Here is a 72,089-nt window from a genome sequence, read left to right on the forward strand (position 1 = left end):
AATGTGTAATGAGCATCTGTAGAAGGAGGCATTGTTTTTCAAGGAAGGAAATGAAGTGTCTTAATTTCATTAAGAAATGTCTTAATGATTCTTTATTATGGTCACACATAAGTTTAAACAAATACTGCTGAGTTCATCTCAAGGGCTCATGTCACCATATGGTGAATTAAATTTATCATTGTATTTTCAGGACGATAATTATTTCTTACCTATGACCACTAGGAAGCTGTATGCTGCCTTAGCAATGACTGAGTAAACAGCAGCTTTTAAGAGGGAGGTGGGGAGGCCAACCTTAAACTTGTGATCCTTTTGTCTCAGCCTTCTGAATGCTGAGGTTCCAGGCTTGGGCTGCTAAAGTGAGAACAGTGAAGCAGATAGTACATTTATCTGTTTTGTGTGTGGGGGGGATTATCACATTTTAACATTTCCAAACTTTGTATGCATAACGTATCTCCCACATAATAAAATACTTAAATGTATCGCTCTGCCATGTCAGGCAACTCCTAACCAACTGTAATTCCAACTCCAGGGAATCCAGTGTCCTCTTCTCTCCCACATGGAAAACACACACACACACTATACACAAACATATGTCTCTTTTAAAAAGTAAATGTGCAATCATCCTCACAACTAGAAAAGCACATTTTTTAAGAGGTGCCAATGAGAGGCACTGTGGTAATGTGGCCTCGACAGGCAGAATATTTTGTCAAGTGTTTCACACCTTTCTTCTTCAGTAGAAGGATTTCACATATTCTCTTTACAAAATAAAAATAGAACCCTGTGTCTCACCACAACCCCCGCCCTATGGATCTTTTGTAGTTTTTCCTGCCGTCTTTGATTTCTATAAAAACAGTTCATAATAACTGTCTACCTTTCTGAGACCAGGCCTGTTTTTCACTGGGAGAGTTGGCACTCATTAAAGAAAGTGTGGCAGGGATCCCAGAATTTCTTTTTCAGGGAGCAAGGACTTGCTGGGCCCTGGCTGAGCAGAAGAATTTAAACTGGGCACATTTAAACTGGGATTATGTAAATTTAAGCTGTGGCTGTGGGGTCAATAAAATAGCTTTACTTACTAATCTTCTTTTTTCCCCCTCCTAAGAACTGTAAATCCCATCTGTTTATTTTTACACATATGACTGTTTTGCCTACGTGAAAAGGTGTACCTGTGTACCAAGTGGATGTGTGGTGCCTGAAGAGACCAGAAGAGGGAGCTGAATCCCCTGGAACTGGAGTTACAGATGGGGTGAGCTACCAGGTGGGAAACACACCTGATCCTTTGCAAGAACAAGTGCTTTTAACCCCGAGCCTTTTCTGTAGCCCCAGAACTATGAAAGGCATCCATGATCTCGTCCTCAGTGTTGTGGCTTATTGGTAGAAATCTTCTCACAATATTGACTGTAAGTGTAGAAGGCAGTCACCGACATTTCTGGGTTCCCATGAAAACTCTGCAACTACCTTGACCTTGCCCACGGTGCTATAGGAGTCAGTCAGGAAAGTGGCTAAGACACTGCAGAACACCAACACACTGGGTGTCAGGAACCTGGCTTCTGTAGATCAGTCAGGAAAGCTCTAGCCAGAAAAATCACAGTGGACACTCATCAGTGAAAGGACAACTGAGTATCCCAGAACACAGTAGAAAGCAGGAGTTGTGTCCTTGTTGAACATGACAATTGCCATGGCCCGGAGGCATAGATTCAGGTCACTCCAAATTACACGTTCCCATGTGGAGGCAATCCCATTAAATATATATACTATCAGAAGAGCCATAAATGCTCTTCAGTTAGACCTTAGAAAAGTGGGTTATGGCAAAACAGGAAACTCAGCTATGGGCCTCCAATACCATAAGGTGAAATTCTTAACAACCGGCCTGGAAGAAGCTTGTGTTCTATTTAGCATGACCCTACAGGTATTCATCAGTCCTAAGACACTAGGTCCAACCAAGAGGCTGGCAAAGAATGGCAAATAGGGGCTAAAGATGGCCAAAGACAAATTGTTATCAGGCTCTGGACACATCAACATCTCCACATCACTCCAGTTCTGATGGGTTAGTCAGACTCTGTAGACACAGAGCCTCTGTGGGCATTCTCATTCCCATGATTAGGTGGGCGGTCAGGTTCAGGGTATGCAACTCTTTTAACATGGGAGAGAAATTCCCAGCAAACTTCACAGACAACAAGTTGAATCCAAGAGAAAATGAGAAGGATGATAGGCTATTGATACCAGCAACTGCCTCAGTGTTCCTGAATTATAGCATTAACTACAGACACACACATAGCAGAATTCTTTCTCTGTCTGTCTGTCTCTATCTCTCTGTCTCCCTTTCTTTCTCTCTCTCTCAAACATATACACCCTAAATGACTCATGAACAGAGCCTCAGAGTGGCTTGTTGGGTGACACAGATGACTGTGCTGTGGTGGCCAATGTAGAATAAATAGTAGAGGAAGCAGTAGCAGCAGATAATCAAGGGATGGCTTAGAATTCTGGGATTGCCCTTGGCCAGGAAAGGCTTAGTACTTCACAAATTTATTTAAACCACAGCGGTGATAGCAAAGAAGCACAGAAATGCACCAACCCTAGACCAGAAAATGCTAAATGGCAGGCCAGATCATTAGTTTGGGGAGGTGGATTTATGTCACGGGCACACACTTTCATATTTCAGAAAGAAGAAATTGTCAGGCTCCAATCTTCCAGAAATCAATAAAATGGTTGAAGTGCCTAATGTTATTAATAAAAGGAGCAAAGAAAAAACATGAGGAAAACATGGGTGCAGAGATACAGATATTCGCTCACACAGAAATACCATGAAAGCATGAAACCAGAAGCCACAGGCATACAAAAGAAGTGAATATATATTGTAGCCTTGACAACCCACAAATATGCCCTTGAATATTTCTGTTGCCATCTGTTGCCGCTCATGGGGCTAACCGATTAGTTTGTTTTTTTTGGCCCTTTGGAGAAAGAAAACTATCTTTAAAATTTATTATTATTATTTAAAGAGGTAGTGAGTGTTCTGTTTTGGAGAAAGGGGATCTTTTTTTTTTTTTGAAAATATATTATTTGTAGAGTATTCTGCCTGCATACCAGAAAAAAAGTGCCATATCTCTCTATAGATGGTTGTGAGCAGCCACGTGGGTGCTGGAAATAGAACTCAGGATCTTTGGAAGAGAAGCCTGTGCTCTTAAGCTCTGTGACGTCTCTCCAGCCCCCTCATTTATTATTATATTATTATTTAATATTTATTGATTCATTTTACATCCCTGTCATAGACCCTTCCCTCCTCTCCTTTTGGTTCTACTCTCCCTGTTTCCCCTATCACTCCTCACCTGGCTCCTCAGAGAAGGGGATCATCCCCTCCCCTGTGTCCACCCACCCATGCCATTATATCAAGGCACATCAGGACTCAGTGAATCCTCTTGCCCTGTGGTGTGGCAAGGTAGCCCCAACAGGGGAATGTGATAGAAAAGCTAGCTTGTGGGTCAGGGTGCATTCATATGTGTGTTGGTCCTGCTGTGTTTAAAAGGCCTTCTTACCCTCCTGTCCTTCATCCTCTTTGGTGTTTACACTCTGCACAGAGTTCCTTGAGCCCTTAGGGGAGGGAATTGCTGGAGACATCTCATTTAGAGTGGAATGGTCCAAGGCCTCTCACTGTCTGAGAATCAACTGGATGTGGGTCTCTGTATTTGTTCCTATCTGCTGCAGGAAGAAGTATTCTATGATGGCTGAACAAGGCACCGATCTGTGAATACAGCTGTGCTCCTTTAGCACAACTATAGCATTTACATTTTTCTGATATCCCTGACCTGTGTAGACTTAGGCTCCTGGCCACCCAAGCCATGCTGGATCAAGGCTCCTTTTCATGGAGTGGGCCTCCTGAAACTCAACCAAATATTAACTGGTCACTTTCATGAAATTTGTGCCACAAGTGCACCAGTAAATCTTGTAGGCAGGTTACCATTGGAAAGTGAAGGGTTGGTGTGTACTTTCCTCTTTAGGTGGACTATGGTGAATGTTAAGGGGAACACGAACACCCACAAGCATACATGCCATGTCTTCAATGTCTTATGTATTGTTGAAAAAGCAGGCACTTGAGAATAACTATAAAGTTATGCTCCAAGAATCTGATAGTTGGTGGAAATTCAACTTTCAGGAGTTAGCATGGCACCTCTTCATTTTCCTAGTTCCTCCTGTATTCTGTTATTTTCAGATATTTCAGACCGAACAAAAAGCATCTTTTCAGGCTGGAAATGGACTGTAGTTTTCAGGTTAGATATAGCAATAGCATAAAATTTGGTCAGTGGTGAACTATACTTATCTGTGTGCATTATTAAAAGTATCTAGATTGCAACATGTTTATAGTCAAGAATGGACTTACATGTACTATAGGGATTTTATGTAGATAATTCACAGTATGATTGCTTAAAACTCTCCAAAAGTTTACTGTTATTTCATTCACTTCCTTCTTTTATATTTATCCTCCTTCATAATTAGAGTACCTCCCCTGGTTTATCCCAATCAGATCAATTGTTCATGCCATTGTATTGGTTACCCACCATGCCTTCTTGTTTCTACAGTTATTCCATGATGAATACGCACAAACCAACATTTGGAGCTAGATGCCCCAAAGTAGAGAATGAAAGATATTTGTCTTATGGATATGGGTTACCTCAATTATGGTTTTGTTTTTTTTTTACTTACATCTATTTATATGTATGATATTTATCATGTTAAACATATTTATGACTTTCCATTTCCTACCTATTGTGAACAGAATAGCAATGAAGGTGACTGAGCAAGTATTTGTAGAGTGGGTTGTCAAGTCATTTTTAAGTATGTCAAGGAAAAGAGAGCAGAATCAGGCAGCAAATTTATAATTTCTGTTTAGAAAATTTTCTACTCTGATTTCTGGAATTGCTCAACTGTTTAAAAGACACACCACCAAAACCTTTCCAGAAACTGATTTTCATGCTTGGTCTATAGAAGAATCTCAGATATCACCCAAAGCCCTGTATATAACAGGGATAAAAACCCCATAAAATAACAAAGAAAACAAGTATTTGTTCATGTACTATTTATCTCAATTACTTTCATGTAATTACATTTTGAATATGTATATTGTCCAAAAATTAATAAATAACATGCATAACTTACTAAAATGTGTTTTCAGCAGCAGCTTCTATTCTAAAATAGAATGTCTGTGATTGTTTGACAAAGTGAGGAGCTCTTATGTTTGTTTAAATATACATTTAAGAAAAAGTTACTTAAAAGTGGGTAAATAACTTAATTTTATTATAGTAATGGGTTTTATTAGAAAAAAGAAAACTAATACATCAAAATGATCAATTTTTATTTGCTATTTTTTGTTTTTAATACATCTCAAAGAGTTTTTATCAGGTCTTTTTTTTTTTTAACAGTTCTAAAGAATGAGTTTATTGATTAATGCATAAACATATGGCCAACATCCTCTGCCAGAAGTATTTGTACAAAGGAAAACAAAGAATAAATAAATGGTATGACATCAAACACAGTTTTGAAGAAAGTCAGACACGTCAACAAATTAGGTTTTCATTGATCTGAAAAAGAGGAAACCCCAGTTACAGCTCAGGCAAATAGGTAAGGTTAAATTGGAAAGGAAGGCTTGGGCTTTCATTGGAAGTCAATAACTGTCAGCCACACATTTTTTTTCACTCTTTTGTAAATTACCACAATTTTGCTCTGCAAGATTCATGCTGGAGAATTAATGAATGTATTCCATGGGAAGAAATGAGCATGTCTCGACTTTTGCCTTGGCGTGAGATGTGCTATCAAATAGCCCCGGATCACCCTGCTTTAACTTAACCTTTAATTGTACCCTATGCAGGTGGACTGCTCTCCATATGGTTCTGTGATGTTGCCTCTTTGATCTTGGTCTTAAGAGAATAATGTAGCACTTAGGGAAGAAGATACACCCAAGCAGCCCTGCACTAGAGGCTAATATGGAGAAGACCTCCACAGCCATGACAGCTTTGCCCTGGGTGCTCTGGTAGACAGGGATGAAAATGACCCAGACACTGAGGAAGACCAGCATGCTGAATGTCAGGAACTTGGCCTCATTGAATGTGTCAGGCAGGTTCCTTACCAGGAAAGCCACAGTAAAGCTACCTAAGGCCAGGGTCCCTAAGTAAGCCAGCACACAGTAGAAAGCAGTAACTGAGCCCTTGTTGCAAATAATGATGACATGAGCATGTTCAGAGTGTTCATCTGAGTCAATATATGGAGGCGAGGTTCCCAGCCAGACTCCAGAGAGAATAAGTTGGATCAGGACACAGACGGGAATGACAGCATTATAGACGCCTGAGACAAACAACCTTCTCATTGTTCTTCCTGGCTTCATGACTCTAAAAGCCAGAATTACAGTTATAGTTTTTGCCAAAACAGTGGAAATAGCCAAGGTGAACACAAGTGCAAATGTTATTTGTTGCAGTATGCAGGAGACTGTGTTTGGGTGTCCAATGAAGAAAAAGGAGCAGAGGAAGCAGAGGAGGATGGAGATGAGCAGGATGTAGCTGAGAGTCTGGTTATTGGCCTTAACAATGGCTGATTCTCGATGTTTGAGAAAGAGCCCCAGAACTGCAGTTGTGCTGATAGAGAAGCACAGAGCTGTGCAGGCCAGAGCAATTCCCAGAGGATCCTCAAAGGAAAGGAAGGTCACTGCCTTGGGCAGGCAGTGGTTTCTCTCAGGGTTTGGGTATTCTTGACTTGGGCAAGGGATGCACTCCTGCTGATTTGTGTGGAGAAATTGGGTCAACATTTCACCTTATATAAGTATCTATTCATTGCACAATTAATTCATTAAACTGCTTTCCAATGATGTGTGTACCATGGTATATTCTGCATCCTGTTAACTGTCAAGGACATGAACTCTTTATAATTCGCATTTCTATTGTTTATCTTGTTTAATTATAAATAAGCTTTCTGCTCAACAGCTTATCACTCTTTCTTTGGGGCAATGAAATCTATTTTATTTATATTCAGATAAAGTAATACTGTTAAGTAAGCCTTCAAATGCTTTTTTTACACTTTGAGTTTCTAAATATGTGTACTTTGTATTTTGATGACATCAATGTATAAAAATGCACTTCCTTGTTTCCATCATCATGGGTTCCTCTCATTTTTCTTGTTACTCACTGTATCAGTGGATATTTGTTATCCCACTCCTATAATTTTTCTAAGGTAACATGGGAATAAGTTAGGTCTCACCTCCATGACCTATGGAACAGTTCTGATTTGGTGGTAAATATACAGCCCTTGCATCAACAAACTCCAGCTATAATCTCAGAACAATAATTACCTATCTCAGCTGTGGAAGTTTCAAATAAATTTCTATAGTCTTTCACATCCTTCGACTCAGGAAAGGACTCTGTCTTTCATTATTAATTCCATAATAATCCTGGGAATAGTTCTAATTTTCACTCTTGTTCTTCCAGTAATATTCTGAAGACTGAAAAATAACCTGCATGTCATAAATACCATAAATCTACAAAAATGTTAAATCACAAAGGGAGAATAACAGAGCAATATTCACTGAAATTGTTGAGAGTCATGAGCCAGTATAGTTGCTTGGTGCTATTCCAGCAAAGCTGAGATTGTTACAATTGTTCTATCTCTAACTTCTGTTTGTTGTTGTTTTTTTTTAATTGTTTGTTGCATTACTGGGGACTTTCTGCACTTTGATTCAATTTCTGTTCATTTTTTTCTACATAAAAATTATGTCTGAGTCTTTTTTTTAATTAGGAATTTTTAATTATTTATAGTTTATTCACTTTGTATCTTAGCTGTAGCACCCTTGCTCATGCCCTCCACATCTTCCGACACTCATATCCTCCCATACCCCTCTCCAAGTCTGCTGATAAGGTGGTCTTCCTCCTCTTCCCTCTAACCCTAGCATGGCAGGTCTCATCAGAGCTGGATGCATTGTAAGGGGAACAGGGACTGCCTCTGGATTAATCTCAGTGGCTGGCTCTTTGATCACCTCCCCTTAACAGGGAGCAGCCTTACCAGGTCATAGAGGAAGACAATGCAGCCAGCCCTGATAAGACCCGAGCCTTATGAAAATACTAAACTTAACTTTATCTGTCCACTGTTTGAAAATCTTTTTTATGCCCTGGAAATTGTTAAGCAGAGTTAAGCAGATAGAGAGATGAGACCATTATTTCAGGAGTTTTCTTGGGGTATGTGCCTCTAAATAGTATATTGGTACAGGGTAAACAAAGGCAATATGCATACCCTGAGAGGCCTGGAGATTCATGTATAGGTTTAAGATCTTTTATTATAGGCTTAGAGCTCCCTGAAAATGTAGTTTAAAGATAGAAGGTCACAGAGGATACACTCCTGATGGAATAAAACTTAGTTAATAAGATAGATTGACTTAAATAAACTTTTTCTAGTTTGTAGCATAAATAATGATACATATAGTAAAAGAAGATATTTCTTTGTATTTGCTATGCATAAAAAGACCAGTTAAAGTGTTTTTTTTTTGTTTTTTGTTTTTGTTTTTTTTTTGTTTGTTTGTTTGTTTCTCTGGACTGCTCTCATACTGCAAACAATACCAGCCTAAAAGCAAGCTTTCACATATTAAATGTGTTTTCTGTGAAGGAGACATTCTTTAAATTCTTTAAAGTAGAGTTATAGGGCTAATAATGATAATCAAATATGTTTTGTGTGTACTTATTAAATTGTAACTGAACTTTTATCCCTGGATAATGAAAAAAATCAAACACCCATTCTGTACCACTTGTATAATCATTAATCTGTGTTTGTACTGTGAAACTTGTATAAACAAGAAGAGCCTTGTCAACAATAAGTCAGAGGCAAAGAAAGGTCTTTATGTTGTAAGTCAGCTGCTAGATTTCACTGACCACAGCAGCTGACTAACTCCCTCTCATTGTTGACCCATCATCTGCTCTCTGGAGCACCCTGTAGGCAAAAAAACTCTCCTTTCCATGCTCTCCTGGCACAAACTCACAGAGAATGAACTGCCAACAGTAAAGCATGCAAGGGACAGATATGGGATTTCTGCACATATATAACAGTTGTGCAGCTTTGTCTTTATGGGGACACCTAAGAGCAAGACCAAACTTTCTCTGACTCTTTTGTCTCCTAATTTGACTGCCTTGTGTAGCCTCAATAACAGAAGTTGTGCTTATTCTTATTGAAACTTTATATGCCAAGGCTGGTTGATATCCATGGAGGACTTCTCTTTTTTTGGAAAGAAAGGGAGGAGGGTACATTGGGTTGGGAGGTGAGGTGAGAGGGAGGGTCTGAGAGGAGAGGTGTGAGCAGATGCTGTGATAGTACACAAATTAATTAATAATATAATAAAAAGAAATAATAACTTTGTAATAGAAATGAGTGAAACAGAAACAAAGAACACAATACATAGAATTAACCAAAGGAAGAGCTGTCTCTTTCTGAAGATAAAGAAAATTGACAGACCTATATCTCAAGTAAATTAAGGAAAAAATAGAGTACTCAAATTAACAGAATCAGAAATTACAGAAAAACATTACTACAGAATTCAACGAAATTCATAATATTCTAAGGAAATATTTTTAAAACATACTATATTCTAGTCAGCTTAAAATGGTCATGAGATAGATAAGTTTTAGATTTGTCCAAGCAACCATTAGTCAAAGATGAATTCAACAGTAATTCAGCAACCTAAATAGACCCAAGTGTAAATTCACAAAATTACAAAAGGCTCCCGCCAAAAAAGAAAACAATGAAAGATCAAAACAAGGAGAATCCAAGATAGTGGAGACCAGTGTGCACCTTATCTGAGAGGCAGAGATGCAGACTCTAAGTCCAGTCTATGGACAGGTGGCTAGATCCATAGCATCAACTTTGCTGCTTCCTGTTCTGGAAAGGTCATCCAAGAAATGGAGTCCTTCTGATCCAGGCCCTCTGTGGCCATCTCACAGAATCAGGAGTAGCAAAATTTGGGCCACCTGCCCCTTCATATACTCCAGTGAGTTTGGATCCCCATATCCAGGGACTGTTTGCTTTAGAAGCCAGACTTTGGATCCCTCCTACTCCCTGTAGGGAAGCTTCAGGTTTACTGGGAGAGCATCTAAGCCACCAAGCCACTGTTCTACTGGTCACCCTGTGGACACCATGTGAACAATAAAATTACAGGAATGGCAGATCCAAGAAGGCAGAGCTCAGAGGAATCTGAGTATAGGGAGCACAGTTTGGGACAGGCCTATAAGCGGCAGCCCAGCTTTATTCTGAGGAATCCCACAGACATAACCTGACGCACCTGCATTTTGCTAATGATGACCACCAGTACATGAACTCCAAAATTTATGGTGCCAGTGCATGCAAACCCTTGGGCTTCAATTCACCAGTCCCTACATGTTTGTGTCCATACACTGCCATGTGCCCTGCCCGTCAAGATGCTGGCATCTGAACTGCCAGTATCCATTTCTGAGCAACTGTACATTTGACATCTTCCTGAATACTACTCTAAACTCCAAAGACAGAAGGATCCAGTCTTTGGTACAGTTTCCAGGAAGAAACATGTAAGTCTACAGAGAACCAGATGGCCAAAGGCCATCATAGAAACACAGTCAACAAAAACTGGGACATCCTGGCTCCACCAGAACCCACCCATGAGAGCAATGGATATTCTAATACAGCTGAAACACAGAAAAAGGACATTAAATCTATGTTTATGCAGTTATTAGAGACATATAGTGAAGAAAAGAACAAATGTCTCAAAGAAATACAGGGAAATAGAGGGCAAACAAAGAGAGACCATCTTATACAAGAAACCACAATTAAACAGGTGAAGGAAATTATTAAAATTATTCAATTCTTGGAAATGGAATTTGAATCAATAAGAAAACACACAGAAAACCCTGGAGATGGAATACATAGAGAAGAGATCAAGTATCACAGAGATAAGCATCACCTACAAAATACAAGAAATGGAGGAGAGAATCTCAGGCATTGAAGATACAATTGAAGAAACTGATCTATCTCTCAAAGAAAACATATTCATATCTATATCAGTGTGCACATAAAGTTACCTTTTATTACTTGTAGAACTTTGAAAATGTTCTTCAATGGTATGGTCTTCCAAATTGTATCCTAAAATAGAGTACCAGAAAATATATATGACTGGAAATATCATATTATTATTAAAGCAAAACTTAAATCACTATCTTCTATGACCCTTAGAACCATGCCTGATTTAGTCACCTCATTCCTCCTCATTCTCAATTGGAATCATAGAAAAGGATAAATAACAAAGTAAGACTTGTCTCCTTATTTTAAAAGTGAAAGAAAATTTGCTGTCTTACCTATAGCAGTGAGGTTTTTACAGGTCTCTAGCATCACATCATTGTAGAGTTGTTTCTGTGATGGTTCCAGCAAAGCCCACTCTTCTTGGCTGAATTTCACATGCACATCATTGAAGGTCACTGACTCCTAAAATATGCCATGCATTTGTACAACAGAAAGAGTAGCAACAATATTAATTTATACTTCATTGGCAATAGAATCATATAATTCTAGTGCTGCTTCCATTTATTTTCTGACACAGAAGTGCTAGTGTTAGATAGTTGGGTGTTGTGCATGAGGTGAACAAGAGGAGAAGAAAAAGCTTAAAGGTTAGATTGTAAGGAAAACCAAAGGCATGCTTTGGAAACCTTTGTTAAAGGTGTTTCATTAGTTTGTAAGGCATGAATATGAATTAGACATTAGTTGGGTTCTTGAGTAATGTATGAATCATCTTTAGTTACTTGGGCAAGTAGGTCAGGACCCTGTCATGAGACAGGTAGAAGGAAAAAACACAGTCATCATATTTTATCTAGCAACAAATGAGATGTGGCTATCAGGTGACAGTGAACAGATGGGTGGTGTCAGTCAAAGACAACATGGCACTGGATATCATGTTTTGACCAGGGATCAGAGATGTGGCATACCAGTATATGAAAATGGGGGCTCATATATTTGTGGAGGGGAAATTGTACTACAGTGAATAGATGGATAAAAATAATGTGAGTGGCAAGCAACAATAATCATAGCTGATAACATCATATTTCTGAGTTCCCAGACAAAAGAAAAGGCATAGAACACATGATTATTCTTTGATCATTGTTTTGTATATTTTCCTTTTTAAATCATGTATAGGCTATAGTTTAAAATAAAGATTAAAACTTTTCTATTAAAAAATAAGTGTGAATGTTATCACTAAGTCATTTTAGAATAAAACGGAATAAAAAAGTTTAACTGTGCCATATCTGAATAGGATAGAGGTTTGGAATACTCATGGCAATTAATGTGGACAAAGACAAACAGAGAGAAGAGAGCAAAATAGAAAGAGAGAGACAGAGACACACAGAGAGAAATTAACAGATGAACAGTACTAAGTACACATCAGAGAAATATGAACAGTTACTAACTACAAAAAAAATGATGGACAAGCTGGGTATATTCTGTCATGCCTTTAATTCCATCACTCAGGAGGCAGACACAGGTATATATTATTTAATTGGATGCCAGCATGATCTATACAAAGAGTTCTAGGACAGCCAGACCTATATAGTAAGACAGAGTCACCCCTTTAAATCAATAAAACAAACATAAAACATGGAAAGAACTGAGAGGTGTTTACTGAAGCTTCTACAAGGAATTATACATTCACTCCAGTTGTGTATTCAATTTTCAGAAATCTACAATGCCCTAGCTTAAACTGTAACTTTAATAAGATCTTACTAAAAGGAATGCATGTTTAAATAGCTAAAAATAGAAAGATGAAAATATTAGCAATGTAAATGATGATATATGTAAGCAACATAAGGCAGGAGAGATGGCTCAGCAGTGAGGAGCTCTTGCTGCTCTTGCAAATAATTGGTCTGAAATGTCAGTGTTTAACTGGGACCCACTATTATCAATTGCTATAAGTTCATAAGTTCTGAACACATCTTTGGACTACTGTGACGATCAGGCACACAAGAGGTTCATATTCATGACTTCAATCAAAATACTCATATTCAGTAAAAATTAAAAACAGATTCCAGATGGTAGGGCTGATTGCATACTGATCAGTGGGGTAACAGAGACTGCACAGTGACAAATAGTTGGAACAGTTGGTCCCTAAACAACATTGACTGTGTTTACCAGGTGATAAGAAACCCAATGATGAGAAAAACAATTGGGTTCAACCTCAGAGCACCCAGCTAATCCCTGGAAAATTTCCTGGGCTGTTTTGGCAGGAATAAAGTTTTCAAGAAAATAGACCCAAGAAGTGTGTCCTGATCACCTTCCCAGGCTGAACTGTGTGCCCCAGAGCACAAGAGACTGGGAGTCCCACTCTCAAGAAAAACCCACAGGGAAGGAAGCAAGTGGGACTGACTGAATGTCATCCAGTCTATCCATGGAAAAGGTCCTGTAGACTTGCAGGTGCACAGCAGCCAGCCCTGAGTGGGACTTCAGCCGCCAGACCCACGTAACCAACTCTCCATCACAGACAGAACTGTGTGCCCCAGGGAAAAAGGATGGGTTTCCCTGTAGAAAGAAAACCCCACAGGGAGGGAAACAGCAGGTCCCAGCTTAGAGCACTCAGCTGACCCTCCCACCACCACTACCACCACCACTACCACGACCACATATGGGAATATTATCGGAAAAATTTTCCAGGTTCCTGTCCAGTCACCAGCTTGGAGCCACCATTCGCAAGCAAGTGCCTATGCACTCTACACCCCCCAACAGTACAGACTGGATCTTTCTGTTGGGAGAAAACGCAAAGGTGGGGGAAATATCTGGCCCTACTTTAGGACACCTAGCTCCAGAAAAGTTTCTGGTTATCTACAGGCTCCAGACTCTAGCCTCCTGCTGTACACATGAGAGTGGTGCTCACCTGCCACTGATTACCACCTGGGTACTGGGGCACAGAGCTCCAGAATCAGACCTACAGAAGCCTGGGTTCCCTGAGAACAACCCCCAGATACTGCTCCAAGGGACAACCAGTTATCCCTAACTAAACTGACCAAACTATGGGGTACCCAGATTACAGCTTCAGCTCACTAAATTTACAGCAAGAACCCCAGCATCAGGGCAGCTGTCTCCAGGATTTCTCTGGGTGAGGAGAGAGCCCCCTTGACTAACATGGAAAATTTCCACTAACGTCTGTATGCCTAAGGTGAGCTGTGACAATTCCTGAAAAACACCTGTCATCCAGTGACCGTACCCCAAAAGCTAAGGAAGCCTCCTTTGAAAAAATTTTCTTCCTGCCAAAGGGATTCTCCTTCTCCCCAGCACAGGATTCTAGGAACCACCAGAAACTAACACCCAACACCTAAGATAGCCAAATGGATAGAGGCCAGCATAAAAGCTCAACCAACAAAAGACAGAGCAAAATGGCATCTCCAGAACCCAGTTATCCAGGAGCAAGCAGCCCTGGATACCGCAGCATAAAAAACAATTCCAGGCCAATTTCCCTTATGAACATTGATGCAAAAATACTCAACAAAATACTTTGCAAACCCAATAAAAGAACACATCAAAGATATCATCCACTACAACCAAGCAGGCTTCATGGCAGGTATGCAGGGGTGGTTCAATATACAAAAATCCATTGATATGATCCACCATATTAACAAATTGAAAGAAAAATAAACACATGATAATCTCCTTAGTTGCTGAAAAAGCATTTGAAAAAATCCAGCATCCATTCATGTTTAAAGTATTGGAGAGATCAGGGATAAAGGGCACATACCTAAACATAGTAAAGGCAATATACAACAAGCCTATAGCCAACATCAAGCTAAATGGAGAGAAAATTAAAGCAGTCCCACTGAACTCAGGGACAAGGCAAGGCTGTCCACTCTCTCCATATCTCTTCAACATAGTTCTTGAAGTCCTTACTAGAGCAATAAGACAATTAAAGGAGATCAAAAGAATACAAATTGGAAAGGGAGAAGTCAAAGTATCACTATTTGCAGATGATATGATAGTATACCTGAATAACTCCAAAACTTCTACTAGGGAACTTCTACAGATGATAAACAGCATCAGTAAAGTGGCTGGATACAAAATTAATTCATAAAAAATTTAGCCCTCCTGTATACAAAAGATAAAAGGGCTGAGAAAGAAATTAGGGAAACAACACCCTTCGCAATAGCCTCAAAGGACATAAAGTACTTTGGTGTGACCATAATCAATTAAGTCAAAGACTTGTATGAAAAAACTTCAAGTCTCTGAAGAAAGATTAGAAGAAGATATCAGAATATGGAACTATCTGATACTCATGGCTTGGCAGAGTTAACATAGTAAAAATGGACATCTTACCAAAAACAATCTACAGATTCAATGCAATTTCCATCAAAATACCAACAGAATACTTTACAGACCTTGATAGAAGAGTTCTCAACTTCATATGCGATGCAATGAAAGCAGTCCTAAGAGGAGTTTGAATAGCAACAAAGGCCATCATAAGCTATTGGAGACATCTCATACAAGCAACTTAATGGTATACCTGAAAGACCTAGGAAAAAAGAAGCAGACACACCCAGCAAGAGTAGACCACTAGGAAAAACCAAACTCAGGGCTGATATCAATAAATTAGAAACAAAGATAATAATTCAAAGAATCAACGAAACCAAGAGCTAGTTCTTTGAGAAAATAAAAAACACAAATTCTTAGCCAAACTAAGTAAATGGTAGAAAGATACTATCCAAACCAACAAAGTCTGAAAGAAAAATATATAATAGACACTGAGAAAATCCAAAGAACCATTACCTTTTATGTCAAAAGCCTATATGCCCCAAAATTTGAAAATCTAAATGAAATATACAATTCTATTTAAAATCCACTTAGCAAAGTTGAATCAACATCAGGTAAAGATATTAAATAGTCTTATAGTAAATAAGGCAATAGAGGCATCCATCAAAATACTCCCAACCAAAAAAAAAGCCAAGGGCCAGATGATTTCAGAGCAGAATTCTACAAGACCTTCAAAGAAGAGTGAATACTGATATTCTCCAAATTATTTCATAAAATAGAAATGGATGCAACATGACCAAATTCCTTTGGTGAGACCACAGTCAACTTGATAAATCCTCAAAGATCCCCAAAAAGAAAGAGAACTTCAGACCAATCTCTTTTATGAACAATGATGTAAAGATACTCAATAAAATACTTGCAAACCAAATCCAAGAACATATCAAAGGTATCATCCACCATGACCAAGTAGGCTTCATCCCAGGCATGCGAGGGTGGTTAAGTATATGGAATCCATCAATGTAATCCACTGTATAAACAAATTGAAAAAAAGCCATTTTGTTAGATGCTGAAAAAGCATTTGACAATATCCAACAGTTATTCTTGTTTAAAGTCTTGGAGAGACCAGGGACAAAGGCACATATCTAAAAAGAGTAAAGATAGTATACAGAAAATATACAGAAAATATACAGAATAGTATATAGCTAACATCAAACTAAATGAAAAGATTGTTAAGTCAATTCCACTGTACTTGGGGAAAAGACAAGGCTACACACTCTCTCCAAATCTCTTCAATACAGTACGCAAAGTCCTATCTAGGGCAATAAGACAACTAAAGGAGATAAAGGGGATACAAAGTGATAAGGAAGAAGTCAAAGTATCTCTATTCACAGATGATATGACAGTATACAAAAATGACCCCCAAAATTCTACTGTAGGGAACCTCAAAAAAATACACTCCTGGATGCCAAAGACAAATGGACTGAAAAAAAATAGGAAAATAACACCCTTCACAATAGGCAGTAAAAAAAAATGTATTTTGGTGTTATCCTCAACAAGCCAGTAAAAAGCCTATATGAACAACAACAACAACAAAACCAAAAACTTCAAGCCTCTGAAGAAAGAAATTGAAAAAGAAACCAGAAGATAGAAATATCTCTCGTGCTCATGGATCAGTAGGACCAACATAGTAAAAATTGCCATCGTAACAAAACAATCTACAGATTCAATGATATTCCCATCAAAATATCAACACAATTCATTAAAGAACTTGAAAGAACAATTCTCAGCTTCATATGAAAAATAAAAAAGCCAGAATAGCTAAAACAATCCTGTACAATAGGAGATCTTCAGGAGGTATCACCATTCTTCATCTCAAGCTCTATTATAAATCAATAGTAATAAAAACTGCATGGTACTATAATAAAAACAATTAGTGGATCAATGGAATTGAAGTGAAGACACATAAATAAACCCACACACCTATGGCCACTTGATTTTTGACAAAGAAGCCAAAACCATGCAATGGAAAAAGGACAGCATCTTCAACAAACAGTGCTGGTCTAACCTGAAGTTTACATGTGGAAAAATGAAAATAGATCCATATTTATCACCCTGCACTAAACTGCAGTCCAAGTTGTTCAAAGACCTCAACATAAAACCAGATACACTAAATCTGTTAGAAAAAAAAGTGGGAAAGATCCTAGATCTCATTCGCATAGAAGGTAACTTCCTCAACAGAACACCAAGAACACTGGCTCTAAGATCAAGAATTAATGAATAGGATCTCATGAAACAAAAAGCTTCTATGAAGCAAAGAACTCTGTCAATAGAACAAAATGACCGCCTACCGACTGACAAAAGATCTTCACCAACCCTTCATACAACTGAAAGAGCTAATAAACAATATATATAAAGAGCTGAAGAAATTAAACTCCAATAATCCAAATAATCCAATTTAAAACTGGGGTACAGAACTATACAAAGATTTCTCCACAGAGGAATATCAAATGGTGGACATTAAATGCTCAATATCTGTAGTCATCATGGAAATGCAAATGACATTCCATCTTAAACCCATCATGGCTAAGGTCAAAACCTGAAGTGACAGCAAGTTAGTGAGAATGTGAAGAAAGGAACACTCCTCCATTGCTGTGGGAGTGAAAACTTATACAACCGCTTTAGAAATCAATCTGATACGTTCTCAGACAATTAGAAATAGTGTTACTTCAAGACCCAGCTATACCATTTCTGGGCATATATCAAAAAGATGCTCCACCATTCAACAAAGATATTTGCTCAACTGTGTTCATAACATCTATATTCATAATAGCCATAATAGGGAAACAAACTATATGTCTCTCAACCAAACCATTGTTTTACAGAAATTGTGATACATTTACACAATGGAATGCACCTCGGGTATTAAAAAAAAAAAAAGGAAACTATAAAATTTTCAGGCAAGTAGATGGAACTAGAAATGATCATCCTAAGTGAGTTATTCCAAAACCAGAAAGACATGCATGGTATATACTCATTTGTAAATGGATAATGGTCATAATATAGGATAAACATACTACAATTTATAGACCTAAAGGAGCTAAATAAAAAGGAGGACCCTATGGAGGATGCTTAATTCTTATGCAAAAGTGCATATAAAATCGACACCAGAAGTGACTGAAGAGAGGGAAGAGGATGAGAGCCTAACATACATATCCTCCAAAAGACGCCCAGCAGGGGTTCGAAACAGATGCTAAGATTCACAGCCAAACTTTGGGTAGAGCACAGGGAATCATAGGAAAGAGTGAGAGGATAGAATGTAGAAAGACCCAGAGCTGGCAGGACCTCCATAAGAAGACCAACAAGGACAACAAATCTGGGCCCATGGGGACTTGCAGAGATTGATGGACCCACCAAAGACCATTCATGAAGAGGAAACAGACCCCTGCTCAGATGTAGCTGATAGGCAGCTCAGTCTCCATGTTTGATCCATAGTAAGGGGAGAAGGTGCTGGCTTTGACATGGACTCTGTTGTGTGCTATTTGATCATTTCCCCGTGGTGGAGGGGCATTGCTATGCCACAGAGGAAGAGGATGCAGGAAGTCCTAGTGAGACTTGATAGGCTGGTTTCAGATGGTAGGAGAGGAGGGTTCCCTGTATCTGAGATATAGGAAATGGGATAAGGAGGAAAAAAATGGAGGGTGAGACAAGGAAGAGTCAAGGGAGAAGATTACAATTGGGATGTTAAGTGGATAAATTATTTTTTTAATTTAATTAAGTTATTTATTACAATGTGTTCACTTTGTATCCTTGCCATAGCCCCCTCCCTCATCTCCTGCCAGTCCCACCCACCCTCCTTCTTCTGCTCCTATGCCCTTTCTCTAGTCTCCTAATTGGGGAGGGATTCCTTCCCTTCTAGATTATCAGGTCTCATCAGACCTCATCAAGGTCATCCTCTGTGGCCTTGCAAGGTTGCACCACCCAGGAGGAGGTGATCAAAGACTCAAGTTCATGTCAGAGAATAAATAAAAACAAAAAAACCCAATTTAAATTAAAAATAAATTAAATGTGAATAAAACAAACAAAATTAAAATAAAACAAATACAACTGGTAAGAAGAGCGTCACACACCTACAATTCAATGACTTGGAAAGCTCAGATAGTGTTAGTGTCATAAATAAAGGGCATCCTAAGAAATTAAATATACTCCCTGCCAAATTTCAAATGCAAGATGTTGATGAAGATCAACACAATAACCTATGCTTACATATACAAAACAAAAGAAAATAAATACCTAAAACTCTATATTCCATGCTCAGCAGCCAATGATGGTGATGTTGATGCCAGGCATGTTGGCCTAGATTTAAGCCCAACACTTGACTTGAGTTAGAGCTGTTAAGTTCAAAACCAGCCTGGTCTACATACAAACTTTCAGGAAACATCCAGGAACTCTGGGACATTATGATATCACAAAACATACTAATAATCAGATTAGAAGAAGAAGGATGAGATCAAAGTTCCAGAAGATATTTTCAACAAAATCATACAAGAAAAATTTCTTAACCTAAAGAAGATGTCTATGAAGGCACAAGAAGCATAAAAACACCAAAGAGACTGGAACAGAAAAGAAAGTCCTCTTAGCACAGAATAATCAAAATACAAAACATGCAGAACAAAGAAAGAATATAAAAAGCTGCAACTGAAAACAAAAACAAAAACAAACCAAACTAACCAACCAGACAAACCAAACCAAACAAAACAAAACAAAAAATAACCCACAAAAACCAACCAAAAAAAAAAAGAGGCAGATCTATTGGAATTAATCCTGTATTCTCAGTAAAAATGCTAGAAGTTGAACAGCTTAGACAGAGTGCTTCTGACTCTAAAAAACTACAGAAGCCAAGACAAATTACTAACCATGCCCTGAAAGTTTCAATCAGCAAATGAAGAAAAATAAGATGTTTCATGATAAGGTCAAATTTAAACAATATGTATCTATAAATATAGCCCAACACAGGGTGCTAAAACCACCACCACCACCACCACCAAAATACCAGGATTTACAATCACTGTTTGTTGATATCTCTTAATACCATTGACCCAAATTCACCAATAAAAAGACACAGGCTCACAAAAATGGATGATAAAACAAAATCCACCCTTCTTCTAAATACATCAAACACAGCTTCACATCAAGATAGACATTATCTCAAGGTAAAGGGTTGGAAAAGATATTCCAAATAAATGAATTAGAATATCAAGCTTGTAAAGCAATTTTAATATCTAACAAAACAGACTTCAAAATCAACTAATCAAAAGATGGCAAAAGACATGACATATTAAAAAAACATCCAGCAATATAACATTTCAATACTTAACATCAATGCCCCTAACCTAAGAGCACCCAAGTTATAAAAGAAACACTTCTGCAGCTGGCATCACATCCTGGCCCTCATAAACCGATAGGAGAAGACTTCAATATATCACTCTCACCAATGGACAGGTCCTCCTGACCAAACTGAACAGAGAAATGGTCCAGATAACTGACATCAAAACACTACCCAAATGATGTTTACAGAACATCCACCCAAACAAAAAGATTGTTCTCTCTTCTCAGCAACACATATATTGTTCTCCATAATTGATGATATACTTGAACTGTGGAAGTCTCAAAAGATATAAGAAACTTTCAATAACCTCCTGCATCCTATCAGACCACTAAGGTTTAAAGCAGCACATCACCAATAACAAAAACAATAGAAAGCTTACAAACTCATAAAAATTGAACAACACTCTATTAAATAAAAATTGGATCAAAACTGAAATAAAGAAATTAAAGACTTTCTAAAAGTCGATGAAATGAATACATAAGATATCAAAAGTCATAGTACACAACGGAATTGTTGACCAGAAGACAGTTCATACCACTAAGTACATTCAGAAAAAATAATCAGAAAGATCTCTTAGTAGCAACTTAACAGCACACCTAAATACTCTAGAAAAAAAATGAAGTAAACAAAACTAAAAGGAGTAGACAGTGAGAAATTACTGAACTATGTCTTCACTGGTAAAACCAAATGTTACCACAGGAAAAGAAAGGAGGATCCTAACAAAATTGATAATGATTAGATTTTAATAGTGGAGATCTCCTGAATAAGCAGAGGTAACTTTTCATCAGACAGTGTGGTCATTCACTCCAAACTAACTTAATAAAGACTGAAGTTTTTTTTCTTAAATAAAAAAGATACTTTTGTTGTTTCATATTAAAAACAGTTAAGAGCTTTAAAAAGTTTTAAGTAAATTCTAAGGTATAAATTTTTTGAGTTGGAATAATTTGGAGTGACTATAACATATCTGAGCAGCATGGTGATAGACCATGCATTTAATCCCAGAAGAGACAAGCAGTTCTATATTAATTAGTTGTTTTCTAAATTCAGGAGTTACAATGACAGGGTGTTGGTGGTTCATAGCCTTAATCCCAGCATTTGGGAGGCACGTGCCTTTTCATACCACCTGGGAGGCAGAGGCAGGCACACAGGATTTACACTGATTTTATTTAAAAGCTGCTTGTAAAAGGCAGGCTGAAAATCAAAGTGAATATCCTTTATTATCTAGAAATAAATACACTTTAAGGTATATTTGGAAACTTTCAAAGATTTTTTTAACTTTAATTGAGATATTATACTTTTTCTATTTCGAAAAAAACATTTTGCTCTATAAAAGATATAACATGCCTAAAAAGCTACAACCCTCACCCCAGAATTAGGGATGGGGCAGGGTTTTGATTTAATCTTTTCAGGAGAATAAAATCATCCAACTAAAGAATATGGAGACCACTGGACACATGAAACTTCTGAAGAAAATGACAGATCACCAAAAAAATGTGAAAAGAGAAGGAGTAAACTGGCCAACTGGTATCACTCACCTTCATGTTATCTCTTCTGTCTTCTACAGACATAAGTACAAATTGTCTTTATGTGATTGCTAAAGAACAATCCAAAATCTCTATCTCATATCAGAAAAGCCACCTGGTAAGAAACAGAGGAAAACAGAAAAATAAGGGATGATTCCATTGCCATGAATCTCATAATCTTCTGGCATGATGTGACTTTTGTACTTACCACAAACTTCAATAATCAAGAATGTGTACAGTGTTTGTGAACGAATAAGGGGGTGAGAAAAAAAGCCAAAAAAATAAGCCTAAAATATAGCCAAGCTAACATGAAAAGACATAAGTAACTTCTAGCATGAAAAATTGGCATGGAACCAGAGATACCTTTGATTTTCTAATTAATACAAATTAAATAAACACAGATTTCACAACTGCTACAAGACAAACTCAAAGTGACACCTAAACAGTTACATTTTCCTGACCCTCCAGCTACTACTAACCTCCTTTACAGAGAGTACTTTTGCTTTAGAAGTCTCTTAAAAAATGGAGGTGATCATAAGCTGGGCTATGGCTTACAGTCCCTCATGTCCCCTTGTGGGTTCAGGCACAGCCCAGCCCTTGCAGACACTCACACACAAAAAATGATGGAGAATAATTTAGTTTCTGTTTCCTTCTGCATGATTTATGTCACAATATGTGGAATCTTTCCTATCCTCTTATTTAAAACCAGGCAAACCTGACAAAATTCTGCATCTCAGAAATTCCTTTTGTACCCTGGAATTGAATTTCCCTAAATCATGCCATTGTGACTGGTGGTAGTTGAAAGGTTAAAAAAAATGTAATCAAGTATTGCTGAAAGATGACCACCACCCCCTCTTTTCTTCCAGTTTCAAAACGAGTTGTAAAATTTGTTATGCAAATCTCTATGTGGAATACAACATTAATCATTTCTAGAAATGAGACCTTCAGTTTTCCAATCTGTCCACTGCAAAACCAATGCTTGCGTGTGTACACTAGATAGTGATATTATAAGCACCACAATTTTCTACTGCCCAGGCGGCAAAGTCCTCACTTCTCTGGACAATCAACACTCAGGAAGGGTCAGAGGCCAAGGGTCTCTGTCAAGATCACCACATGGAGACCAACAGAACCACAGCCTGAACCACAGTCCATCTCATTCAAAGCAGATCAGGCTGTGATAGCTCAGGAGCCTGCTATTCCTGGCCTGGGGACAATGGCCCCACACTCAGCATGACATGGCCTCTGGTCTCACTCACAGCTCTTTAGAGCTATATCAGAGGAAAATCCCAAAACAAACCCATAAATTACCTCCCACTATTGCTCCTGACTGCTAGGCCTACCCAGAATCCCTCATTAGCTTGAACAATACAGCTGAGTCTTAGGACAGTAGTAGCTCCTCTACCAGTGGATCAAAGATCAAATGATGCTGATAGCAGAGGCATTCTAGCTTTGCCCTAACCCCTATGGGCACACAGAATGCTAATGTTGTTATAAAAGAATGAAAATTCCAATTATTCTATTTTAAAACCTTCCAGTGAAGAGAGGCAGAGAAAGCACCCATCTGACCACCCTACTCACCTCAACTCCAAGAGTAAAAAGCCCCAAAAGCTCACCAGTTCAGATGACAGATCAGGGTGGATAGGCCAAAGGAACCCAAGGCCAAAGGCTTTCTAGCTCAAAGCTCAAAAAGCCCAAAATCTACTATGCTAAAACTCCTTCCACTTTTACACTCTTTCTTAAATACATTTCAGCTGAAAGTTCCACTTACTCTTTAATCCCTGTCAGCTGGCTTCTTGCTTTGCCTCTTGATCTAGGGTTAACATTATTAAATCCTGTGCACAGAGAGCTTTTGAATTAAAGGTATGTTCCAGGGCTGACGGAACCATACCATAATCACCTCTTTAGAATAAACAGAAAGTTGTTGGAATTAAGGTTTGTGTTAGGGCTCAACCATACCAAACAAAGCACAGGTTTTTACTGTTCACAATCTATGGGATCACACTGGGATCAAATATCCTGCAACATCCTCATCTTGGAAATGTTTTAAAATACAATCTTCTACTTTCCCAGGGCACCTGCTCATCTTCCAAGATACAGGTCATTTATGTTGCACATTCCATTACATGATCAGTGTCCAACGCAGTCATCTCTACCTCATATTTGGGAAGTCCTTCAGCCAAACTTTAGTCAAAGCCAAATAGTAACAACCATTAAAGAAACAAATGGCCATGAATTTGAAAGAAAGGAGTAGGTAATGAGAGCTCAATGAAAATGAGAAATAAAACAAAAAGGATATGGTTGTACCTAGGAATGTTGGAATAGAAAGTTTATTATAGATATATGAGAGAACATAGTCAGACACAGGAACATCTGGGACAGTCTAGGATTGACATGAACTTGAGCCATGTGAGAGGAGAAGAGAGCCAGATGAAAAGGGTGGGAAGGTAAATGATAAATGAAAAAGACCAGGTAACCAAAATGGTTGGAATACATAAGGAATGAGAGCTGGGAGGAGGGCAGCTCAACTTCTGAGGTAGAGATCTGTGTATGACACCCATACCTTGTAACAGGAAAAGATTGAGGGATGCTGGGAGAACCTGACAGCCAGGTCTGCTTTGATTGTTAAGTAGCCTCCTTAAAGATTCATCCCAGCATTTGAGACGTAAGAGCAGAGAGGAATGAAAAGGTTGAAATGATTTCATTATAACCTTAAAATTATTTTTAAAAGTTGAAAATGGCCTTATGGTCCAATATTCTTCAGAGACTTTGAATATGTATTAGAGAACACCAAGTATTACTCACAACTTCTTTTCTCAGGTTGTGCATTTTCAAATGTGGGGAGGGGAAACATCCCTGTTAGTCACTACCACAGCAGTTTATCCAGAACTTCTGTTTTGTTTGAACTCATGCAACTATAGAAATTTGCTTCCCAGAAACAAGCTCAGCAACTAATCCATATTCTTGATTCCCTTTGTGTATGACTCCCCCCAAATGTACAGTTTTCACTTTTATTGACCATCTAAAATTGATTACATGACTCATTACCATCTTCCCTTCTCCCCCTCCCTTTCTGTGTTGTGACTACACCAGCTTCAAAGTAGGTTAGTGAACTCAATTCTTACACAGGTCCCTCTTTATTTGTAATTGCCCACCTCTAAAAATTTAGGGTCTTCAGAGGACATTAATTCACTGTTCTATTTTACTTCACACTCACTAGTCAGGGCCCACCTAAAAAGAGCTGCAGGACTATGTTCTAGGCACTAGGCAGTAGGGGCAGCATTCAGTGTTCCAATAAAGTGTAAACTACATAGCATGTGAAAGGCTGATCTACAGGAGACATTGCTTTAACAAAAACAAATATCAAAGCACTAGGGGAAAAGGAATGAAATTCTTAATGACTGGATTATCAAAGAATATTATCTAATAAGAGACTAGAGCAGTAATGCATCAACAAAATAAAATTTAATAATACCAACAACTGACTTATTTATTTATTTATTTATTCATATTTTTATTTATTGTGGATACAGTGTTCTGCATGCATCTACACTTGCATGCCAGAAAAGAGCACCATATCTCATTATAGATGTTGTAAGCCACCATGTGGTTGGTGGGAATTGAACTCCTGACCTCTGGAAGAGCAGCCAGTGCTCTTAAACTCAGAGTTGAAAAAAAAAAAACACATAGCATACTGACTTTGAAAAACACAGGCCATTCTCTTGTAGAGGGAAAGCCATTAATAAGATACTGTTTGATGTTATCCCTGTGTACAATATTAGCTGCTGAGACCTGTAACCTGACAGACACAGCTTAAGCCCATAGCCTGTGTCTCAAATTTGAACTGACAGAACTGTGTCAATGAGGATTGTACATATGGGCATAGGACAGTTCCTTAATTTGAAATTCAATATTTACTGGAGCAAGATACCTGACCCAAATTGTACACCCACCAATCTTGTCTGCTTTCATTTGCATTCATGAATTAATAAATACACATTGGGAATTTACAAATTAAAAAGACATAACCCTGACACATTTCTACACAATCCTGGTGAGCAAACATGTGTATCCCGGGATCCTAATCTCTAACAGGTCTGGTTAGCATACTGCGTATCTGTGGAGTGTTTTACAGGCAGTCTTCCCTCAGCTAAATTCTAACTGGTACCACTAGTTTCTCAGCGATAGTAAATCCTTTACATCATCAGTTCTACTCTTCTATATCACAGCTTAATATTTGAGTGCTCTCTGACACAGGACATATAATTTATAACCCCCACAAAATCCAAATGGATCTTTTAGAATGGAGAGACATCTTCAAAGGTCACCAGGAACTAGGCCTAAAAAAGGGCACTTAAATTTCACCAGAATTGTGACTCTATTATAAAGCCACCAGGAATTGGACCATGGGTCACCAATTCCAAATACAAGGTTGTAAGATTCCTTACCCAAGGAACAGCCTGAGGATAACAAGAATGGGAAGGTATCTTATCTCAAAGTGGGGCATTTGTGCTGAGAAGTCTACCAACTTTGTAGTAGAACCTTCAGTGACAAAGAAAATACCCAACATTCCTGAGGCATAGAGATAGCTCCCTCAATGTTAGTTATGTTAGCTAGCCAATCACTTTGTAAAAAGCTTGCCCTTGCTGAATGTCAACCAATCCTGTAACTATTAAACCAGAACTTCCTGGTCCTTCCTAAAACCCCAATCAAAACCCTGCCATGCACCTGCTCAGGGCTCTCTCTGATCCACTGTGTTTGTAAAAATGGAGAGACCCAGCATAAGCCCAAATAAAACTCTTTGCTCTTGCATATGTGGTCTGGCTCCTGATGATCTTTGGTCACCCTAAGATCTGGCCATAACATATGGGTTCTTATATTGGATCCCCAAGTCTCCCAAGCACCCCAGGCACATGGAGCTGAACAACAGCCAGTAAATGAGCACTCTGTCTGTATCTGTCTGTGTCTTTCTCGGTGTTTCTCTAGTTTGTTTTTTTGGGACTCAAGGCAAAATGTGTAATATGTGTCGTCAGAAAGGTTAGAGCTGATGCTCTGGACAGCTGTGGGCCACAGGGGGTCTGGAAGACTTTCCAGATCCCCCCCCCCAAAAGGGCACATCTGTAAAGGGAGTTGAGCACCGAGTTTTCTTTGATCTCTGGATCTTTGGACAAGGATAATGCAGGTAGCTCCTGCAGCAGAGATTCACTGATATCCTACTTTCCTTTTCCACTGCAGGAGTGGTGGGATCTGCTGTCTGGCTCTGTGTATTTTTCTGCTGCACAAACAATGGGATCTAGTCTGTGTCTTGTTTAACTGTTTTGACTCTCGCTGTCATTTTTTGTCTCTGGGACTGACTGAGGACATGGGACAAAATCCTTCTATCCCCCTAGACCTGATTTTTTTCCCATTTCAGGAGGCTTGAGCCATGCTTCACAGTCTCCAGTGAGAGTGGCAAGAATGTGGCAAGGGATTGATACAGTATGTGGAGCTCAGGATTGGCACCTCTGCCAATGTTCTCTGGTCTCTGGTCTGGCAGATCTTATCCACTACTCTGGCCTCGGGTCTGGCAGAGTGTGTCCCCTGCTCTGGCCTCTGATCTGGCAGAAATTTGCTGCTGCTGTGGTCTCTGGTCTGGCAGAGTTTGGCTGGTGCTTTGGGCTCTGGTCTGGTAGACAGAGATCAACAAATATGTTGCTGCTCCATTCTCTGGTCTGGCTGAATGCAGGTCATCATTCCAAACTCGGGTGTAGTTGGATGGAGCCTGATTTGGGGGTAGGTCACCACTAATGGAATAGGATAGAGGGCCCATAGAGAGACAGGCCACTGTTCTGAGTTTTTGGTATTTTTTCTTCCATTCTCTTCGAGCGCATTATACCCAGTACATTTTTTTTCCTTTGTTGTACTTTTGTGATTTTGTTTGCTTGTGATGGTCTCAGTGGGCTGGTGATCAAACAGCTGTGCTCCATTGTGACTTTGCCTTCCCCATGCTCCCAACACTACAAGCTGGGGCACCTCTGGTCATCAGTGGAAACACATATTTCCACATATTTGGCGAGGAAGGCTCGGTTGGAGAAGGGTCTGTGTGCAGATAGTCTTTCTGGGTTTGACCTTGTTGCCTCCTTGCTATCTCTATGAGGAAGTTCGGTGACCTGAGGTTAGCTCTAGCTTGGAACAATGACCACCAAATAATGCTCTTAGTTGAAAGGTATTGTAGTTATTACTATTATTATTATTTGGTTAGGGTCCCCTGTAGCCCAGCCCAGCCTTAAACTAAACAGCTATAAGATGACCTTGAATTTCTGATCCTTCTGCTCCACCTCGTATCAAGTGAGGTACACTCCCAATCCCACAAACTTCTTTTTTTTAGCCATAGGTGGCTTCAACAAGGAAGTGAACCAAACTCAAATAGGGAAGGCTTGGCTCCACTGAGTTCCTGGGTCTGAGCCTGTGTACTGGCACTGTACACAGAATACCCACCTGAGCATCTTGATATGTCACTTATTATCATGGCTGTACTTATGAGATTGTCACCTGAGAATGAAAACAATTCTTTTTTAGTTAAGGTCTCATACTGGCAACTAAAAGAATTTTATTAGAAAATCTTAGAAAGCACATGTATGATTGTGGTTTGAATGGGTGGGGAACCTCTGTCAATGTGCTCCCCAAAGTGCTAAAGGTCGTAAGCATGGGGAATGGGGAGGAGTAGATGAGGAATTCACCATGTCTGAGTATCTACCCCTACCCCCCAGAAAATGAGTTGCTTTAATTAATCACCAATGCAAGAAAAAAAATAGCTAGAATGCATTTGAGGTTCAAGGTTTAGAAGTGAGGCTGCAGGGGTCCTTTTGACAATGCTTTGAAGAACTGCATCCATTCAAGTGCAATGTTTGTAAATTCACACTGAGCAAGGAAGGCAGGGAAGGGAAGGGGAGGGAGGAGAATAAAAAGGAGGACAGGGGAGAAACATGTTCAAACTTTTCCTGTCAAGAAAACGAAAAGAAAAAAAAATCTTAATGAAGTCCCACTTTTTGTATGTGTGCCCAAGAATTTTTTTATCATTATTTATTTAATTATTTGTGTCAAATATTTTTTTAATTTTTTAAACTTTTATTAATTACACTTTATTCACTTTGTATCCCCCCCATAAGCCCCTCCTTCCTCCCCTCCTAACCCCACCTACTTTTCCCTTTCTTCATGAATGATCCTCCCCAAGTCCACTGATAGGGGAGGTCTCCCTTTCCTTCCTTCTGATCTTAGTCTGTTAGGTCTCATGAGGAGTGGCTGCATTGTCTTCCTCTGTGGCCTGAGATCAAAGAGCAGGCCAATCAGTTTATGTTACAGGCAGTCCCTCTTCCCATTACTATGTAACCCACTTGGACACTAACTGTCATGGGCTACATCTATGCAGGGGTTCTAGGTTATCTCCATGCATGGTACTTGGTTGGAGTATGAGTCTCTGGAAAGAACTTGGTGTTCAAATTTTCTCATTCTGTTGCTCTCCTTGTGGAGTTTCTGTCCTCTCCAGATCTTACTATTTCCCACTTCTTTCATAAGATTCCATGTACTCTGCCCAACACTTGGCCATAAGTCTCAGCATCTGCTTTGATAGTCTGCAGGGCAGAGCCTTTTAGAGGGCCTCTGTGGCAGGTTCCGAACTTGTTTCCTGTTTTCTTCTTCTTCTGATGTCCATCCTCTTTGCCTTACAGGATAGGGATTGAGCGTTTTAGTCAGGATCCTCCCTCTTGATTAGTTTCTTTGGATGTACAGATTTTAGTAGGTTTATCCTATATTATATGTCTATATGAGTGAGTATATACCGTGTGCCAAGAATTTTTAAGTTGTGTTTATGTGTACATTCCTTTCATCATATTTACATATATACTCTAAACGTTTGCTGAATAATGGTGTTTCAATGTCGTTCCCACATTTCAACTGAATTATTTTTGGGCACTAAATCTAAACCTAATTCTTATCCATATTTGGAGGTTTTACTTTCTCCAATGTGTGGTTTTATTTTCTTAGTTAACAGTGTGTACACAGTCCCTTACACCAGGGTCATCATATTTGTGTCTCTAACAAAGTAATGAAAAACATTAAATAGTACTAATAATGTTAATGACTAAAATGAAAATAAGTGAGTGCATTGTACAATGATCTCAGATGCTCTTTTCAGACAGGACATTTTATGATGAAATTTTTTTCATGAGGCACAAAATGCCTGCTAAGCTTAAGGCTTGTTTACAACATTCTCTTGAAAACAAGGTTCAAGATGAATCCTGAAGTCATAACATCAAATGATGTACAGAGAGGACATAATCACCTTTGCAGATATGGGCTCCTAGGGATAAGTATGGTAGGATTCAAAGCTCAGGACACTTTCTGAGAATATGACTTCTCATAAAACCTAATGAAAAAATTGATTCATCCCAGAAAATGAACATATACATAAAACCAAATACATATAAAGCAGGTAAATGTCAGGAGAAGGACCAGGTTAAAAACTAACACCAAATAAGTATCACTGTTGCTGTATCTGGAATTTCTACCTTATTTGGAATGCAGAGACAAGAAGACTGTTAACTCCTGTATTGAAGGAAGTGCATCTGCATAAAGAAAAGCAATGTTTCAATTCTCCTGTTCTTTTTTTCTTCTCCCCTTCCTCCTCCTTCCTTACCTCCTATATATGAAGCAAATGTTCTACCTCTTAGTTGTATTCTTGCCTTCTGTACAAAACAGGCAGAAACAGATAATCTTTGGATATAATGAAGCCAGATGCTAAATCTCACTAAAGCTTAAAGGAAGTAACTTGTTATGGGATAAATTAAAGAGAACACAGAGAAGGCAACAGGCATAGAGCAGGGTGTCCTAGTAACAACAGTAACAGAACAAGATAAAAAGACTCCAGGAAAAATTTTTTACAGATGGCACAATGGCTGGCATTAACAAATAAAATGCTACATGCTCCCATCCTTTAGGTGAGAATTCTGTTTTACTATCAGATTATGAAGACTTTGTTAAAGGAATTTACTTTTTAAAAGGTTATTTGTCCTTTCACAGAGAGTTATTGTGAATTAGGTACCCAATACTCTGCTAAGTCCTGAACACACAAAAATGATTGATGTAAACACCACTTTCTCTATAAGCTTACAGTCTTATGGGGTAATCCACCATAAACAAACCCATAGACCATGCATAGAAATGTATACATCACTATAAATTCCACTATGAAACCTAAAGGAAAGCAAGAGGTACCTAACACCCCAGAAAAGATAAAGAACATACATATTCAAAGGCTGAGAGATGAGAACATTTTAGTTCAGTAGGTGAAATGAAAGAAGGTGAATTTGTTTTCAGTATACTAGGGAAGAAGAATGGAATGATGATGATGATGATGATGATGATGATGATGATGATGATGATGATGATGATGATAATAATAATAATAAAAAGATTAAAGAAGGATGGTAGCCATCCCTCTCTGCTGCTGCTGTTTTTTTCATCCTTGCACCCTCTCATGTGACTCTATGCCCTCTAGTGGTGACGGGAGGCAACTTCTCCATCATTTCTCTCTGGAACTGTTGATGGTTTGTTTAATCAGCAGAGCCTGCAGGGCTGGTGGCCTCCAGGGAGAACCCATGAACTGGAGGCTCTGGCAGGGTGACTCCAGGAAGTGACCATGCTTCCTCAGCCCGGTTCTGGATGGAACTCGGAACCCTGGTTGCCAGGTAACGGGAGGCCAGCAGCAGCAACAGCAGCCTGGACAGACCAGCCGGTCCAGAGGAGCTGGAGAGATGAGTCTCTTCTGCTTCCAGACCTCCACGGGCTCAGGTCTCAGAGAAGACAGCGGTGGTCGCCTGTGCCGCTGCTGGAGACATGTGGTGCGCTCCCTGACACATTTCTGGCCTGTTCCCCACTGGGAGACCAAGGTAACCAGGGCCGTCCTGCAGCAGGGAAGCTTTCTGGTCCACCCCACCCCCCATCCACCGCGATCGCAGCCTGGAAGAGTGTTCCTGTTGGGACACTGAGGAACGCTTTTCATGCCTGCTTCCCGCTTAGGTGTAGGGAAATTGGTCATTGGTGCCCCTCGGGGTTTGCACACTTAAAGCCTCCCTCCTGCCTTGGTCCTTCCTCATAGCGAAAGGTAGTGAGCCTTCCTTCATGGCATCCTCATGCTCAGCAATGATCACATGGACTATGTGAAGCAGATGATTCCCTATTTGCCCACCTTCTGGCCCTTTATCCAAAGATTGCCACCATCTGGTTGGTTCTGGACCTGATGCTGAAAAGGCAGGAGAGTGGTTCCACCAGGGATCTAGCCAGCTCTCAGATCTTCTCCTGCTGTTTCCCAGGGCCAGTGCCCTGTGCCCTCACAGAACCGGACGTGTGAGTCCCAGCAGCCTGAGTCCCAGGCCAGACCCCTTAAAGTGACATGGCCAAACATGGGTGATTGTGGCAGGGTGGGGCTCTCACAGGTGCCATTCACCTTCCCCAGGGAATCTCACACACCACCATTTCTCATGCCCTGAGCGACCTTTCCCCGTTTGTGTAAAGGATTCTGGACCCCATTTGCACTGTTTGTTATGGATGGAGCCCCTAGCACCCCCACACCCATCCCTGGGAAGATTCTAATAGTTCCTTCTAGATGTCTGGGTGACTTGGGGACATGGGGCAGTAGGGGTATCACCCCCATGAACTGTCACAGGTATAGATCCTTCAGGCGGAAAAGCAGACAAAGACATGAGTAGGCTTGGGGTGGAGGGGGAGGTGAGCAGGAAGGGGCGTTTAAGGCCAGGGTGGAGGGCCAATTTTGGCCAGGAGACTCACCTTTGGGGTTCTCTACCTAGGGACTGTCCTCACGACCTAACCTGCTGGTAGAGGATAGAGGTTTCCCACTGGGCTCCTAGGTTTTGAGCAGCAGAGGGAGAGACAAAAAAGGAAAGGCCCTGGGGGATACCAATGCCCCCCCGCAGTTCCAAAGAGAGGCCAGACTCCCGACACAGTGTCCCTTTGCCCTGCTCTCACCCACAGTGCCATCTTCTCGTTCTTGTCCCAGTGGCTGCAGAAATTCCCCCAGGATTTCTCTGGGCTCCCGGACCTGGCCATCGTGAGACAGCTGCTGGACTATGCAAGGATCCATGTGCCCACTGCAGAGTCGGACTGCCAATCTGGGGAGATCCTCCGGGCAATGGATAAGCCCTAGATAAGCTTAAGCCTGAGAAGGAGGAGGAGAATTAGGAGGAGGATGAGGACCCGAGGGAGGCGCCTAGTGAGGTAGCAGCTGATTCCAACCCCGTGTCCCACAGGGGAAGTGTCCTGAAGCTCTGGCCAAGGAAGCAGAGGAGGAAGACTGTCAAATCGACTGTCCTGCGGGTAGGAGAGGGGACTGTGCCTTCCCTGGCATGGAGAGGCCATCTTGGGTTAGCTCACCCCATTCTGCGTGCCTTCAGGCTGCTCCCTTATCCCAGATGACGGCTCACCCCTTTCTTTGCCCAGATCCGGGGCTACTTGGGGCCTCAACTGCAGAGCTGTCCATGCAAGACACCTTGGTGGCACAGGAGAAACGGAGCCTGGTTTTGGAGGCAGATGCTAAGCCCAAAGAGGATGCTGAGATCCTGGATCCCATGGCTGCAGGATCCCCAGTCTTGCCAGAAGCTGGACCAGTGCAACCTCTGGCTTTAGCATCAGAGGACACACAGGCCCTTGTGGACTTGGCGGATGAGCTACTGTTTCTCTCCACTGTAGTGCACTTGGGGGCACCCATTCCCCTGTCCCCGCTGCCCGAGGTAGACATATAGTTCGTACAATTGCCGGCTGAGCTGCATCCAGCGCCTTCTCCCCTTAGAGAAAAGATTCCCTTAATTTTGTATATTTTTAAATTGCTGTTTTTCACTCTTGTGTTATTGTTGTTGGTTTCATATTATTATTATTTAAAACGTGTTGCTTACTCAACTTAAGTGATGTATTCAGAGATGGGGCCTCCCCATCGGCCCACAGTGGGTGGCTTAGCCAAGGGGTATGGAGCCTGTTTTTGTTGAGAGTTTCCTGCGAGTTGGGCATGTGCATCCATCTATAGAAGATGCTGCCAGGTGTGTAGTTGGTGCGCAGGGGGTCTACTGGGATAGATTGAGCCCCAGAAAGAAAAGCCCAACAGGGCCAGTGCTTGACAGCAGAATTTTGGGGCCACAGCTGGGCCAAGAGCTAGGCTCTGAGGACCAGGACCAGGAGCAGGACCAGGAACAGTACCAGGACCCAGCTCTGTGGACACTATCCCTGAGGGGAAAAAAACCCTATATTTTGAGATACAGAGTACATTTTGGGGGATCATTTAAATACATGATATTTCTACATAGCCATGCCTGTTTTAGAACTCAGTTTTGGAGCTGGGCATGGTGGCACACACCTGTAATCCCAGCACTCAGGGAAGAAGAGACTTGAATTTGAGGCCAGCCAGGTCTACAAAGTAGATCTAGGACAGCCAAGACTACACAAGGAAATTTTGTCTAAAAAACAAACAAATAAATGAACGAACAAACACAAAAGAGAGCTAATTGTGTGGACCAAGCTGACCATAATCTCAGAAAGATTAGGTTTCCATGGACTCCCAGGTCTACGATGACAGGGATGCATCTCTGAGCAAAGCTAAGATATTTTTAATGACTTATTCTTGAATCAAGGAATGAATGGATAAAATAAGATGTACACAGGTAACATTTTTTTCTTTTAATGAACAGTAATAAGTCTTCAAATTCTACATTTATTTACAATTGAAAAATCATTTCTGATGTTGTCAGTAAGTGGGTTTTCTCCTTTGCTTTAATTTCATCCATTGAAAAATGTTTGAGTATGAATGTGCCATGAGAGGACAACTTATTGCTGTTTACTATCTGTTTACATCCCATATATGAGTTTTCAACATGAAACCCAAAGAGTCTTTTGACCAGTGAAAGAACTGGCCCTTATTTAGGTTTAAAAATGATTTATGTATGTGCTGGTGTGTGAATTTGTACATACAAAGGCCCAAGTATAGAAATATTAGAAAAATTCTATAGGAGTAATATTGGCTACCCAGAAATTGAGCTCAAATCATCAGGCTTAGAAACAACCAACTATTCCCACTGAGACAACTCTCTGACATTCACTTGTAGATCTGAGACAGTTTTATGAATAAGTCTTTACTCCTAAGAATGAACTAACACATTCCAAAAAAATGACAGCATTATATCATTTTAATTTGTACATAGCATTTATTATTATTATTATTATTATTATTATTATTATTATTATTTCATGTTCTTCCATCCTTATAGGACAATAGGTTTATAATCTGGATAGAAGACAATGTTTTACTGATGTAATATTTCAATTAAGTTTATTTGAGTATCAATGAACTCAGTGGGGAATGTCTGTGGTAAGCAAAACTGGCAACATGACTTTGAACATATAACAATGACTAAAATAAACCCCACAAAGCTGTCACCAAGTCTTCATACATTTGTCATGGCCTAAGAACCCATAGTCAGATTACACATACACACACAACATGCTGTTTTGAAATAAATATCATTGCTGTTACATTATTCAGCACCTCTAGATAATTTTCTCAGAAGGCAGTACTTCAACATTATGTGTCATGTAGTAACTAATGGGAACATAAGAAGAATGGAACTTCAAATAACATATATATGTGTGTATATATATATATTCATATATATTTATGCATATATACATACATACATATACACTATTAAGCATTTTAACATTAATGTTGGTAAAAATAGAACACATTGGGGGAACATCTTCCACCCTTGGACGTGTACTCAGAAAGCTGACATGAGAATCAAGACTTCAAATGCAGCTTTGCCTAATTACTGACATCCAAATCAGGCTTGAAAACAAACATCTTAAAGGAATTTATGAAAATGAAAAACAAAAGCACCATGCTTTCTCAGAGGCCCTTCATTGAAAAGCATGATCACATACCACATGGTATAAATAAGCAATGGATCACATAGATGATGGGAATCCCATTCTATACTTTTCAGCAGAAAAATACCTATCAGCAAGTGGAAATGCATTATATCAACAGCAGCCACAGAAAGAATAACAGATTTACCTAATAAACTTCTGTGATTGGATTTGATACACATACATCAAACTTCAATACCTACTCCAATGTTTCAAAATATAGAACACAACCACAATTGGTGACTTCCTCCTTTACGTTATAAGTGAACATGGTAAATAATTTACTTCCTCCAAGGCTATGATGAAAAACAGATTAAAAAAAATTTTTTAGTAGATTTTTAGGGAGTACAGATTTTAGTATGTTTATCCTGTATTATATGTCTAATACCCACTTATGAGTGAGTAAATACCCTGTGTGTCTTTCTGCTTTTGGGATACCTCACTCAGGATGATCTTTTCTAGATCCCACCATTTGCCTGCCAGTTTCATGATTTCCTTATTTTTAAATGCTTAGTAGTATTCCCATGTGTAAAAGTACCACAATTCCTATATCCATTCCTCAATGGAGTGGGACCTGGGTTGTTTCCAGCTTCTGGCTATTACAAATAAAGCAGCTACAAACATGGTCCAGCAAATGTCCTTGTTGTACACTTGATCAAATTTTGGATATATACCTAGGAGTGGTATAGCTGGATCTGGAGGTAGCACTATTCCTAATTTTCTGAGAAATTACCACATTGATTTCCAAAGTGGTTGTACAAGTTTACATCACGACCAGACATGGAGGAGTGTTCCCCTTTTCACACATCCTCTCCAGCATGTGTTGTCACTTGAGTTTTCGATCTTTTCTGTTCGGATAGGTGTAATGTGATATCCTGGGTTCATTTTGATTTGTATTTCCCTGATGACTAAGGAAGACTTTTGAGGGGGCAGGAGTTCCACAAGGAGAGCATTGGGACTGATACTCCAACCAAAGACCATGCATGGAGATAACCTTGAACCTCTTCAACTCCTGCCCAGATATATTCCATGGCAGCTCAGTCTCCAAGTGAGTTTCCTAGTAATGGGAACAGGAACTGTCTTTGATATGAACTCAGTGTCTGGCTCTTTGGTCACCTCCCCTTGATGGGGGAGCAGGCCACAGTAGAGGACAATGCAGCCAGTTCTGATGAGATCTCATAGGCTAGGGTCAGATGAAAGTGGAGGAGGACCTCCCATATCAGTGGACTTTGGGACAGAAATGGGAGGAAGTTAGGAGTTTGAATAAAGGAGGGGATGAAGGATGGAGCCACAGCATGGATACAATGTGAATAAACTGTAATTTACAAAAACATAAATTTTTAAAAAGTTAAAAAGAAGAAACAACCTTCAGATACTAGAAGGTTTTTTTGTTTACATCCCAGGATATTGGTTTTTGAGAAAGAGATTTTCTGTATAGCCTTGACTGACCTGTCATACTTTCTAGACCAGGCAGGCCTTAAACTAACACAGATCCATTTCCTTCTGCCAGTCATAGTGCTAGTATTAGAGGCATTTGCCAACAATCCAGGCTTTGATTTTTTTAATTCAATTTAATGTTTTATTTTTGCGACATGGTATCTCAGTGCATCATTGCCAATCCAGGACTCTCTTTGTAAACCAGGCTGACCTTGAACTCACAGAGACCTACCTTCATCTGCCTCTCAAGTGCTGGGACTATGGATGTGTGTCACCATGCCTCGTAAGACTTTCTTATAGCCTTGTCACACTATGTGATTTCAGATATATCTAGCCACACATCTAGCCTGTTTTTTTAGACAATGTTTCTCTCTAGCCATGCATGTCCTGGACTTGCTTTGTAGACCAGGGTGACACTGAACTTACACAGCAGCATGCTTGTGTCTCCTAGAGAGACAGGATTAGAGATATGTGCCACAAAGCCTGGCTCAGATTTTTTATTTCAATAATATATCTATATGATTAAAACATAAATTGAAACATATACATATGATTAAAACAAAATGTATATATTAATATATAACATATTTATTAAATATATTGGTTTATATTACTATATTTAATGAGAATATATTAATTATACATATGAATATTTTGGTATTTTGAGAGAGGGTTTCTCCTTTTAGCCTTGGCTATCTTGGACTAGATCTGTAGACCAGCCTGACCTTGAACTCACAGAGACTGGCCTGCTTCTGCCTGGCAGAGTACTGGGATTAAAGGCCTATGCCAACTCTTAGTATTTAGGCACCTGTTTCTGGCTTTCCTAGCAACCTGTGATGTCATTACGTGTTGACTGCCAGGGAGGGCAGGTGTGGTTACTTTGCTCCTTAAAAGGATCTGCCTGCCCACTTTGTCTCTCTCTTGGCCTCTCGCCCTCTTGCTATTGCCTTCTTGCGCTCTCCCCTTCTCTGTTGGGGTGCCCCCTTCTCTCTCTTCCGCTATCATGTCCTGCTGTCTCATTCTCTCTCTCTCTTCATCTCCATCTGAGAGACCACCTGAGAATGCAAACAACTGTAAAATAAAAAACAGCTGTGACTATTCCCATCTTTGAATTAAAGCCAGAGCCACGTAGCTCTCAAAAGGCAGGATGAACTGCTCTGAGATAGGTTTTAAAAAATAACGGCAGGGTGAATTGTTTTGAGAAAACTCACAAATGGCCAAAAACTGCAAACAACTAGCTGTAAACTATCTTCATGCTATTCTTGCTGACCAATCAATGTATAGAGCAAAAGTGGCCAGATTTTTAAGTATAAAAATCCTGTGCTTTGCATGCTTGGGGTCGTCTCCTGTCTTTGGAGGGGTGACCGTATCACGATTGGAAAAACAAAAAACAAACAAACAAACAAACAAAAAACTCTTGCTTTTGCATGGAGTCGTGGTCTGTGGGGATTTCTGGGAAGGGCGCAATCTTGAACTCCTGAGCTGTGAGACCCCAGGCCTTACATTTTTGGTGCGTTTGACCAGGAAAGGGCGTGCCCCTTCCCCAACCCTCATCAGACTGAGTTCGGAGGTTGAGCTCAAAACAGGTTAGTCTAATTTCTGTTTTGCTTTGCTTGTTTCTGTCTTACCAATCTGTTTCTGTTTAGGCGCCTATCTAGACCTTTTTTTAGTCATCTGATCATTCATTGTGATAGACAGACGTATCAGACTATCACTTGACTGGGAACTGGAGGACGCTCCGGTTTGGGAGGCTAGGATTGGGACGCTCCTCCTCCCATCTATTTTCTGTTAGAGATGGCTGCCGCCAGGCAGCCTTTCAATCAGAGTTCTGTGGTACCACCCTCAAGGGCGTCCTTGTCTAATTGTCTGTCTTGTTCTCTTTGTCTCTATCTGTGTTTCCTCTTTGACTTTCTTGACAGACGACTTTATTATGGGACAAACTGTGACTACACCCTTATCCCTCACCCTTGATCATTTCTCAGAGGTGAGATATAGGGCACATAACATTTCAGTTGAAGTTAAAAAGGGAAAATGGCAAACTTTCTGTTCCTCAGAGTGGCCTACTTTTCAGGTTGAATGGCCACATGAGGGCACCCTTCACCTTGACAAAATCCTTGCTGTCAAGATTAAGACCCTCCAGACTCCAGGAGGCCCTCTGTCTAAGGATCAGTGTGCATATTGCAAGGAGAAAGGACATTGGATCAAGGATTGTCCTAAAAGGACGAAAAAGCCAGAAAAACCGAATGCCCAAGCCCTGGAGACCCAGGTCCTAACCCTGGATGATGACAGTGATTAGGGGGGTACAGAGTTTGACCCCTTACCCAGAGCCCAGGGTAACCCTTAAGATGGACGGGAAGCCAGTCGACTTCTTGGTGGACACTGGCTTCCAGCATTCTGTTCTGTTACAAGATTTTGAAGCTAAAAAAGAAGAAATCATCGGTCCAAGGAGCCACTGGATGTAAACAATACTCATGGACTACCCGAAGAATGGTGGACGTTGGAGTGGACCGGGTATACCACTCATTCTTAGTTCTCCCTGAATGCCCATACCCGCTGTTAGGGCGAGATATTCTAACTAAGATAGGAGCCCATATCCATTTTAGACCAGATGGCCCACATTTGACAGACAATAAAGGAGATCCCATTCATGTACTGACAATTCAACTGGAAGATGAATGCCGCCTTTCTGAAAAGGTGGTAAGTCCAGAAAAAGACATTGACTGGTGGCTACAGAGATTCCCCAGGCATGGGCTGAAACAGATGGCCTAGGAAAAGCAGAGAAACAGCTCCAGTTCTGATAGAGCTGAAGCCTCAGGCTACCCCAATCACGGTGTAACAATATCCAATGTCTAAGATAACCCGTGAGGATCCACCCTCACAAACAGAGGTTCCTTGATCTAGGGGTTCTCAGAAGGGGCTATTCTGCCTGGAATACTCTATTGCTGCCAATTCAGAAGCCTGGATGCAATGACTATTGACCCCTACAGGACTTGAGGGAAGTTAACAAACAGGTCATGGACTTACACCCTACCGCACCCAACACATATAACCTGTTGAGTTCCCCTCCCCCTGACAGGGTTTGGTATATGGTCCTGGACCTTAAGGACACATTTTATTTTTTTTTGTCTCCAACTCAGCCCTACCAGGCAAGACATTTTTGCTTTTGAATGGAAAGACCCAGACTCAGGGGACTCAGGTGAGCTTACATGGACTCAACTTCCTCAAGGTTTAAAAATTCTTCTACTATATTTGATGAAGCCCTACACTTGGACCTGGCACACTTCCGGGCCACCAATCCCCAGGTAACTTTTCCCCAATATGTGGATGACATTCTATTAGCTGCAAATTGTAAAGAAACCTGCCTTAAAGCCACCAACTAGCTGTTACAAGAGCTGGGTGACCTTGGATATAGAGCATCAGCAATAAAGGCCCAGCTCTGCAGGAAACAGGTCAGTTATCAGGGATATATATTAAGAGAGGAAAAGAAATGGCTATCAGAGGCTAGAAAAGAGACTGTATTTCATATTCCCCCTCCACGGACTACTAAACAACTGAGGGAAATTTTAGGTACAGCAGGGTTTTGCCAGCTGTGGATTGCAGGATTTGCCAAGATGGCAGCCCATCTGTATGCCCTTACAAAGGGCAAAGACTTTCATCTGGGGAAAGGATGAACAAGCCACATTCGATAATATCAAACAAGCCTTAATGTCGGCCCTAGCATTGGGACTCCCTGATGTAACCAAACCTTTCCATCTTTATGTGGCTGAGAAACAGGGAATGGCCAAGGAGTTGCTAACACAGAAAATTGGACCCTGGAAGAGACCAGTAGCCTATCTATCCAAAACGCTTGATTCAGTAGTGGCACGATGGCCAACCTGCCTTTGAATAATAGCAGTAGTAGTGGCACTAGTAAAAGATGCAGACAAACTGACTCTATGACAGGACCTCACCATCTATGCTCCTCATGCCCCTGAGAGTGTCATAAGGCAGCCACCTGATTGCTGGCTCACGAACACTTGCATGACACCTTACCAGGCTTTGCACTTGAATAATGATAGAGTCACCTTTGAACTGGCTATGGAGCTAAACCCTGCCACCTTATTTACGGATCTAGAAATCCAGCCCCTGGAGCATGATTGTTTGCACGTTCTAGCAAAGGAACAGGGATGGTGCAAGGACTTGAAAGATCACCCTCTTCATAAAGCTGAGGTGACATACTATATGGATAGGAGCAGTTTTTTTGAGAATGGAAGAGAAAGGCAGAGGCAGTGGTGGTAGATCGACATAAGGTAATATGGGCCCAGGCATTGCCAGAGGGCACTTCTGTTCAGCAGGCTGAATTGATTGCTTTAACCCAGGATTTAACTCTGGAAAAGGGTAAAAAGATAAACATCTACACTGATAGTCAGTACGCCTCATAAACAGCCCATGTGCACGGGGCCATCTATCATCAGAGAGGCCTGCAAACATCAGCTGGTAAAGAGATAAAAAATAAAAAGAGATAAAAAATAAAAACAAGATTCTGACTTTGCTCAATGCACTGTTGCTGCCCAACAAGGTAAGCATTATTCAATTCCTAGGACAGCAGAAGGTCGAGACTTCCAGGGCACCAAAGGGGAATAACATGGCCGATCAGGAGGCTAAAGTAGCTGCTAGAGGAAACTCTGCCCCAGTGGTATTAACAGCTGAATTGCCCAGAGAAGAATGACTAAACTGCTCAGAAACTGACTTAAAGTTAATATGGCAAAAATGGGATATTTAACACCAATGTGGGGGCATGGATTGACTTTAAAGGTAAGATCATTCTACCCCAGGAAGATGCTGAGAGATTGATAACTCAGATGCATAAGTGGACTTACTTGGGGGCAAAGAAATTGGCTGAAGTTGCCCTCCAATACCCGTACCGAATACTAAACCTCACCATCCTAACTGAGAGAGTGACTAGGACATGTGAACCTTGCCAGAGAGTAAACATAGGTAAGAATTTCCAGAGCCCAGGAAAGCGGCTAAGAGGAAGTAGACCCAGAATGCATTGGGAGGTTGATTTCACTGAAATTAAACCAGACAGGTATGACAATAAATATCTCCTGGATTTTGTGGACACTTTTTCAGGATGGGTGGAAGATTTTCCCACAAAGAAAGAAACCACAATGGTCGTGACCAAAAGATTCTGGAAGACATTTTTCCTCAGTAAGGTATTCCAAAGCTAATTGGGTCAGACAATGGGCCAGCCTTCCTTGCTCAGGTAAACCAGGAGGTGGCCAGATTTCTGGGACTTGATTGGAAGTTACATCATGCTTATAGACCCCAAATCTCAGGACAAGTAGAGAGAATAAATAGAACTCTAAAAGAGACTCTCACAAGATTGACAATGGAGACTGGGGGTGACTGGGTGGTGCTTCTTCCCTTGGCCCTCTTTAGAGTCAGAAATACTCACTCCCTACTAGGCTTAACTCCCTTTGAATTACTATATGGGATTCCTGCTCTCCTACCTTGACTCTTCTTGGGGACCCTCTTGACATAACTAGTGGTAACTCTGACATGTCCAGGCTAAAAGGACTGCAGTTAATGCAGAAAGAAATATGGAGCAAGGTTGACAGTGCATATGCGCCCAGGTCCTTGGAGGTGCCCCATCAGTTCCAGGTGGGAGATCTGGTATATGTGCAGTGACATGGCAGCCAGAATCTGGAACCTCAGTTGAAGGGTCCTTATTACATCCTGCTCACCACCCCAACTGCCAAAGGAGAGAGCATCACAGCTTGGGTCCATGTGTCACACGTTAAGCCTGCTCTTCATCAACCTGCAACACCTGGAAAGTCCAAGCCTACAGCAACCCACTAAAACTGAAACTCATCAGGGACAATAAACTCTCAGACCAGAACTCCCCTTTGTCAGGGAAAGTATAAGTGAAGTTCAGGTCCTGATGCTCCAGAAAGAGTATCAACCTCTCCATGAGGTTGATCTACAATTTTAGGGTTAAAATTGAGGCAAAAAGGGGGGGTGTGAGAGACCACCTGGGAATGAGAAAAACAACAGTGATTATTTGAATTGAAGTCAGGTGTAGATAACTCTTGAAGGAAAGGGTCAACTGTTCTGAGAACAACTATCTACAACCACCTGTAAACTATCTACAACCACCTGTAAACTATCTACAACCACCTGTAAACTATCTACAACCAGCTGTATACTACCTAAAACCAGGTGTAAACTATCTTCATGCTATTCTTGCTGAACAATCAATGTATAGAGCAAAAGTGGTTTCAATTTCAGGTATAAAACCCTGTCCTTTGCATATTTAGGGCTGTCTCCTGTCTTTGGAGGGGGGACCCTATAGAAATTGAAATAAAACGCTTGCTTTTGCCTCAAGTTGTGGTCTATGAGTGTTCCTGGGAAGGGCACAATCCTGAGCTCTTGAGCAGTGAGACTCCAGGTCTTACAACATGAAACTAAAATGCTTTTGCAATCCATTCTTTAGGTGGTGGAGCAGCTTATAAAATGGGAAACCTCTTTACAAGCTATACAACAGACAGGTTCAATTCTAGACCATTCAAAGAAGTCATAAAATGTAAACATGAACAAAAAAAAAAAAAAACAATCCAGAAAGATAATCCTCAGTGAGGTGTCCCAGAAGCAGAAAGACATACACGGTATACACTCACTTTCAAGTGGATGCTAGACCTATAAGATAGGATAAACAAACTAAAATCTGTACACCTAATGAAGATAAATGAGAAAGAGGACCTAGGTAAGATGATCAATCCTCACTTAGAAAGACCAATGGGATGGATATAGGCAAAAACAAGAAACAGGACAGAAACCTGCTCCAGAGGACCAATGAAAGACTCTACCTAGCAGTGTATCAAAGCAGATGCTGAGACTCATATCCAAACCTTGGGCAGAGCACAGGGAATCATATGAAAGAAGGGAGAGTTAGTGTGACCTGGAGAGGACAGGAACTATACAAGGACCAAATATATCAGCACAGGGGTCTTTTATGAGACTGTTTCTCCAACCAAGGACCTTGTATGCATATAACCTACCACCCCTGCTCAAATGTAGTCCATGTGAGCTCTGTATCCAAGTGGGTACCATACTAAGTGGAACAGGGACTATTTTAGACATGAATTCAGTGGCTCACTCTTTGAACTCCCCCCTCCCAAGAGAGAATCAGACTGCTAGGCCACAGAGGAGGATATTTCAGCTAGTCCTGATGATACCTGATAAGCTAGGGTCAGTTGGAATAGGAGGAGGCCCTCCCCTATCAGTGGACTTAGAAAGGGGTAGGAAAGAGATGAGGGAAGGAGGGTAGGATAGGGAGGGAATGAGGGACTGGGATACAGCTGGGATACAAAGTTAATAAACTGTATCTAATATTAAAAAATAAAAATAAAAAAGTGGGACATATAACAAATTTCCTAAAGATGAAACACAAAATGCTGACAGTTTTTTGTTTCTTTGAAAACAGAATTTTTTTTCTGAACAATTTTCCTGTCCCAGGCTCTCTTTATAGAACAACCTGTGCTTGAACGCACAGAGATCCACCTACCTTTAACTTCCTGAGTGCTAGGAATGCAGGCGCTCACCAACAGCCCTAGGTGCTGACAGTTTATTTAGTTTTAGCATTTTATTTTTGTTGTTGTTTCATGCACTACATCTGAACTGCAGTTTCCTCTTCCTCCACTCCTCCCAGACACCATCTATCCACCACTACTCTGCCCAACTCTGCCCAGCTCACCTCTCCTTCATCCACTGCTTTTTTTCCATTTATTTTATTTTCAATGAAAAAATAATGTGATGGCATAGCAAGTTATAATAAAACTAGGAACAATCTCTCACATCAGAGTTGGTCAAAGCAATACATGAGGAGAGAAAGTGTAGCTAAAGCAGGAAAAAGAGTCAGAGACACCCCCATTCTCACTGTTGGAAGTCCCTCAGCGAAATCAGGATAATAATCATAAGGTGTATGCCAACAACCTAGCTCACAAGACTCATAGAATGTTTATGTTTTTGTCCTTCAGTCTCTGATCCCCTATGAACTCATTTGACTCAGTGGGCCATGTGCTTGTTGTGTCCTTAATATCTCTGGTTCCTACAATACATATTCCCTCATTTGTGGGGTTCCCCTGGATACATCATTGTGTTTGGATAAGGGTCTCTGCATCTGTTCCCATGAGATGCCTCATGATGTCTCTCTGATGACAACTGGGCTAGGCACTCATCAATGATTATAGCATAGTATCTTTCATTGTCACTTTTTGTCTGTCATGTTTACAGATATCGTGTGTCTCTAGGTTATCTTGACTCTGGTTCATGGTCATCCAGGCAGTGTCAGGCATGGACTTCCCCTCATGGTGTGGGCCTCAATGTGTTTTCTGGAGTGTATTTCACATTATTGGGTTGGGGTTTTCCTTCTAGTATCTTCTGTAGGGCTGGATGGCTGCATATATACTGGGTATAGTAGTCTGGGTTGGCATCGGTGGTCTCTTCGTGTCTGCATGATATCCATCCAAGCCCTTCTGGCTTTCATAGTCTCTGCTGAGAATTCTAGTGTGATTCGGATAGGTCTACTCATTATTTGAATGCTATTTTGGTATTAGCAGTGTCATGCATAGAACAGTTAATTTTCATGGTGTCATCCCCATATAAAATAGAATCTCTGTAACCTGAGAAAATAAAAAATGAACACACTATAATGTGTGTTGAGTGAATTAAGACGAAGAAGGGACTAATTTGAGGTAAAAATAAACTATATATAAATGCTGCAAAAAATTAAAATACTTGTAATTCAATTATGATATTTTAGAATATAACTGCATCAAAAAATTTAATTCCTATGCCATCAATATACCCAAAAATGTATGTAGCATTTTGCCTTTGCATGATGATGAATATTTTTCTATAACTCCTCATATGAAAAGTACTGTTGTTTAAGTGATTTCTGAATGAATTACATAACATTATTAAAAGCAGAAAATTTGGTAGTTCTATGTGAAAGATAATTATATGCATAGTTTATGTTCCCTCTAACTCTCTCTTTATGGGAAAGGATTTATGAAAATGATTTACAATCTGTGAGTCAATTAATTCAACATTGGATGCCTAAAAATGGAAAATCGAGGAATCTATCAGTGGCTTAGTCCATGAGGCTGGTTGGCTCAACTCACCTTCATATACACAGAACTCCTCAAGAAGAAGGTTCTATAGTCAATGAAGAAATAGACTTGCTACCAAAGCGAAAAAGAACAGGCAAAGAGTAAAACATTCCTTCTTCCATGTCCTTGTACAGGTTTCCAGTAGAAGATGAGGCAAAGATGAGTGGTTGGTTTTGCAGTATGAAGATATGGATTAAAGTTATATTTTTCAGCTTTATAGATCCAGAAGAGAAGTAGAGAAGACTATTTCAAACGAGCAAGAGTACTTTAAAATTGTGTCCTTAATTTGGGTGTTTTGCTTAAATCCATATGCAGTCAAGTTAAAAACCAAGAGTCATGATCACACCTCTTTTCAGCTTGAAAGATAATCATATCTCCTCTTTACATTAACTTCCAAATGAAAAGAATAACAGGTCATAGTAATGCCTAAAAATAATTTAATGACGCAGAGTACAACAGCAGACAAATTACATATTTATCTTGATAATAACTGAAGCTAACATTATATAACTGTCCTTCAAAACCGTCCAGGTTAGAAACAACAAAGTCCAGGTTAGAAACAACTCTCCACCGCCGCTGGGCCACTCCACAACACCTCCCTCATAGGGCAACCCACATTAAGCACAAGGATTCACCTCCCACCTGCTATGTGTATATAGGGTCCCTAGGTCCAGACCAAGCATGCTCCTTATTTGATGGCTCAGTCTCTGCAAGCCCCCTGGGGGCTGGGGCAGCTGTTTCTGTTGGTCTTCTTGTGAGGTTCCTCGCACCTCCAGGGCCTTCCATCTTTTCCCCAACACTTACTCAGGATCGCTAGAGCTCTGCACCTTTCTTAGGTGCAAGTCTGAGCATCTGTCCAAGCTTATTTCTGGCTGGAGTCTCTGAGACAATGGTCAGGTTAGGGTCCAGGCAACCGGGTTTTACAGTCCCAATTCTGGGCGTTCTCAATGTGGTCAAATATCGTCCAACAGAGCCTGATATTCTTCTTCTGTGAGAGGAGCCTCGAGTGTTGGTTCGATCTGCTCCCATGGTACATCTGGGTCCAGAGCGGCTGGTCCCTGTTCCTCTTCCACTGTTCTCGCCAGTTGCTCCAGGAAGAGCTGGACAGGGCAGGAGTTGCTGGATTCTGGGTAGGCCTCTGTGAAGAAGGTGAGTTCGGGTCTTGACATCAACGCTTCTGCACACTGGCCTCCTGCAGAACCCGATGTCAACAAGCTGTCGCGGGAAGCCTCCTGCTCAATGCAACACGATGCTCCAGGAGCCCTTTCCGGGCCAGGAGAGGCAGGCAGGTCCTCACCTTTAGCTGTGCTGCCTCCAGCGCGGCCTTTCTGCCTGGCCTTTCTGTTCTGGAACCATATGTGGACGGTGTCCTCAGGCAAACCTGTGCTCAGGGCCAGTTGCACCCTCGTGGCATAGTCTGGGGATGGAGAGATCTCAAAAGCTTGCACTAGCATGCTGATCTGCGCTGGACTAAGCCGCGTTCGAGGCCTTCTCCGTTCTGAGGGCGGGCCTCTTGCTTGTTGTACCCTGGCGACAAGCTTTTCAGGAGGCTGTTGGGAGGCTTCATGGCTGGAGCCTGCGGTGGTCTGCTTTGAGGTCTTCCTCGACATGCCAGTTCTGTTTCTGCGGTTTTGAAACCACACGCGGATGGAGGACTCTGGAACTCCGAATTCCCTGGCCAGTTCCTGCCTGGTCCTGAAGCTCGGGTAAGGTGTCTTGGCGAAAACTGAGAGCAAGACCTCCTTCTGCTTGGCCTGCCAAACAGTCTTTTGACGCCGGGATGTCTTTGCCGTGCTGCAGCCACCCACATCTGCCTGATCTTCCATCCTGCTGAAGACACTTTGACAGGAGTTCTTCCTCTCCAGTGTGTACTCAGAACAACACCCAGGAAAGTGCAGACTATGGCAAATGCGTAAAGTGTCCGCTGCTCACCCTTAAATACCGACCTGAAGCCCCACCCACTCCCTCGAGGCCTCCAATTACAGGCCAAACCGTGGAACGCTCTTCTGCTTCCAAACTGTGAAACCCTTCCTTCCTCTTGCGAATTTTCCCATATCCCACCCTAAAGCAGCCTTTCCAGAAACAGTTGGCCTTGTGTTCTACCCAAATTCCACTGCTTAGCTCACAGTACGCACCTGTGTTGGCCCACAAGGAGTTTGAGGGGAGAGTCTAAGGCACGGCTTCTGATGATCAGGCAAGGAGAAGAGGCATAAGCCAGGAGCAGTCTTTGCCTACTTTAACAAGGTCATTCATTCAGCTCTGGCTGATGCTCAAGGAGGAACGTGGCTAGAACAGATCTTGCACTCTGCGTGTGCCGTCTGCCTTAAGTTCCTTTGAGCTCCAGTCACCCGGTGTATGATTTCAACAATCTAAATATGGTTAGGACCCTGCAAGTCTAAGCATTTGGGCAAAGAGTAGACTTATCCTGCAGAAAGACTCCTGGAATTATTTCTGAATTTCTCCTTCAGTGGCAGACTACAGAAGGTGTCAACTTCACTCTTGGACCCTCTGGTTCCACCTATTTAATCCACCATACACTTTGTGCGTGTAGAAGGCAATCTCCCACAGCCTTTCTTGAATGTCTGATGGAGGCATACAGCTGGTTTACAACCTATGACCCTACCTCAGATGAGTGTAAGCCAATGGTGACTATAATCTTTATAGACCAGTCAGCCAGAGATATTTGTAGAAAGCTCCAGAAAATAAAGGGTTTACAGGACAAGTCGTTGAAGGATTTAGTGCAGGTGGCAGAAAAGGTTTTAGACAGCTGGGCTATGGAAGAAGAGAAAGAGGAAAGAAAGCAGAAAGAGCAGGAAGTGAGAGAAAGAGAAAGGAAAAGAGGCAAGACAGAAAGTTGACTAAGATCCTGGCCACTGTAGTGCAGTCATAATGATAGGGAGAGAGTTCCTGGAAATCAGAGGGGCCCTCTGTCTAAGGAATAGTATGCCTATTGCAAGGAGAAAGGACACTGGATCAAGAATTGTCCCAAAAGAAAATTGAAGCCCTACACCGGGACCTGGCACACTTCTGGGCCACCAATCCCCAGGTAACTCTTTTCTGATATGTGGATCATATACTATTAGCTGCAGATTATAAAGAAACCTTACTTGAAGCCACAGATCAGCTGTTGCAAGAGCTGGGTGACCTTGGCTATAGACTGTCGGCGAAAAATGCTCATCTCTGCAGGAAACAGGTCAGTTAAGAGGTGGCTATCGGAGGCTAGAAAAGAGACTGTATTTTATATTCCCCCTTCATGGACTACTGAACAACTGAGGGAAATTTTAAGTAAAGAAGTATTTGCCAAGATGGCAGCCCCTCTGTATCCCCTTACAAAGGGCATTGATTCTTGCATCTGGGGAAAGGATGAACAAGCTGCATTTGATAATATCAAACAAGCCTTAATGTCTGCCCCAGCTTTGGTACTCAGATTGTGACCAAAACCTTCCATCTCTATGTGGCCGAGAATCAGGGAATGGCCAACAGATGCTAACACAGTAAATTGGACCCTGGAAGAGACTAGTAGCCTATCTATCCAAAAGGCTTGATTCAGCAGCGGCAGGATGGCCAACCTGCCTGTGAATAATAGCAGCAGTGGCGGCACTAGTAAACGATGCAGATAAACTGACTGTGGGACAGGACCTCACCATCTATGCTCGTCTTGTCCCTGAGAGTGTCATAAGGCAGCCAACTGATCGCTGGCTCACGAACACCTGTATGACATAATACCAGGCTTTGCTATTGAATAAAGGTAGAGTCACCCTTGCCCTGGCTATGGAGCTAAACCCTGCCACCTTATTGTAGGATCCAGAAATCCAGACCATGGAGCATGATTTGCAGGTTCTAGCAAAGGAACAGGGATGGCGAAAGGACTTGAAAGAGCAACCAATTCCTGATGCGGAGGTGACATACTATATGGATGGGAACAGTTTTTTGTAGAACGGAAAGAGAAAGGCAGAGGCAGTGGTGGTAAATGGACATAAGGTATTCTGGGCCCAGGCGTTGCCGGAGGGCACATCTGTTCAGGGAGCTGAATTGATTGTTTTAATCCAAGCATTAACTCTGGAAAAGGGTAAAAAGACAAACATCTACACTGATAGTTGGTTCACCTTACCAACAGCCCATGTACATGGGGCCATCTATCAGCAGAGAGGCCTGCTAACATCAGCCGGTAAAGAGATAAAAAATAAAAAATGAGATTCTGGCTTTGGTCAATGCCCTGTTGCTGCCCGACAAGGTAAGCATTATTCATTTCCCGGGACAGCAGAAGGGGACTTCCAGGGCAGCAAAGGGGGATAACATGGCCAATCGGGAGGCTAAAGCAGCTGCTAGAGGAAACTCTGTCCTGATGGTACTAACTGCTGAACTGCCCAGAGAAGAATGACTAAACTACTCAGAAAGTGACTTAAAGTTAATATGGCAAAAAAAAAAAGGGATATTTGACACCGACGTGGGGGCATGGATTAACTCCAAAGGTAAGATCATTCTACCCCAGGAAGATGCTGAGAGATTAATAACTCAGATGTATAAATGGATTCACTTGAAGGCAAAGAAATTGGCTGAAGTTGTCCGCCAATCCCAGTCCCTAATACTAAACCTCACCCCCTTGAGTGAGTGAGTGACTAGGGCGTGTGAACCTTGCCAGAGTGTAAACATAGGTAAGAATTTCCAGAGCCCAGGGAAGTGGCTGAGAGGAACTGTGGCAGCCTTTTTGGAGTATATGGCAAATTTTGAGTTAATGGCCTCTGAGCATTGGAACGCTGCCTATTGGCTTTGGCTATTTTCCAAAGTCCAGTTTCTTATAAACTGACCTTGGTGGTCCTACAGCAGACTGCTCTGACCCTGAGAAACTGTGTGCAACCATAGTAACCAGACAGCAGGCTCTGTGTAACCTTCAGTGAGCTCTCCTATGTTCTGACCAAGTAAAGCTCCTACATGAGAAACTGCTTGTACTTTTCTGCCTACTTAAGTGTTAACCTGACGTCCATTAAATCAACACCTGGATAAGCATGTAGACTTGGTGTCCTTCTCTGTGTCACCCTGTCTCTCTCTTTCTCCCAGCCCTCTCTCAGGTGGTATTCAGCTGTCACTGCTGGCCAGTGACAAGGAACTAGACCTGGAATGCATTGGGAAGTGGATTTCACTGAAAGTAAACCATCCAGGTACAGCAATAAATATCTCCTGATTTTTGTAGACACTTTCTCAGGATGGGTGGAAGCTTTTCCCACAAAGAAAGAAACCTCCCTGGTCATGGCCAAAAAGATTCTGGAAGACATTTTTCCTCGGTTTGGTATTCCAAAGGTAATTGGGTCAGACAATGGGTCAACCTTCATTGCTCAGTTAAGCCAGGAGGTGGCCAGGTTTCTGGGGCTTGACTGTAAGTTACATTGTGCTTATAGACCCCAAAGTTCAGGACATTTAGAGAGAATGAATAGAACTCTCAAAGAGATTCTCACCAAATTGAACATGGAGACTGGCGGTGACAAGGCGGTGCTCCTTCCCTTGGCCCTCTTTAGGGTCAGAAATACTCTCTCCATATAGGTTTAACACCCTTCGAACTACTATATGGGTTTCTGTTCCCTGACTCTTCTTGGGTACCCCCTTGATAAAACTAGTGGTAAATCTGCTTGTACAGGCTGAAAGAATTGCAGCTTATTCAGAAAGAAATTTGGAGCAAGGTTGGCAGTGCATATGTGCCTGGGTCCTTTTAGGTGCCCCATCAGTTCCACGTTGAAGATCTGGTATATGTGCAGTGACATGGCAGCCAGAATCTGGAACCTCAGTTGAAGGGTCCTTATTACATCTTCCTCACCACGCCAACTGCCGTCAAAATAGAGGGCATCATAGCTTGAATCCACGTGTCACATGTTAAGCCGGCTTTTCATCAACCTGCAACACCTGGAAACTCCAAGCCTCCAGCTACCGGCTGAAACTGAAACTCATCAGGGACAATAAACTCTCAGACAAGAACTCCCCTTTTTCTGGGAAAGTATAAGTGCAGTTCAGGTCCTGATGCTCCAGAAAGAGTATCAACCTCTCCATGAGGTTGATCCACAATTTTAGGGTTAAAATTGAGGCAAAAAAGGGGGGGTGAGAGACCACCTGGGAATGAGAAAAACAACGGTGATTATTTGAATTGAAGTCAGGTGTAGATAACTCTTGAAGGAAAGGGTCAACTGTTCTGAGAACAACTATCTACAACCACCTGTAAACTATCTACAACCAGCTGTATACTACCTAAAACCAGGTGTAAACTATCTTCATGCTATTCTTGCTGAACAATCAATGTATAGAGCAAAAGTGGTTTCAATTTCAGGTATAAAACCCTGTCCTTTGCATATTTAGGGCTGTCTCCTGTCTTTGTAGGGGGACCCTATAGAAATTGGAATAAAACTCTTGCTTTTGCCTCAAGTTGTGGTCTATGAGTGTTCCTGGGAAGTGCACAATCCTGAGCTCCTGAGCAGTGAGACTCCAGGTCTAACAACATGAAACTAAAACGCTTTTGCCATCCATTCTTTAGGTGGTGAAGCAGCTTATAAAATGGGAAACCACTGTTCCAGCTATGCAACAGACAGGTTTATATCTAGACCATTCAAAGAAGTCAAAAAATGTAAACATGAAGAAACAAACAAACAAAAAATCTAGAAAAGATCATCCTGAGTGAGGTATCTCAAAAGCAGAAAGACATACACGGTATATACTCGATTTTAAGTGGAGGCTAGACCTATAATATAGGATAAACATACTAAAATCTATAAGAAGATAAACAAAAAGATAAACAAGAAAGAGGACCTGGGTTAAGATGATCAATCCTCACCTAGAAAGACAAATGGGATGGACATAGGAGAAAACAAGAAACAGGACCCTAGCCTACCACAGAGGACCTGGGAAAGACTCTACCTAGTAGTATATCAAAGCAGGTGCTGAGACTCATAACCAAACCTTGGGCAGAGCACAGGGAATCATATAAAAAAAAGGGGAGTTAGTGTGACCTGGAGAGGGCAGGAACTCCACAAGGACCAAATATATCAGGGCACAGGGGTCTTTTATGAGACTGTATCTCCAACCAAGGACAATGTACGCATAGAACCTAGCACCCCTGCTCAAATATAGTCCATGTTAGCTCTGTCTCCAAGTGGGTACCATACTAAGTGGAACAGGGACTATTACAGACATGAACTCAATGGCTGGCTCTTTGACTTCCCCCCTCACAAGGCAGGATCAGATTTGCTAGGCCACAGAGGAGGACATTGCAGCAAACCTGATGATGCCTGATAATCTAGGGTCAGTTGGAACAGGCAGAAGCCCTCGCCTATCAGTAGACTTGGAAAGGTGTAGGTAGTAGATGAGGGAAGGAGGGTAGGAAAGGGAGGGAATGAGGGGACTGGTCTACAGCTTGGATACAAAGTTAATAAACTGTATCTAATATTAAAAAAAAATAAAAAGTAAAAAAGTGGAACATAAAACAAAGTTCCTAAAGATGAAACACAAAATGCTGACAGTTTTTTGTTTCTTTGAAAACAGAATTTTTTTTCTGAACAATTTTCCTGTCCCAGGCTCTCTTTATAGAACAACCTGTGCTTGAACGCACAGAGATCCACCTACCTTTAACTTCCTGAGTGCTAGGAATGCAGGCGCTCACCAACAGCCCTAGGTGCTGACAGTTTATTTAGTTTTAGCATTTTATTTTTGTTGTTGTTTCATGCACTACATCTGAACTGCAGTTTCCTCTTCCTCCACTCCTCCCAGACACAATCTATCCACCACTACTCTGCCCAACTCTGCCCAGCTCACCTCTCCTTCATCCACTGCTTTTTTTCCATTTATTTTATTTTCAATGAAAAAAAAAATGTGATGGCATAGCAAGTTATAATAAAACTAGGAACAATCCCTCACATCAGAGTTGGTCAAAGCAATACATGAGGAGAGAAAGTGTAGCTAAAGCAGGAAAAAGAGTCAGAGACACCCCCATTCTCACTGTTGGAAGTCCCTCAGCGAAATCAGGATAATAATCATAAGGTGTATGCCAACAACCTAGCTCACAAGACTCATAGAATGTTTATGTTTTTGTCCTTCAGTCTCTGATCCCCTATGAACTCAGTTGACTCAGTGGGCCATGTGCTTGTTGCGTCCTTAATATCTCTGGTTCCTACAATACATATTCCCTCATTTGTGGGGTTCCCCTGGATACATCATTGTGTTTGGATAAGGGTCTCTGCATCTGTTCCCATGAGATGCCTCGTGATGTCTCTCTGATGACAACTGGGCTAGGCACTCATCAATGATTATAGCATAGTATCTTTCATTGTCACTTTTTGTCTGTCATGTTTACAGATATCGTGTGTCTCTAGGTTATCTTGACTCTGGTTCATGGTCATCCAGGCAGTGTCAGGCATGGACTTCCCCTCATGGTGTGGGCCTCAATGTGTTTTCTGGAGTGTATTTCACATTACTGGGTTGAGGTTTTCCTTCTAGTATCTTCTGTAGGGCTGGATGGCTGCATATATACTGGGTATAGTAGTCTGGGTTGGCATCGGTGGTCTCTTCGTGTCTGCATGATATCCATCCAAGCCCTTCTGGCTTTCATAGTCTCTGCTGAGAATTCTAGTGTGATTCGGATAGGTCTACTCATTATTTGAATGCTATTTTGGTATTAGCAGTGTCATGCATAGAACAGTTAATTTTCATGGTGTCATCCCCATATAAAATAGAATCTCTGTAACCTGAGAAAATAAAAAATGAACACACTATAATGTGTGTTGAGGGAATTAAGACGAAGAAGGGACTAATTTGAGGTAAAAATAAACTATATATAAATGCTGCAAAAAATTAAAATACTTGTAATTCAATTATGATATTTTAGAATATAACTGCATCAAAAAATTTAATTCCTATGCCATCAATATACCCAAAAATGTAGGTAGCATTTTGCCTTTGCATGATGATGAATATTTTTCTATAACTCCTCATGTGAAAAGTACTGTTGTTTAAGTGATTTCTGAATGAATTACATAACATTATTAAAAGCAGAAAATTTGGTAGTTCTATGTGAAAGATAATTATATGCATAGTTTATGTTCCCTCTAACTCTCTCTTTATAGGAAAGGATTTATGAAAATGATTTACAATCTGTGAGTCAATTAATTCAACAGTGGATACCTAAAAATGGAAAATCGAGGAATCTAGCAGTGGCTTAGTCCATGAGGGTGGTTGGCTCAAATCACCTTCATATACACAGAACTCCTCGAGAAGAAGGTTCTATAGTCAATGAAGAAATAGACTTGCTCCCAAAGCGAAAAAGAACAGGCAAAGAGTAAAACATTCCTTCTTCCATGTCCTTGTATAGGTTTCCAGTAGAAGATGAGGCAAAGATCAGTGGTTGGTTTTGCAGTATGAAGATATGGATTAAAGTTATATTTTTCAGCTTTATAGATCCAGAAGAGAAGTAGAGAAGACTATTTCAAACAAGCAAGAGTACTTTACAATTGTGTCCTTAATTTGGGTGTTTTGCTTAATTCCATATGCAGTCAAGTTAAAAACCAAGAGTCATGATCACACCTCTTTTCAGCTTGAAAGATAATCATATCTCCTCTTTACATTAACTTCCAAATGAAAAGAATAACAGGTCATAGTAATGCCTAAAAATAATTTAATGACGCAGAGTACAACAGCAGACAAATTACATATTTATCTTGATAATAACTGAAGCTAACATTATATAACTGTCCTTCAAAACCGTCCAGGTTAGAAACAACAAAGTCCAGGTTAGAAACAACTCTCCACCGCCGCTGGGCCACTCCACAACACCTCCCTCATAGGGCAACCCACATTAAGCACAAGGATTCACCTCCCACCTGCTATGTGTATATAGGGTCCCTAGGTCCAGACCAAGCATGCTCCTTATTTGATGGCTCAGTCTCTGCAAGCCCCCTGGGGGCTGGGGCAGCTGTTTCTGTTGGTCTTCTTGTGAAGTTCCTCGCACCTCCAGGGCCTTCCATCTTTTCCCCAACACTTACTCAGGATCGCTAGAGCTCTGCACCTTTCTTAGGTGCAAGTCTGAGCATCTGTCCAAGCTTATTTCTGGCTGGAGTCTCTGAGACAATGGTCAGGTTAGGGTCCAGGCAACCGGGTTTTACAGTCCCAATTCTGGGCGTTCTCAATGTGGTCAAATATCGTCCAACAGAGCCTGATATTCTTCTTCTGTGAGAGGAGCCTCGAGTGTTGGTTCGATCTGCTCCCATGGTACATCTGGGTCCAGAGCGGCTGGTCCCTGTTCCTCTTCCACTGTTCTCGCCAGTTGCTCCAGGAAGAGCTGGACAGGGCAGGAGTTGCTGGATTCTGGGTAGGCCTCTGTGAAGAAGGTGAGTTCGGGTCTTGACATCAACGCTTCTGCACACTGGCCTCCTGCAGAACCCGATGTCAACAAGCTGTCGCGGGAAGCCTCCTGCTCAATGCAACACGATGCTCCAGGAGCCCTTTCCGGGCCAGGAGAGGCAGGCAGGTCCTCACCTTTAGCTGTGCTGCCTCCAGCGCGGCCTTTCTGCCTGGCCTTTCTGTTCTGGAACCATATGTGGACGGTGTCCTCAGGCAAACCTGTGCTCAGGGCCAGTTGCACCCTCGTGGCATAGTCTGGGGATGGAGAGATCTCAAAAGCTTGCACTAGCATGCTGATCTGCGCTGGACTAAGCCGCGTTCGAGGCCTTCTCCGTTCTGAGGACGGGCCTCTTGCTTGTTGTACCCTGGCGACAAGCTTTTCAGGAGGCTGTTGGGAGGCTTCATGGCTGGAGCCTGCGGTGGTCTGCTTTGAGGTTTTCCTCGACATGCCAGTTCTGTTTCTGCGGTTTTGAAACCACACGCGGATGGAGGACTCTGGAACTCCGAATTCCCTGGCCAGTTCCTGCCTGGTCCTGAAGCTCGGGTAAGGTGTCTTGGCGAAAACTGAGAGCAAGACCTCCTTCTGCTTGGCCTGCCAAACAGTCTTTTGACGCCGGGATGTCTTTGCCGTGCTGCAGCCACCCACATCTGCCTGATCTTCCATCCTGCTGAAGACACTTTGACAGGAGTTCTTCCTCTCCAGTGTGTACTCAGAACAACACCCAGGAAAGTGCAGACTATGGCAAATGCGTAAAGTGTCCGCTGCTCACCCTTAAATACCGACCTGAAGCCCCACCCACTCCCTCGAGGCCTCCAATTACAGGCCAAACCGTGGAACGCTCTTCTGCTTCCAAACTGTGAAACCCTTCCTTCCTCTTGCGAATTTTCCCATATCCCACCCTAAAGCAGCCTTTCCAGAAACAGTTGGCCTTGTGTTCTACCCAAATTCCACTGCTTAGCTCACAGTACGCACCTGTGTTGGCCCACAAGGAGTTTGAGGGGAGAGTCTAAGGCACGGCTTCTGATGATCAGGCAAGGAGAAGAGGCATAAGCCAGGAGCAGTCTTTGCCTACTTTAACAAGGTCATTCATTCAGCTCTGGCTGATGCTCAAGGAGGAACGTGGCTAGAACAGATCTTGCACTCTGCGTGTGCCGTCTGCCTTAAGTTCCTTTGAGCTCCAGTCACCCGGTGTATGATTTCAACAATCTAAATATGGTTAGGACCCTGCAAGTCTAAGCATTTGGGCAAAGAGTAGACTTATCCTGCAGAAAGACTCCTGGAATTATTTCTGAATTTCTCCTTCAGTGGCAGACTACAGAAGGTGTCAACTTCACTCTTGGACCCTCTGGTTCCACCTATTTAATCCACCATACACTTTGTGCGTGTAGAAGGCAATCTCCCACAGCCTTTCTTGAATGTCTGATGGAGGCATACAGCTGGTTTACAACCTATGACCCTACCTCAGATGAGTGTAAGCCAATGGTGACTATAATCTTTATAGACCAGTCAGCCAGAGATATTTGTAGAAAGCTCCAGAAAATAAAGGGTTTACAGGACAAGTCGTTGAAGGATTTAGTGCAGGTGGCAGAAAAGGTTTTAGACAGCTGGGCTATGGAAGAAGAGAAAGAGGAAAGAAAGCAGAAAGAGCAGGAAGTGAGAGAAAGAGAAAGGAAAAGAGGCAAGACAGAAAGTTGACTAAGATCCTGGCCACTGTAGTGCAGTCATAATGATAGGGAGAGAGTTCCTGGAAATCAGAGGGGCCCTCTGTCTAAGGAATAGTATGCCTATTGCAAGGAGAAAGGACACTGGATCAAGAATTGTCCCAAAAGAAAATTGAAGCCCTACACCGGGACCTGGCACACTTCTGGGCCACCAATCCCCAGGTAACTCTTTTCTGATATGTAGATCATATACTATTAGCTGCAGATTATAAAGAAACCTTACCTGAAGCCACAGATCAGCTGTTGCAAGAGCTGAGTGACCTTGGCTATAGACTGTCGGCGAAAAATGCTCATCTCTGCAGGAAACAGGTCAGTTAAGAGGTGGCTATCAGAGGCTAGAAAAGAGACTGTATTTTATATTCCCCCTTCATGGACTACTGAACAACTGAGGGAAATTTTAAGTAAAGAAGTATTTGCCAAGATGGCAGCCCCTCTGTATCCCCTTACAAAGGGCATTGATTCTTGCATCTGGGGAAAGGATGAACAAGCTGCATTTGATAATATCAAACAAGCCTTAATGTCTGCCCCAGCTTTGGTACTCAGATTGTGACCAAAACCTTCCATCTCTATGTGGCCGAGAATCAGGGAATGGCCAACAGATGCTAACACAGTAAATTCGACCCTGGAAGAGACTAGTAGCCTATCTATCCAAAAACCTTGATTCAGCAGCAGCAGGATGGCCAACCTGCCTGTGAATAATAGCAGCAGTGGCTGCACTCGTAAACGATGCAGACAAACTGACTGTGGGACAGGACCTCACCATCTATGCTCGTCTTGCCCCTGAGAGTGTCATAAGGCAGCCAACTGATCGCTGGCTCACGAACACCTGTATGACATAATACCAGGCTTTGCTATTGAATAAAGGTAGAGTCACCCTTGCCCTGGCTATGGAGCTAAACCCTGCCACCTTATTGTAGGATCCAGAAATCCAGACCATGGAGCATGATTTGCAGGTTCTAGCAAAGGAACAGGGATGGCGAAAGGACTTGAAAGAGCAACCAATTCCTGATGCGGAGGTGACATACTATATGGATGGGAGCAGTTTTTTGTAGAACGGAAAGAGAAAGGCAGAGGTAGTGGTGGTAAATGGACATAAGGTATTCTGGGCCCAGGCGTTGCCGGAGGGCACATCTGTTCAGGGAGCTGAATTGATTGTTTTAATCCAAGCATTAACTCTGGAAAAGGGTAAAAAGACAAACATCTACACTGATAGTTGGTTCACCTTACCAACAGCCCATGTACATGGGGCCATCTATCAGCAGAGAGGCCTGCTAACATCAGCCGGTAAAGAGATAAAAAATAAAAAATGAGATTCTGGCTTTGGTCAATGCCCTGTTGCTGCCCGACAAGGTAAGCATTATTCATTTCCCGGGACAGCAGAAGGGGACTTCCAGGGCAGCAAAGGGGGATAACATGGCCAATCGGGAGGCTAAAGCAGCTGCTAGAGGAAACTCTGTCCTGGTGGTACTAACTGCTGAACTGCCCAGAGAAGAATGACTAAACTACTCAGAAAGTGACTTAAAGTTAATATGGTAAAAAAAAAAAAAAGGGGATATTTGACACCGACGTGGGGGCATGGATTAACTCCAAAGGTAAGATCATTCTACCCCAGGAAGATGCTGAGAGATTAATAACTCAGATGTATAAATGGATTCACTTGAAGGCAAAGAAATTGGCTGAAGTTGTCCGCCAATCCCAGTCCCTAATACTAAACCTCACCCCCTTGAGTGAGTGAGTGACTAGGGCGTGTGAACCTTGCCAGAGTGTAAACATAGGTAAGAATTTCCAGAGCCCAGGGAAGTGGCTGAGAGGAACTGTGGCAGCCTTTTTGGAGTATATGGCAAATTTTGAGTTAATGGCCTCTGAGCAGTGGAACGCTGCCTATTGGCTTTGGCTATTTTCCAAAGTCCAGTTTCTTATAAACTGACCTTGGTGGTCCTACAGCAGACTGCTCTGACCCTGAGAAACTGTGTGCAACCATAGTAACCAGACAGCAGGCTCTGTGTAACCTTGAGTGAGCTCTCCTATGTTCTGACCAAGTAAAGCTCCTACATGAGAAACTGCTTGTACTTTTCTGCCTACTTAAGTGTTAACCTGACGTCCATTAAATCAACACCTGGATAAGCATGTAGACTTGGTGTCCTTCTCTGTGTCACCCTGTCTCTCTCTTTCTCCCAGCCCTCTCTCAGGTGGTATTCAGCTGTCACTGCTGGCCAGTGACAAGGAACTAGACCTGGAATGCATTGGGAAGTGGATTTCACTGAAAGTAAACCATCCAGGTACAGCAATAAATATCTCCTGGTTTTTGTAGACACTTTCTCAGGATGGGTGGAAGCTTTTCCCACAAAGAAAGAAACCTCCCTGGTCATGGCCAAAAAGATTCTGGAAGACATTTTTCCTCGGTTTGGTATTCCAAAGGTAATTGGGTCAGACAATGGGTCAACCTTCATTGCTCAGTTAAGCCAGGAGGTGGCCAGGTTTCTGGGGCTTGACTGTAAGTTACATTGTGCTTATAGAACCCAAAGTTCAGGACATTTAGAGAGAATGAATAGAACTCTCAAAGAGATTCTCACCAAATTGAACATGGAGACTGGCGGTGACAAGGCGGTGCTCCTTCCCTTGGCCCTCTTTAGGGTCAGAAATACTCTCTCCATATAGGTTTAACACCCTTCGAACTACTATATGGGTTTCTGTTCCCTGACTCTTCTTGGGTACCCCCTTGATAAAACTAGTGGTAAATCTGCTTGTACAGGCTGAAAGAATTGCAGCTTATTCAGAAAGAAATTTGGAGCAAGGTTGGCAGTGCATATGTGCCTGGGTCCTTTTAGGTGCCCCATCAGTTCCACGTTGAAGATCTGGTATATGTGCAGTGACATGGCAGCCAGAATCTGGAACCTCAGTTGAAGGGTCCTTATTACATCTTCCTCACCACGCCAACTGCCGTCAAAATAGAGGGCATCATAGCTTGAATCCACGTGTCACATGTTAAGCCGGCTTTTCATCAACCTGCAACACCTGGAAACTCCAAGCCTCCAGCTACCGGCTGAAACTGAAACTCATCAGGGACAATAAACTCTCAGACAAGAACTTCCCTTTTTCTGGGAAAGTATAAGTGCAGTTCAGGTCCTGATGCTCCAGAAAGAGTATCAACCTCTCCATGAGGTTGATCCACAATTTTAGGGTTAAAATTGAGGCAAAAAAGGGGGGGTGAGAGACCACCTGGGAATGAGAAAAACAACAGTGATTATTTGAATTGAAGTCAGGTGTAGATAACTCTTGAAGGAAAGGGTCAACTGTTCTGAGAACAACTATCTACAACCACCTGTAAACTATCTACAACCAGCTGTATACTACCTAAAACCAGGTATAAACTATCTTCATGCTATTCTTGCTGAACAATCAATGTATAGAGCAAAAGTGGCTTCAATTTCAGGTATAAAACCCTGTCCTTTGCATATTTAGGGCTGTCTCCTGTCTTTGTAGGGGGACCCTATAGAAATTGGAATAAAACTCTTGCTTTTGCCTCAAGTTGTGGTCTATGAGTGTTCCTGGGAAGTGCACAATCCTGAGCTCCTGAGCAGTGAGACTCCAGGTCTAACAACATGAAACTAAAACGCTTTTGCCATCCATTCTTTAGGTGGTGAAGCAGCTTATAAAATGGGAAACCACTGTTCCAGCTATGCAACAGACAGGTTTATATCTAGACCATTCAAAGAAGTCATAAAATGTAAACATGAAGAAACAAACAAACAAACAATCTAGAAAAGATCATCCTGAGTGAGGTATCTCAGAAGCAGAAAGACATACACGGTATATACTCGATTTTAAGTGGAGGCTAGACCTATAATATAGGATAAACATACTAAAATCTATAAGAAGATAAACAAAAAGATAAACAAGAAAGAGGACCTGGGATAAGATGATCAATCCTCACGTAGAAAGACAAATGGGATGGACATAGGAGAAAACAAGAAACAGGACCCTAGCCTACCACAGAGGACCTGGGAAAGACTCTACCTAGTAGTATATCAAAGCAGGTGCTGAGACTCATAACCAAACCTTGGGCAGAGCACAGGGAATCATATAAAAAAAAGGGGGAGTTAGTGTGACCTGGAGAGGGCAGGAACTCCACAAGGACCAAATATATCAGGGCACAGGGGTCTTTTATGAGACTGTATCTCCAACCAAGGACAATGTACGCATAGAACCTAGCACCCCTGCTCAAATATAGTCCATGTTAGCTCTGTCTCCAAGTGGGTACCATACTAAGTGGAACAGGGACTATTACAGACATGAACTCAATGGCTGGCTCTTTGACTTCCCCCCTCACAAGGCAGGATCAGATTTGCTAGGCCACAGAGGAGGACATTGCAGCAAACCTGATGATGCCTGATAATCTAGGGTCAGTTGGAACAGGCAGAAGCCCTCGCCTATCAGTAGACTTGGAAAGGTGTAGGTAGTAGATGAGGGAAGGAGGGTAGGAAAGGGAGGGAATGAGGGGACTGGTCTACAGCTTGGATACAAAGTTAATAAACTGTATCTAATATTAAAAAAAATAAAAAGTAAAAAAGTGGAACATAAAACAAAGTTCCTAAAGATGAAACACAAAATGCTGACAGTTTTTTGTTTCTTTGAAAACAGAATTTTTTTTCTGAACAATTTTCCTGTCCCAGGCTCTCTTTATAGAACAACCTGTGCTTGAACGCACAGAGATCCACCTACCTTTAACTTCCTGAGTGCTAGGAATGCAGGCGCTCACCAACAGCCCTAGGTGCTGACAGTTTATTTAGTTTTAGCATTTTATTTTTGTTGTTGTTTCAAGCACTACATCTGAACTGCAGTTTCCTCTTCCTCCACTCCTCCCAGACACAATCTATCCACCACTACTCTGCCCAACTCTGCCCAGCTCACCTCTCCTTCATCCACTGCTTTTTTTCCATTTATTTTATTTTCAATGAAAAAAAATGTGATGGCATAGCAAGTTATAATAAAACTAGGAACAATCCCTCACATCAGAGTTGGTCAAAGCAATACATGAGGAGAGAAAGTGTAGCTAAAGCAGGAAAAAGAGTCAGAGACACCCCCATTCTCACTGTTGGAAGTCCCTCAGCGAAATCAGGATAATAATCATAAGGTGTATGCCAACAACCTAGCTCACAAGACTCATAGAATGTTTATGTTTTTGTCCTTCAGTCTCTGATCCCCTATGAACTCAGTTGACTCAGTGGGCCATGTGCTTGTTGTGTCCTTAATATCTCTGGTTCCTACAATACATATTCCCTCATTTGTGGGGTTCCCCTGGATACATCATTGTGTTTGGATAAGGGTCTCTGCATCTGTTCCCATGAGATGCCTCGTGATGTCTCTCTGATGACAACTGGGCTAGGCACTCATCAATGATTATAGCATAGTATCTTTCATTGTCACTTTTTGTCTGTCATGTTTACAGATATCGTGTGTCTCTAGGTTATCTTGACTCTGGTTCATGGTCATCCAGGCAGTGTCAGGCATGGACTTCCCCTCATGGTGTGAGGGAATGTGTTTTCTGGAGTGTATTTCACATTATTGGGTTGGGGTTTTCCTTCTAGTATCTTCTGTAGGGCTGGATGGCTGCATATATACTGGGTATAGTAGTCTGGGTTGGCATCGGTGGTCTCTTCGTGTCTGCATGATATCCATCCAAGCCCTTCTGGCTTTCATAGTCTCTGCTGAGAATTCTAGTGTGATTCGGATAGGTCTACTCATTATTTGAATGCTATTTTGGTATTAGCAGTGTCATGCATAGAACAGTTAATTTTCATGGTGTCATCCCCATATAAAATAGAATCTCTGTAACCTGAGAAAATAAAAAATGAACACACTATAATGTGTGTTGAGTGAATTAAGACGAAGAAGGGACTAATTTGAGGTAAAAATAAACTATATATAAATGCTGCAAAAAATTAAAATACCTGTAATTCAGTTATGATATTTTAGAATATAACTGCATCAAAAAATTTAATTCCTATGCCATCAATATACCCAAAAATGTAGGTAGCATTTTGCCTTTGCATGATGATGAATATTTTTCTATAACTCCTCATATGAAAAGTACTGTTGTTTAAGTGATTTCTGAATGAATTACATAACATTATTAAAAGCAGAAAATTTGGTAGTTCTATGTGAAAGATAATTATATGCATAGTTTATGTTCCCTCTAACTCTCTCTTTATGGGAAAGGATTTATGAAAATGATTTACAATCTGTGAGTCAATTAATTCAACATTGGATGCCTAAAAATGGAAAATCGAGGAATCTATCAGTGGCTTAGTCCATGAGGCTGGTTGGCTCAACTCACCTTCATATACACAGAACTCCTCAAGAAGAAGGTTCTATAGTCAATGAAGAAATAGACTTGCTACCAAAGCGAAAAAGAACAGGCAAAGAGTAAAACATTCCTTCTTCCATGTCCTTGTATAGGTTTCCAGTAGAAGATGAGGCAAAGATGAGTGGTTGGTTTTGCAGTATGAAGATATGGATTAAAGTTATATTTTTCAGCTTTATAGATCCAGAAGAGAAGTAGAGAAGACTATTTCAAACAAGCAAGAGTACTTTACAATTGTGTCCTTAATTTGGGTGTTTTGCTTAATTCCATATGCAGTCAAGTTAAAATCCAAGAGTCATGATCACACCTCTTTTCAGCTTGAAAGATAATCATATCTCCTCTTTACATTAACTTCCAAATGAAAAGAATAACAGGTCATAGTAATGCCTAAAAATAATTTAATGACGCAGAGAACAACAGCAGACAAATTACATATTTATCTTGATAATAACTGAAGCTAACATTATATAACTGTCCTTCAAAACCGTCCAGGTTAGAAACAACAAAGTCCAGGTTAGAAACAACTCTCCACCGCCGCTGGGCCACTCCACAACACCTCCCTCATAGGGCAACCCACATTAAGCACAAGGATTCACCTCCCACCTGCTAGGTGTATGCAGGGTCCCTAGGTCCAGACCGAGCATGCTCCTTATTTGATGGCTCAGTCTCTGCAAGCCCCCTGGGGGCTGGGGCAGCTGTTTCTGTTGGTCTTCTTGTGAGGTTCCTTGCACCTCCAGGGCCTTCCATCTTTTCCCCAACACTTACTCAGGATCGCTAGAGCTCTGCACCTTTCTTAGGTGCAAGTCTGAGCATCTGTCCAAGCTTATTTCTGGCTGGAGTCTCTGAGACAATGGTCAGGTTAGGGTCCAGGCAACCGGGTTTTACAGTCCCAATTCTGGGCGTTCTCAATGTGGTCAAATATCGTCCAACAGAGCCTGATATTCTTCTTCTGTGAGAGGAGCCTCGAGTGTTGGTTCGATCTGCTCCCATGGTACATCTGGGTCCAGAGCGGCTGGTCCCTGTTCCTCTTCCACTGTTCTCGCCAGTTGCTCCAGGAAGAGCTGGACAGGGCAGGAGTTGCTGGATTCTGGGTAGGCCTCTGTGAAGAAGGTGAGTTCGGGTCTTGACATCAACGCTTCTGCACACTGGCCTCCTGCAGAACCCGATGTCAACAAGCTGTCGCGGGAAGCCTCCTGCTCAATGCAACACGATGCTCCAGGAGCCCTTTCCGGGCCAGGAGAGGCAGGCAGGTCCTCACCTTTAGCTGTGCTGCCTCCAGCGCGGCCTTTCTGCCTGGCCTTTCTGTTCTGGAACCATATGTGGACGGTGTCCTCAGGCAAACCTGTGCTCAGGGCCAGTTGCACCCTCGTGGCATAGTCTGGGGATGGAGAGATCTCAAAAGCTTGCACTAGCATGCTGATCTGCGCTGGACTAAGCCGCGTTCGAGGCCTTCTCCGTTCTGAGGACGGGCCTCTTGCTTGTTGTACCCTGGCGACAAGCTTTTCAGGAGGCTGTTGGGAGGCTTCATGGCTGGAGCCTGCGGTGGTCTGCTTTGAGGTTTTCCTCGACATGCCAGTTCTGTTTCTGCGGTTTTGAAACCACACGCGGATGGAGGACTCTGGAACTCCGAATTCCCTGGCCAGTTCCTGCCTGGTCCTGAAGCTCGGGTAAGGTGTCTTGGCGAAAACTGAGAGCAAGACCTCCTTCTGCTTGGCCTGCCAAACAGTCTTTTGACGCCGGGATGTCTTTGCCGTGCTGCAGCCACCCACATCTGCCTGATCTTCCATCCTGCTGAAGACACTTTGACAGGAGTTCTTCCTCTCCAGTGTGTACTCAGAACAACACCCAGGAAAGTGCAGACTATGGCAAATGCGTAAAGTGTCCGCTGCTCACCCTTAAATACCGACCTGAAGCCCCACCCACTCCCTCGAGGCCTCCAATTACAGGCCAAACCGTGGAACGCTCTTCTGCTTCCAAACTGTGAAACCCTTCCTTCCTCTTGCGAATTTTCCCATATCCCACCCTAAAGCAGCCTTTCCAGAAACAGTTGGCCTTGTGTTCTACCCAAATTCCACTGCTTAGCTCACAGTACGCACCTGTGTTGGCCCACAAGGAGTTTGAGGGGAGAGTCTAAGGCACGGCTTCTGATGATCAGGCAAGGAGAAGAGGCATAAGCCAGGAGCAGTCTTTGCCTACTTTAACAAGGTCATTCATTCAGCTCTGGCTGATGCTCAAGGAGGAACGTGGCTAGAACAGATCTTGCACTCTGCGTGTGCCGTCTGCCTTAAGTTCCTTTGAGCTCCAGTCACCCAGTGTATGATTTCAACAATCTAAATATGGTTAGGACCCTGCAAGTCTAAGCATTTGGGCAAAGAGTAGACTTATCCTGCAGAAAGACTCCTGGAATTATTTCTGAATTTCTCCTTCAGTGGCAGACTACAGAAGGTGTCAACTTCACTCTTGGACCCTCTGGTTCCACCTATTTAATCCACCATACACTTTGTGCGTGTAGAAGGCAATCTCCCACAGCCTTTCTTGAATGTCTGATGGAGGCATACAGCTGGTTTACAACCTATGACCCTACCTCAGATGAGTGTAAGCCAATGGTGACTATAATCTTTATAGACCAGTCAGCCAGAGATATTTGTAGAAAGCTCCAGAAAATAAAGGGTTTACAGGACAAGTCGTTGAAGGATTTAGTGCAGGTGGCAGAAAAGGTTTTAGACAGCTGGGATATGGAAGAAGAGAAAGAGGAAAGAAAGCAGAAAGAGCAGGAAGTGAGAGAAAGAGAAAGGAAAAGAGGCAAGACAGAAAGTTGACTAAGATCCTGGCCACTGTAGTGCAGTCATAATGATAGGGAGAGAGTTCCTGGAAATCAGAGGGGCCCTCTGTCTAAGGAATAGTATGCCTATTGCAAGGAGAAAGGACACTGGATCAAGAATTGTCCCAAAAGAAAATTGAAGCACTACACCGGGACCTGGCACACTTCTGGGCCACCAATCCCCAGGTAACTCTTTTCTGATATGTGGATCATATACTATTAGCTGCAGATTATAAAGAAACCTTACTTGAAGCCACAGATCAGCTGCTGCAAGAGCTGGGTGACCTTGGCTATAGACTGTCGGCGACAAATGCTCATCTCTGCAGGAAACAGGTCAGTTAAGAGGTGGCTATCGGAGGCTAGAAAAGAGACTGTATTTTATATTCCCCCTTCATGGACTACTGAACAACTGAGGGAAATTTTAAGTAAAGAAGTATTTGCCAAGATGGCAGCCCCTCTGTATCCCCTTACAAAGGGCATTGATTCTTGCATCTGGGGAAAGGATGAACAAGCTGCATTTGATAATATCAAACAAGCCTTAATGTCTGCCCCAGCTTTGGTACTCAGATTGTGACCAAAACCTTCCATCTCTATGTGGCCGAGAATCAGGGAATGGCCAACAGATGCTAACACAGTAAATTGGACCCTGGAAGAGACTAGTAGCCTATCTATCCAAAAAGCTTGATTCAGCAGCGGCAGGATGGCCAACCTGCCTGTGAATAATAGCAGCAGTGGCGACACTAGTAAACAATGCAGACAAACTGACTGTGGGACAGGACCTCACCATCTATGCTCGTCTTGCCCCTGAGAGTGTCATAAGGCAGCCAACTGATCGCTGGCTCACGAACACCTGTATGACATAATACCAGGCTTTGCTATTGAATAAAGGTAGAGTCACCCTTGCCCTGGCTATGGAGCTAAACCCTGCCACCTAATTGTAGGATCCAGAAATCCAGACCATGGAGCATGATTTGCAGGTTCTAGCAAAGGAACAGGGATGGCGAAAGGACTTGAAAGAGCAACCAATTCCTGATGCGGAGGTGACATACTATATGGATGGGAGCAGTTCTTTGTAGAACGGAAAGAGAAAGGCAGAGGCAGTGGTGGTAAATGGACATAAGGTATTCTGGGCCCAGGCGTTGCCGGAGGGCACATCTGTTCAGGGAGCTGAATTGATTGTTTTAATCCAAGCATTAACTCTGGAAAAGGGTAAAAAGACAAACATCTACACTGATAGTTGGTTCACCTTACCAACAGCCCATGTACATGGGGCCATCTATCAGCAGAGAGGCCTGCTAACATCAGCCGGTAAAGAGATAAAAAATAAAAAATGAGATTCTGGCTTTGGTCAATGCCCTGTTGCTGCCCGACAAGGTAAGCATTATTCATCTCCCGGGACAGCAGAAGGGGACTTCCAGGGCAGCAAAGGGGGATAACATGGCCAATCGGGAGGCTAAAGCAGCTGCTAGAGGAAACTCTGTCCTGGTGGTACTAACTGCTGAACTGCCGAGAGAAGAATGACTAAACTACTCAGAAAGTGACTTAAAGTTAATATGGCAAAAAAAAAAAAAAGGGGGGATATTTGACACCGACGTGGGGGCATGGATTAACTCCAAAGGTAAGATCATTCTACCCCAGGAAGATGCTGAGAGATTAATAACTCAGATGTATAAATGGATTCACTTGAAGGCAAAGAAATTGGCTGAAGTTGTCCGCCAATCCCAGTCCCTAATACTAAACCACACCCCCTTGAGTGAGTGAGTGACTAGGGCGTGTGAACCTTGCCAGAGTGTAAACATAGGTAAGAATTTCCAGAGCCCAGGGAAGTGGCTGAGAGTAACTGTGGCAGCCTTTTTGGAGTATATGGCAAATTTTGAGTTAATGGCCTCTGAGCAGTGGAACGCTGCCTATTGGCTTTGGCTATTTTCCAAAGTCCAGTTTCTTATAAACTGACCTTGGTGGTCCTACAGCAGACTGCTCTGACCATGAGAAACTGTGTGCAACCATAGTAACCAGACAGCAGGCTCTGTGTAACCTTGAGTGAGCTCTCCTATGTTCTGACCAAGTAAAGCTCCTACATGAGAAACTGCTTGTACTTTTCTGCCTACTTAAGTGTTAACCTGACATCCATTAAATCAACACCTGGATAAGCATGTAGACTTGGTGTCCTTCTCTGTGTCACCCTGTCTCTCTCTTTCTCCCAGCCCTCTCTCAGGTGGTATTCAGCTGTCACTGCTGGCCAGTGACAAGGAACTAGACCTGGAATGCATTGGGAAGTGGATTTCACTGAAAGTAAACCACCCAGGTACAGCAATAAATATCTCCTGGTTTTTGTAGACACTTTCTCAGGATGGGTGGAAGCTTTTCCCACAAAGAAAGAAACCTCCCTGGTCATGGCCAAAAAGATTCTGGAAGACATTTTTCCTCGGTTTGGTATTCCAAAGGTAATTGGGTCAGACAATGGGTCAACCTTCATTGCTCAGTTAAGCCAGGAGGTGGCCAGGTTTCTGGGGCTTGACTGTAAGTTACATTGTGCTTATAGACCCCAAAGTTCAGGACATTTAGAGAGAACGAATAGAACTCTCAAAGAGATTCTCACCAAGTTGAACATGGAGACTGGCGGTGACAGGGCAGTGCTCCTTCCCTTGGCCCTCTTTAGGGTCAGAAATACTCTCTCCATATAGGTTTAACACCCTTCTAACTACTATATGGGTTTCTGTTCCCTGACTCTTCTTGGGTACCCCCTTGATAAAACTAGTGGTAAATCTGACTTGTACAGGCTGAAAGAATTGCAGCTTATTCAGAAAGAAATTTGGAGCAAGGTTGGCAGTGCATATGTGCCTGGGTCCTTTTAGGTGCCCCATCAGTTCCACGTTGAAGATCTGGTATATGTGCAGTGACATGGCAGCCAGAATCTGGAACCTCAGTTGAAGGGTCCTTATTACATCTTCCTCACCACGCCAACTGCCGTCAAAATAGAGGGCATCATAGCTTGAATCCACGTGTCACATGTTAAGCCGGCTTTTCATCAACCTGCAACACCTGGAAACTCCAAGCCTCCAGCTACCGGCTGAAACTGAAACTCATCAGGGACAATAAACTCTCAGACAAGAACTCCCCTTTTTCTGGGAAAGTATAAGTGCAGTTCAGGTCCTGATGCTCCAGAAAGAGTATCAACCTCTCCATGAGGTTGATCCACAATTTTAGGGTTAAAATTGAGGCAAAAAAGGGGGGGTGAGAGACCACCTGGGAATGAGAAAAACAACAGTGATTATTTGAATTGAAGTCAGGTGTAGATAACTCTTGAAGGAAAGGGTCAACTGTTCTACAACCACCTGTAAACTATCTACAACCAGCTGTATACTACCTAAAACCAGGTGTAAACTATCTTCATGCTATTCTTGCTGAACAATCAATGTATAGAGCAAAAGTGGTTTCAATTTCAGGTATAAAACCCTGTCCTTTGCATATTTAGGGCTGTCTCCTGTCTTTGTAGGGGGACCCTATAGAAATTGGAATAAAACTCTTGCTTTTGCCTCAAGTTGTGGTCTATGAGTGTTCCTGGGAAGTGCACAATCCTGAGCTCCTGAGCAGTGAGACTCCAGGTCTAACAACATGAAACTAAAACGCTTTTGCCATCCATTCTTTAGGTGGTGAAGCAGCTTATAAAATGGGAAACCACTGTTCCAGCTATGCAACAGACAGGTTTATATCTAGACCATTCAAAGAAGTCATAAAATGTAAACATGAAGAAACAAAGAAACAAACAATCTAGAAAAGATCATCCTGAGTGAGGTATCTCAGAAGCAGAAAGACATACACGGTATATACTCGATTTTAAGTGGAGGCTAGACCTATAATATAGGATAAACATACTAAAATCTATAAGAAGATAAACAAAAAGATAAACAAGAAAGAGGACCTGGGTTAAGATGATCAATCCTCACCTAGAAAGACAAATGGGATGGACATAGGAGAAAACAAGAAACAGGACCCTAGCCTACCACAGAGGACCTGGGAAAGACTCTACCTAGTAGTATATCAAAGCAGGTGCTGAGACTCATAACCAAACCTTGGGCAGAGCACA

Source organism: Meriones unguiculatus (assembly GCF_030254825.1).
Source record: "Meriones unguiculatus strain TT.TT164.6M chromosome 13 unlocalized genomic scaffold, Bangor_MerUng_6.1 Chr13_unordered_Scaffold_33, whole genome shotgun sequence".
Classification (NCBI taxonomy): domain Eukaryota; kingdom Metazoa; phylum Chordata; class Mammalia; order Rodentia; family Muridae; genus Meriones; species Meriones unguiculatus.